This window comes from Oncorhynchus tshawytscha, linkage group LG20, assembly GCF_018296145.1.
Source record: "Oncorhynchus tshawytscha isolate Ot180627B linkage group LG20, Otsh_v2.0, whole genome shotgun sequence".
NCBI lineage: Eukaryota > Metazoa > Chordata > Actinopteri > Salmoniformes > Salmonidae > Oncorhynchus > Oncorhynchus tshawytscha.
Window position 1 is genome coordinate 17,812,341 of NC_056448.1, and position 72,089 is coordinate 17,884,429.

General features: G+C 42.3%; 1 protein-coding gene and 1 pseudogene across 5 annotated transcripts in view; both read right to left on the minus strand.

Moving 5' to 3' along the window:
• LOC112219734 (retinoic acid receptor RXR-alpha-A) overlaps positions 1-5,214 on the minus strand; it is a 157,861-nt gene extending 152,647 nt beyond the window's left edge. For 4 of the 5 annotated variants that reach the window (XM_042302299.1, XM_042302298.1, XM_042302297.1 and 1 more), the window contains exon 1: positions 4,931-5,213. In XM_042302299.1, the coding sequence (XP_042158233.1) occupies positions 4,931-4,958 (28 nt within the window). In that variant the 5' untranslated portion in view covers positions 4,959-5,213. Of the gene's footprint in view, positions 1-4,930 lie in introns of all 5 variants that reach the window. The other variant, XM_042302296.1, reaches the window with a different exon arrangement.
• Positions 5,215-39,156: 33,942 nt separating this feature from the next.
• Positions 39,157-39,952, minus strand: LOC121840228 (annotated as a pseudogene).
• Positions 39,953-72,089: the final 32,137 nt, after the last annotated feature.

Sequence of the window (72,089 nt, forward strand, 5' to 3'; positions counted from 1 at the left end):
GTCCATCTGTCAGTGTTTGAGTGTGATGAGGCACAAGTAGACTGACTAGCTAGCTAGTTTGTGTATTAAAGCCAAGTATGTGTGTGTGTATGAGTGAGTTAACGTGTGGCATGGGAGAAAGAGGGAGAGAAGAGGGGGATGTGTAGCCCATGCAACCAAGCTAGCTATGTAGCTAGTAATTTATTGTACCTGTGTATGTGTTGTGTGTGTGTGTGTGTGCGTGTGCGTGTGTGTGTGTGTGTGCGTGCGGTGGGTGCTTATATTTGTCCTATTACATAAATGCATGAAATTGCCATCAATAAAGTTATCGCATACCTTTATATCAAACATGATCCATTAACACTACTAGTAAAAGTGTGTGTGTCTTTTGCATGTGTGCACTGTTTGTGGTGTGTGTGTGTTGTATGTGTGTGTGTGGGGGGGGGGGTGGGTTCATCCATGCATTTCAATGAGTGCAGGTTATGTTTAGTTTGTCTGTGTTATTGTTGTTGATATTACTTGAAAATGTATTGGCTAGAATATATTATGAAGATGACTGAATGTTAAAGAATTATATATTGTTGTTTGTCTTGTTTTCAGATGAATAACATCTAGTGCTCACTGGCAAGTTGGCTGGTTCCATTAACCTCTGCAAGGAAACGAGCAAACAAAAAGAAACAAAACATCAGAGGACATTATTTCCTTGATAGTCAGAAAATCTACAGAGAAACATTCGAGTTTCTACACGGGGAAGTTTTCTTTAGAGTAATACAACTTGATGTTTTCTGTTGTTATTGGGGCTGCGACAGCATGAAAAAGTTCATGAGTTTTTTAAGAAAGTATGAGTAGTAGGCTGCAGCATGAATAGAAATACAAGAGCTAATTTATTTTCTGATTTGAGTATTTCTACAAAAAAAACTGACTGCAGTGAAAGTTCTACAAGGAACATAGTATGGCTCCCAGGAAGAAGAGGCGTGGCAGTCATCTTGCCAGCACATGGGTGCTGTCCTACAAGGATATTCAGAGAATCGTCCACTACGTCAACTTCGCACATGTCCAAGCGATGCCGCTCCCAGGACAGATCTTTGGATTTAAGAGGGCAGACATCCAGGTGCTACCGACATTTGAGACCAAGTCCTCTGTGTGGTATAAGTAGTAAAAGCTTTGATGCGTGATCATTTTCCTGAATCTTGATACTAATATTTGCAAAGACTCTAATGATAGTCTACACAAATCGTATCCAAAGAGACTGTAAGTCCTTCCTCTCTGCTGACGTATGGTCAGATTTTGTTTAATGTTTCTCATTTTAGTTGAGAAACATTTGACATTAACGTAATTTACCAAACGCTCCAGAACGACTTACATGAGCAATTAGGTTGAAGTGCCTTGCTCATGTGCACAGACAGATTTTTCACCTGCCGCCCCAGAGATTACTCTGACCGCTTTTAGTGCTCACCCCTCTATCCCCTTCACTGTTTCAGTTCTTTTCAGATGTTGTTTACTCTGTATGACTATCATACAGAGTATGCAGGACCTGGCTTTGTGAGAGGGTTGCTTGGGAACATCTATACTCATTATCTGTGACGTATTTATAAGATATGTTATTTAACGTGATATGTTAGAGGACTGTGTGTGTGTGTGTGTGTGTGTGTGTGTGTGTGTGTGAAGAACACAGGCACTCATGTCAATGTATTTCATGGATTGTGTGTTGTATTAAGTAAATAGCTGTTATTAATTATTTGAATAAATGTCTTAAAAGTAACTGCAAACTTTGTCAAAAACATGGTTTGGTGATGCAGCATGTAATGGCACGTAACTCGCTTGATATTTGGAGTAGAGATCATATTGGTCTCATTAGAAAGCTAGCATTCTCCTCTTTCCAGCACTGTAGACAACTGTGTGTTTTGGGGTCAATGTGACTGATTATGATAGAGCAGGTCACACATTAACACAAAAAACATCTCATGTGGTTTCTTGCAATAGCCCTCTGTGACTTTAAATAATATTTCTCTCAAAACTGTGATTCCTAAAAGATGTGTCCAGAGATTTGGTGAACCCCGATTGATCTAATATCCTAAATGAATCAGGAATGAGCATGATCAGCTTCACCATAAGGACTCTATATTCATGTCCACATTATATGTAGTGAAATAAGACCGCTCATGGTCAGTAAAGTTATGTTTTTATTGGGGATTTTCAAATGAATCATTTTCCATATTTTACAAATGTTTGTATGGAACTTTTATTTGGAAATATGTCTGTATCTGTTGTCAACTCCGTCAGTGACTAGTCTAACTCTTTCCTGCAGTCAAATAACCAAATCGTCCATGTAGTGGCCTCATGTTTGGAATGTTACTAATATTTGTCATAATTTCATAATTATAATAAACATTATTTCAAAAACCCGCCCGAAAATCGGGTGTTTCTATGTAAAACGGTTTTGTTATATTTCAGTCTTCTGTGATGTATATAAATGATGTGTAATATATGTGTAATGTTTGTAATTTGTAATATGTTTAATATGTGTAATATTTGTAATATGTAATGTGTAATATATCAAGAAAAACATGTCAAAACGCTAAATAAATTAGCCCTGGGGCATTATATAGTGCTATAACACAAAACAAAAAGAAGTTTGGAGATTTGTATGACATATTTGAATAATATAATGTTAGAATTAAACAATCAAGGCTTTTAAACACTTGTTGGACAATCATTTAAACAATTATACTGAACAAAAATATAAACACAACATTGAAATCAGTCAATTGAAATACATGAATCCCTAATCTATGGATTTCAAATGACTTGGAATAAAGATATGCATCTGTTGGTAACAGATACCCTTTAAAAAAGTAGGGGTGTGGATCAGAAAACCAGTCAGGAGCTGGTGTGACCACCACTTGCCTCATGCAGTGTGACACATCTCCTTCACATAAAGTTGATTAGGCTGTTGATTGTGGCCTGTGGAATGTTGTCCCACTCCTCTTCAAAGGCTGTGCAAAGTTGCTGGATATTGGCAGGAACTGGAACACATACACGTCCAGAGCATCCCAAACTTGCTCAATGGGTGACATTTCTGGTGAGTATGCAGGCCATGGAAGAATTGGGACATTTTCACCTTCCAGGAATTGTGTACAGATTCTTGAAAAATGGGGCCATGCATTATCATGCTTAAACATGAGGTGATGGCGGCAGATAAACGGCACGACAATGGGCCTCAGGATCTCGTCACGGTATCTCTGTGTGTTCAAATTGTATTCGTTGTCCGAAGCTTATGCCCACCGCCACCAAGCGGCACTTGGTTCACAACGTTGACATCAGCAAACCGCTCGCCCACGCGACGTCATGCACGCTGTCTGCCATCTACCCGGTACAGTTGAAACTGGGAATTATCAGTGAAGAGCACACTTCTCCAGCGTGCTATTGGCCATCGAAGATGAGCCATTGCCCACTGAAATTGGTTATGACGCCAAACTGCAGTCAGGTCAAGACCATGGTGAGGACAACAAGCAAGCAGACGAGCTTTCCTGAGATGGTTTCTGACAATTTGTACAGAAATTCTTTGATTGTGCAAACCCACAGGTTCATCAGCTGTCCGGGTGGCTAGTCTCAGACGATCCCACAGGTGAAGAAGCCAGGTGTGAAGGTCCTGGGCTGGCATGGTTACACGTGGTCTGCGGAAGTGAGGCTGGTTAGACGTACGTCCAAATTCTCTAAAACGACGTTGGAGGCGGTAGAGAAGTGAACATTACATTCTCTGGCAACAGCTCTGGTGGGCATTCCCTGCTGTCAGCATGCCAATTGCACGCTCCCTTAAAACTTAAGACATCTATGGCATTGTTTTATGTGACAAAACTGTACATTTTATTATTGTACCCAGCACAAGTTGCACCTGTGTAATGATCATGCAGTTTAATCTGCTCCTTGATATGCCACACCTGTCAGGTAGATGTATTTTCTTGGCAAAGGAGAAATGCTCAATAAAAGCGATGTAAACAAATTTGTGCACAAAATTGGAGAGAAATATGCTTTTTATGCGCATGAAAAATGTCTGGGATCTTTTATTTCAGCTCATGAAAAATGGGACCAACTCTTTTACATGTTGTGTTTATATTCTGGTTCAGTAAACATGCCTTTGATGGTGTCTGATGGAGTTGACATGAATCCAGTTAGTTGCATTGTATGAAATAGGTTGTTCTGTTACATGGTGTGATAGCTCATACTTTGGTCTATCAAAACATATATTTCAAATTTTGCCCATCTTTCAATAATTCCTGAGCTTTAAACAGCAACATTTTCTCTCAGCCACATGGCAAAATTAGTAAAATAGCACGAGATTAGCTATAAAACTGCACTTTAGGTTTTTAAGTATTTAATATACTAAGTCCCCAAGTGCATACGCAATATAGCGTAATTTAGCCAGGTTTGTCTCCCTGGGACAGTTGGCTATATGTCAAATGAATGCTCGAGTGGGTTTTGTGTAAATTCGATTTTAGATAGTAGCCTATCTCGTTAAAAAAAAATCGAATCAAATGGACAATATTTAGCAGAATATTCAGATATGAACTCTATTGAAAGAGAGTATGATTTTTCTGAATGAGATGTCACCCTAATCAGGCGGATGTCATCAGAACAGATAGCAGTGGCACACGAGAGTGAATTGTAGTATTTGACAAGCCTGACGCGACTCAAGTTTTTTGTGCAACATACCGTGAAACATTTCTTGAAAACTTCCAAAAAATAAGTCTGTCTTTCCATATATTGTGCACAACGTAGACTAAACATGACTTTTATTTTACCTGACTGTAATTACTCATTTCTGAAGCTTCAAAATACAGTGCATAAACGAGACTATCACTCGTAAACGCTGCGTGAGTCTGAACGTTGTAACTAACATTATAAACTCAAATCTTGAGATAACAAAAAATTCGAAGTAGCAAAAACTTACCCAATGACAAGAAAGGTTTGGTTTCCATGTCTGGTGGGTTAGCTCATGCCAGCTGACACGACCGTGTGAGTTTTCAGGCGGGAAACAAGGGCGTTATTCTACAAGGCTGGAAAGATGGATCCAGGGCAGTAAAAGTGACAGTCTTTCAAAAACGACGTTCGTTAGTGTCAAAATTCACCTAATGTTTCTACTTCTGTTTGCTCACTCAGCTGCGCTCACTCCTTGCGCTCCTCTCTTTTTAGTTAGAACTCCAACTACTGGATCCGCACTGCAACAGGGACCCTCGCAAGGGGGACTCCCACCAACGCAAGAAAACCGCAACGACACACGAGAAAGGGGGAGTTCATTATTAACCCTTGTAGGACTTTTACTTTCGATGCCAACGTCTGAACATTCGTCTGAACACAAGTGTCCTCATATAGTTGTCACTTTAGCGTCGGTCCATTACAAACTGAATATTGAGACGGTATGAAACCAATTTATCCAAAACTCGAATTTACACACGACTTGGCATCTCAAAATAAGGTTGAATTGAGGCAAGGGGAAGGTAATTCAAGTGCATGCTTTTCTCGTGAAGGAAGGCATTCTCACGTTTCCGTTGTTTAGCATACACCTATTGTATTTAACCCAGTCAAATCAAAGCTGTGGTATGGGCATGAAACATCCATAACAGGCCTATTGAAAATAATTACATTTCTCATGTTCAAAGTATAGGCTAATGATTATACTAATGTATCAAAGGGAGAGACAATAACTGAATATGAAGTAATAAAATAATGTCAGGGCTTGAAAAGGGGTAGGATGGGGTTACAGTAAGTCAGTGGTTCCCAACCTGGGGTACTTGGGCTATCCACATGGGGATACTTGGGAAGACTCATAAGACCATAGGCCTACTGGTAAAATGCACGAGGGATACTTTGTGGGTTCTTCAGACAGAGCAAAATGTGATTTGGGGTAAAGTAACCAAGAAAGGTTGGGAATCACTGCAGTAAGTTGTATGTTATTATCCCACAACCTATACTGTCCTCTCACATCCACTGGCATCAAAAGTATTCATGAGCCATCGGCAATGCCTAAAAAAAATCTATGTATTCATTGCAGATGCATCAAAGTTTAGCCACACTTTCACAGGCCCCGGAGCTACTGTACCTACAGTATACAGCAGCATGCGGCATTTACATAACTCCCATTGCATTAGAGCACAGCGAAGTAGGTCATTTCTCCATCATTGTTCCCCTGCTATCCTGTTCTGGGCATGACAGTTCCCGAATCCAAACTGCATCTGTGTTGCCTCAACATCCCATCCCTCACCACATATGCTGCACACGTGGAAAAGCATGTACTGTACTTGAATACATTTCACAAGAGTGAAAAATACATTTTCACTTGAGATTACATTTCACCCAGAGAGTTGTTGGAGGCAGTTTTGGCAGCAGAATACCATAGCCCCCCTTCTGGTCCCTCCTGCCCTGTTTAGGATAGGAAGTCCTGAAGCCACCCTGTAGGCCTGTGCAGAGAGTTCTCCTCATCTCATTGAGTATTGAAGGTGTTCACCATATTTGTGCTGAGGCGAGATTAATAATTAATGCAATGTATGGTGCATGAAAGATCAAAGCCAGTTGTGCAATAAACCAAAAGCAAGTGTGACACCAATTCAAGGTGTGTGTGTGTGTGTGTGTGTGTGTGTGTGTGTGTGTGTGTGTGTGTGTGTGTGTGTGTGCTCTTGAACGTGTGAGACAAGAATAATGAGAGAGTTCCCCCATGCCATGTTACACTTTGAAGTGATTTCTGTTTATTTTGAATGGACAATGTGTAATGTACATGTCCTTGTAGCTATAGCTGTGTAATTTCCTTCAGATGTAGTTCTTATTTGGACTTTTATCAGCTTCAGAGTTAAGATTGGTGAGCCACACCTATTTTAACCCACACAATGTCGTTTTGGTGTCCCCCGGCCCTAGCCTCCATTGTTTCTGAACAGGGCATTGTGGGAGGTCACATACTAGTGAACCTGTTGGGAGTAGATTCTCTCCAGGCTCCGGAAAACAACCCAGACCTCTGTTGCATTTCTGAAATCCTTCTACACTCAACGCACTTCCTGTTCAAGCCCATACGCAGCAGCTCCACCAATCAAATTGAATATGAGGGAGTCACAGGTCAACTTAACATAGGGGTAGAGAACCTGGTACAATCATCTTATGATGAGACAAATGGATTCTTGACAGTAACCCACAATGTCCACAAAAATCATAAAAATATTAAACAAATTGACTAGAGGAGAGCATAGGTTACTCCCATGGCCCAGGAAAAACATCAAGTTTTACGTAGTCTTCTCTCTTCCTTATGTGAGGAAAATGTGTATCTCTTTAGATAATAATTCCAATACAACTTATGACTGCTGGATGACATTACATTCTGTTCTGATGACCACAGGGTCCAAAGTAAAGCACAGTAATGTTCAAATCCAAGTTTATTTGTCACACACGCCGAATACAACAGGTGTACACTTTACTGTGAAATACTTACTTATGAGCCCTTTCCCAACAATGCAAAGTTCAAAAAGAAGAACATTTTTCAAAAAAGAAAAAAGGAAGGGGTACGAGATATTGGAGGTAATTGAGGTAATATGTACATGTAGATAGAGGTAAAAGTGACTAGGCAATCAGGATAGATCATAAAAAGACTAGCAGCGTATGTGAAGAGTGTGTGTGTGTGTAGCATTAATATGCATGTGTGAGTGTTAGTGTAGTATGTGTGAATGTGTTGGTAGAGTCCAGTGAGTGTGAGTGTAGTATGTGTGAATGTGTTGGTAGAGTCCAGTGTGTGTGAGTGTAGTATGTGTGAATGTGTTGGTAGAGTCCAGTGAGTGTGAGTGTAGTATGTGTGAATGTGTTGGTAGAGTCCAGTGAGTGTGAGTGTAGTATGTGTGAATGTGTTGGTAGAGTCCAGTGAGTGTAGTATGTGTGAATGTGTTGGTAGAGTCCAGTGAGTGTGAGTGTAGTATGTGTGAATGTGTTGGTAGAGTCCAGTGAGTGTGAGTGTAGTATGTGTGAATGTGTTGGTAGAGTCCAGTGAGTGTGAGTGTAGTATGTGTGAATGTGTTGGTAGAGTCCAGTGAGTGTGAGTGTAGTATGTGTAAATGTGTTGGTAGAGTCCAGTGAGTGTGAGTGTAGTATGTGTAAATGTGTTGGTAGAGTCCAGTGAGTGTGCATAGACCCCGAGCAAGAGAGTCAGAGCAATTAAAAAAGGGGGTCAATGCAAATTGTCAATTGTGCACATAGAAAGGTTAATTGTTTAACCATTGTATACAATTAATTGCCCTGTTGGTGATGACTAGAGATCAGGGAAGGAAAAATGTAAAAATGTCATATTCTATTCATCTTCAGCTCAGATGGCTGTTGAGCCTGAGGCCTGTGCTCTGTAATCGAAGACAGACACAACACACTCTTTTAAAACGCCTCAATCGCTTGTGACCCAGCCATTTAATCCTCCTCCTTGGCCGTGATTAATAGCGGTCTGACCCTTCACCTTCTTCCATACCAATTCTCAGGAGGGTGTTTTACGTGTCCCCTGTGCCTAACACTTCAGATGCCGTTTCTCTCTTCAACCTTGCTCGCCACGCCCTTGACTGTTTACGGGGACGGCTCTTCCACTGGTCTCTTTCTCTCTCTCTCCATCTCGCCACTGCAGCCCTTAACACTCGTGCCCGTATACAGGTTGATAAATGGCTAAATTGGAACATAGTGGCTGAACAGCAACATGCTATACATGACGTCAGACATCAGGCTCTGCGCTTCACAGCGCTGTATGGGTTTTGACTGACAGGAGTTCTGAACTTGAGCACCACACAAAATAAGTTGCCCCCATCCCTCCAGCTAATTGGGAAACTTTAGCAAATGTTTTGCTGACTGAGCGAGGATAATTCTTTAAATTAATTAACTCAACGTATTTTGATATGTTGAAGATTATAATAAATTCAGCTTTGATGTCATACAAGCAAGCCAAACACCTGTGAGTCCAAATGTGGTTTTCACATTTCCATATCATAAAACTCATGTCCTACAGTGAGGGGAAAAAAGTATTTGATCCCCTGCTGATTCTGTACATTTGCCCACTGACAAAGAAATGATCCATCTATAATTTTAATGGTAGGTTTATTTGAACAGTGAGAGACAGAATAACAACAAAAAAATCCAGAAAACGCATGTCAAAAATGTTAGAAATTGCATTTTAATGAGGGAAATAAGTATTTGACCCCCTCTCAATCAGAAAGATTTCTGGCTCCCAGGTGTCTTTCATACAGGTAACAAACTGAGATTAGGAGCACACTCTTAAAGGGAGTGCTCCTAATCTCAGTTTGTTACCTGTATAAAAGACACCTGTCCACAGAAGCAATCAATCAATCAGATTCCAAACTCTCCACCGTGGACAAGACCAAAGAGCTCTCCAAGGATGTCAGACAAGATTGTAGACCTAACAAGGCTGGAATGGGCTACAAGACCATCGCCAAGCAGCTAGGTGAGAAGGTGACAACAGTTGGTGCGATTATTCGCAAATGGAAGAAACACAAAAGAACTGTCAATCTCCCTCGGCCTGGGGCTCCATGCAAGATCTCACCTCGTGGAGTTGCAATGATCATGAGAATGGTGAGGAATCAGCCCAGAACTACACGGGAGGATCTTGTCAATGATCTCAAAGCAGCTGGGACCACAGTCACCAAGAAAACAATTGGTAACACACTATGCCGTGAAGGACTGAAATCCTGCAGCGCCCACAAGGTCCCCCTGCTCAAGAAAGCACATATACATGCCCGTCTGAAGTTTGCCAATGAACATCTGAATGATTCAGAGGACAGCTGGGTGAAAGTGTTGTAGTCAGATGAGACCAAAATGGAGCTCTTTGGCATCAACTCAACTCACCGTGTTTGGAGGAGGAGGAATGCTGCCTTTGACCCCAAGAACACCATCCCCACCGTCAAACATGGAGGTGGAAACATTATGCTTTGGGGGGTGTTTTTCTGCTAAGGGGACAGGACAACTTCACCACATCAAAGGGACGATGGACGGGGCCATGTACCGTCAAATCTTGGGTGAGAACCTCCTTCCCTCAGCCAGGGCATTGAAAATGGGTCGTGGATGGGTATTCCAGCATGACAATGACCCAAAACACACGGCCAAGGCAACAAAAGAGTGGCTCAAGAAGAAGCACATTAAGGTCCTGGAGTGGCCTAGCCAGTCTCCAGACCTTAATCACGTAGAGAATATGTGGAGGGACCTGAAGGTTCGTCAGCCTCAAAACCTTAATGACCTGGAGAAGATCTGCATAGAGGAGTGGGACAAAATCCCTCCTGAGGTGTGTGCAAACCTGGTGGCCAACTACAAGAAACGTCTGAGCTCTTTAATTGCCACCAAGTACTAAGTCATGTTTTGCAGGGTTCAAATGCTTATTTCCCTCATTAAAATGCAAATCAATTTATAACATTTTTGACATGCGTTTTTCTGGAGTTTTTGTTGTTATTCTGTCTCTCACTGTTCAAATAAACCTACCATTAAAATTTTAAACTGATCATTTCTTTGTCAGTGGGCAAACGTACAAAACCAGCAGGGGAACAAATACTTTTTTCCCTCACTGTATATAGTACAATGTTTATGATCAATATGTTTGATGCACAGTTACAAGATGATATGGGGTCATACCCTGGGTTATTATGAACAGAATGAGCCTATTTTTGTCTACTGTGAAGAAAACTTGCCGGGACACATTTACCTGAATTGTCTCATGACTCCTTTCTGTGCACACCAACTTAGAAAGTCATGTTGCCAATAGAACAACCTTTCGAATGATCTCCACCTTACCCAGATTGAGATTTACAATGGACCAATTTTGGATTCTGTAAACAACAACAGTGATTGTGTGATGACGTGGATGCAGGGTTGTGTTCCAAACAAAACAACTACAAGTGTGCTTGCTCTAGTTCCTCAACAGGCATAGCTAGGAAAGCTAAAGAACAACACTATTTGAGTCATTATTGAAGTGACTTAGGAACTGTACATACTTTGGAGGTGTGTGGCCACTTGTAAACACCAGTTAGTCTTCTCACTGAAACCCTTATATTTGTTTGTCTTGTTCCTACGACACATTTTCCAGGAATATTCATGTTACTGAATGTATCCAGAGTATTTTCAGATTTCGTCATCAACCAATGCGGTGAAATGTACAGTACATGTGAAATGCACATAAAATCAACAGTGTGTTGTTTGGATTCAGTCTTGTGTCGGGTCAACTGTTGTGTCCTCACCTTTGGTCTAATAATTGACCCATAATCTCCAAACTGTTCCATTTCAATTGCTACCATGGTTATGCATATGCTTTTCATATCTCCTCTGTGAGAAACATTTCAATTTAGCCCTATCTATATAGGCCAAGTCCCACGAGTTAAAGGGTTAAACCATGTGTGTGTGTGCCTTAGGGGGAGACCACCACTATAACTACACTCTCTGCTATGGTAGCGTTGACAACTCTCCCCCCTCCTCCCTGTCTTAAAGTGTGTGATAAATGGTACAAGATCCTTTTGGTCTTCTTTGTGCTTTGACCATTCAGAACAAGCTCCTTTCTGTGCCAATGGCAGTGCTGTGCTATTCAGAGGAATCTGCACAAGAGCACGTTTAAACTATAAAAGTCTACTTATATTCAAGCTTTTAGCTAAGGGCATGTTTTTGATCTAGAAAAACCTAAGAGGCAAATTATCATTAGAAACTTCAAAGGCAAATTAGTCCAGTTATTTTAATCTCCTTCGCAGATTAGAGAAGGGAGAAAAAATATTTAACAAAGGTTACAAAGATTTCTCTTTGGTAAAGGATTCTAATCCTGGAACGTTTAGTAAATGACATGCAGTAGAGAGGGATGAAGAAAGAATAGTGCTATAGAAAAGAGTGGATTGCAAAGTGTGCAGGATCACCATCAGGCTGGTTGCTGAGCTGGTGTTCTGAATTGTCTGCCCCCAGGGTGGATCTGTATGGACAGAACCTTCAAGTTCACATTCCTTAACCTCGAGTTCAGGGTTTTGTCTAGGGATGGCGTTGAGGCTACTCCTTCTGGAGGGGTCAACGTTACTAGAGCCAGAGACAGGAAGATGTACCATACACCAAGACACTGCTATACTGTCTAAAAATAGGATCCACTTCATTTAGAGCAGCTCAAACTGACAGGTGTCAGAGAAGTCTTTTTCAGATCAGGATATCATAGGCTCTTCCGCCCTGCACTATGATAGGGCTCTTTAATCCCTGAGTTTAGTTTGTGTGTCCATTGTTTTCCAATGAAAAATAAGAAAATCCACAGGTCATAAGATCCACAGATGCCATACTAGAGATTCAATTCAATGCCATCCATTTAGATTCCGTGTTGGCAACAACAATTCGTTCCAAATACTTCAGGGGATGTTACACTTTGCGCAGAGCCACTTCTCTGACAGTGTTGTGTTCATACAGCAGTTCATTTGATCGGAGGCGGGAAGGTGTTTGTTGATTTCTTCCCATCAGATAGAGCTCATGGATACAGTGACGGAGCAGCAGGGCCAGGGAACAGTAGGGAAAAAACACGCTGGCTGCACAATATTTTCATAAATGATTAGAACCCGTCTTGCTCACGGCCGTTATCAATATTGAACATTACATCACCGGCACTACACAAGGGTTTGAATCATACTCTAGGCTATATGGTTTAAATACTGCCACAGGCAGACGAGAATCCCTTCACACTGTGGGAACCTGCAAAATTGAAGCATGCATCATTCTTTAATATCGCATTTAAGTGAAATTGGCTACATTTAAACAGACACCGTGATAAATCTCCACAGCACTTGGCGCATGCTGTTTTTATCACATGGTGGAAAATGGCTGTCTCTTCCGAGCATTACTGTATCTGGAATTGAGTCCAGCATTATTGCGTGCTGATAGAGTGATGGCAGTCTTGAGAGGGACAGATTGACTCATTGAGTTATTGGCCTCTGGAAGGGTGAAGGTGTAGTCACGTGTTTATGCTATAGGCTCCAGCTGAAAGATGGCAGATACTGTCATTAAAGTATAATATCTCACCCCCTATACACTTCATCCAATTAGGTGATATAGGCTCATTTGTAACACATAAACAGTATTCACACTGAACATCAGAGATGACTAGCTATGTCCGGGTGTTTAGTCGTTGCATTTGTCCTGGGTGTGTTATTTCCCCTCAGTCCAGCTGGGAGAGAGTGTGACACTGTTGGACTTCAGCTGGATAAACAGTCCCTGTGGAGGCCAGGGCTCTTGTGTACACACTGGGAACAGCACACGTCCTACAAGGGGCCTGCCGCTAGGCTGCCGCCGCCACGATGTATGGCTTAACCAGGTCAGGAGTCCATGTGGGCACAGCAGTTTACATAAGACTGGAGACCACCCTATCCATATACACAATATGTCATGTACACACACACACTTTAAGCAGAATGACACTCAGGCCGTACGGGAAAGAAGTAGACTCAATGTGTAATGAGTGAGCTGAAAGTCGGGAAGCAAGTTCAGGGAGTGAGTGTTTCAATAAATAAAATAAGCATGAAACACAAACGCACCGACATGAAAACAGAGTCATTAACAACTGAGGAAAGAACCAAGGGGAGTGACAGATATAGGGAAGATAATCAAGGAGGGGATGGAGTCCAGGTGAGTGTCATGAGGCGCAGTTGCGCGAGACTATGGTGACAGGTGTGTGGGATAATCAGCAGCCTGATGACCTAGAGGCCGGAGAGGGAGTATACGTGACACAATGGGGCTTGAGTGAGAGTCATTTCTCTATTACACAAAGAGAGTGACACAAACACACCCAGGAATATAAATAATAAAAAATCACTGAGTTAATTACTTTAAACAGGGAATGGTCATTCTTTAAATTGGAGTCATTTTTCCAGTTCAGACGAGGGCCTAAATGATTTGTATCGAAGGGGCTGAGCCTGGTTGCCTGGGCAGCGACCAGAGGGAGTAACAGAGCATCAGAGGTGCTATCTCTCTGTGTTATCTGGCCTCCTCACAGTACAGCAGGCTCAGTATATCTCTATCTGGGCAGTGACCAGAGGGAGTAACAGAGCATCAGAGGTGCTATCTCTCTGTGTTATCTGGCCTCCTCACAGTACAGCAGGCTCAGTATATCTCTATCTGGGCAGCAGCCTGCAGAGAGCCACCCTTCCTTCACACAGCGATTATCGCCCTGTGAACTGTGAGCATGGGCCTGGCTGTGTGTGTCTGAGCCACACTCTGCCTGTGATTTACAGCACCCTCTGCATCCCTTCTCTCCCCTCTCTCTCTCTCCCTCCCTCTCAGCTTCTGTCTGCTGGTCAACTGACATGGTGAAGGCAGCGTCCACAGCCAGTCCATGCCACCATAAATCTGGACACTTCCTTTCACTGTCTCCCACTTCAAGGGGAAGCCTGTCCTGTTGCAAACACCATTAATCCACTTCCTCTCTGTCTACAGCCCCCCACCTTGCCCCAAATACAATTCCTCCCTCACATGACAAACTACAGCAGGGAAAGGTAACAGAAACACCCCTCTCTCTCTCCCTCCCTCACTCACTCTCACAACTATGTCCAACCAATTTAAGGGAAAAGTGAAAGGACTAAGCACAGTTAGATAGCAGATGGACCAGCTAGCACATTTGGTTCCTTTGAAGTTGTGGGAACGTACATTTTTGGTTTCCCATTGGTTCTGAGAACAAAGCCATATATTTGCTGACCGGTAAAACTGAACGTTTTTTAAACGTTCTGTGAAAGGAAGTGAAAATTCTGGAAATTAAAATATTTTGGTTGCAGGTAGGTTCTGAGAACGTTTTATTATGGTTCCCAAAAGGTTTTCCTGGAAGGTTTCACTAACATTTTTAGAATGGAAATTATAGGTTATTTGAAGGTAATTAAATAATATGTTTCAATCAGACTTTTAATAACACTGCTAGCTTAATTTGGTTTAACTGGTTTGAACTCCAAGTACAGATAGGACACATGGAATATACATTTGCTTCGGCATTAATCACGCAAACACAGTTTTTTTATAATTGTGGCACAGCATCAGTGAGATTCAAGCCTATCTATTCTCTATCCATGGAATTAGTCCAATGCTCAACATACTGTATGTTTTCAAATGTGTTTTTTTTATGGAAAGATTTGAGAACATTACTTTAAATAGAACCATGAGGAAATGTACTGAAAGTACTGGAATTCCCACAGAAAAACGTTCTCTGAAAGATTTGAGAACATTACTTTAAATAGAACCATGAGGAAATGTACTGAAAGTACTGGAATTCCCACAGAAAAACGTTCTCTGAAAGATTTGAGAACATTACTTTAAATAGAACCATGAGGAAACCTGTTGTAGCCTGTTTTGCAAGTAATTAACACGTGTCACATATCAGTTGAAAACAATGAGAATTAAAAATAATTGAGTTAATAAAGCCGCATACAAACACGGTCTCTCTTTTGCTTTCTTGAGTAAGGCAGCTCCAAAATGCAGGTGTTTCAGCCTAACTCAGTGCTTTCTTGAGTAAGGCAGCTCCAAAATGCAGGTGTTTCAGCCTAGCTCAGTGCTTTCTTGAGTAAGGCAGCTCCAAAATGCAGGTGTTTCAGCCCAGTGCTTTCTGTAGTTGTGGGGCAGCCAGCAGAAAATACAGAGCATAGGGGTTGGTAATGTTCTCTAGATTTATTTATTATTTTTCCACTATTTTACCAGGTAAGTTGACTGAGAACACATTCTCATTTACAGCAAAAACCTGGGGAATAGTTACAGGGGAGAGGAAGGGGTTGAATGAGCCAATCGTAAACTCAGGATAATTAGGTGACCGTGATGGTTTGATGGCCAGATTGGGAATTTAGCCAGGACACTGGGGTTAACACCCCTACTCTTACAATAAGTGCCATGGGATCTTTTATGGCCGCAGAGAGTCAGGACACCCGTTTAATGTCCCATCCGAAGGACAGCACCCTACACAGGGCAGTGTCCTCAATCACTGCCCTGGGGTATTGGGAGATATATATATTTTTTAAGACCAGAGGAAAGAGTGCCTCCCACTGGCCCTCCAACACCACTTCCAGCAGCATCTGGTCTCCCATCCAGGGACTGACCAGGGCCAACCCTGCTTAGCTTCAGAAGTAAGCCAGCAGTGGTATGCAGGGTGGTATGCTGTGCCGTGATTGGCTCAGTGTTCTGTCACTCATGGGGACACTACGTCACCACAAAATCTACGGGGAGAGCTCAAAATTCAAGCTCCTTGGGTGCTGCCATAGAGTTACATTAGAAGTGCCCATCCAAGAAGGCTCAAGGTCATTGGCCACAGATAAAATGACGGCCAATCACGTTATATATACATTATTTTTGATTGGACTGATCATGTCAACATCATAGTGCTCCTGAGTGGTGCAGCGGTCTAAGGCACTGCATATCGGTACAAGACGTGCCACTGCAGTCCCTGGTTTGAATTCAGGCTGCATCACATCTGGCTGTGATTGGGAGTCCCATATGGCGGCGCACAATTGGCCCAGTGTTGGCCGGGGTAGACCATCATTGTAAAAAATAATTTGTTCTTAGCTGACTTGCCTTGTTAAATAAAGGTTAAATAAAAAATACTTTCAAAATCTTCGCTAGCAAGCTAGCAGTTATCATCATGAATCAAGTCGACAATTTACTGTCAAATCCTTTTCAAGCCTAGTCATATGAAGAGAAATTTTAGATAAAACGTATCGGTACTCATCGGCCATTGGACGTAAACATTACACAAGTTGGAAATCGCTAATTCAACAATGAGTGGTTTGGAAGGAATCAGTGGCTAACTGCAAGCATTGCAAAGCAATCACTAGCCTGCTATGCAGTGGAGTGGATGTGTGGTCCAAGTCTGGGTTAAAGGGTCTCTTTTCCAAGCTTAAAAGGATAAACATCAATCCAGCATGACTTCTGCTGCATTCAAAAACAACTGGAAACTCGGAACTGGGAAATCTCAGACTTCAGTGAGTTCAAGACAACTGAGATCTCAGAAAAAAAACTGACTAGGAAAACACGTTTTGAACTGTCATCCAAATCGGAATTCCAAGTCGGGAACTCAGGCCTCTTTCTAGAGCTCCGACCTGAAGATCACTAACGTCATTATTCAACCTTGTTTTTTCAGATTTCCCAGTTGTCTTAAAAGCACCATAAATACAGATAATTTGATGACAAAATTTGCCCACGAAGGACCGCCGCGCCACCTTCGTATTCAAGTGAGCACAGCACAACTAGGTGAAGCAAAAATGTCTAGAATGCTGCTGCATAAAGGATGTAATATGCCAGGGAGATATGTATACTGTCGCTAAGAAAGTAATACTAAGTGTATGTTGTATAGTAAGCTGTTAGTAGTCCATGCGCCTCACCCTAATCATTTGGTCCCTTTTCCCCTCATAATTTCGCCTACTGTTCTGTCTTGGTGGTGCCCATGTAGCCTATAGCCTGTTTTAGAGAAATATCATCATCGAATATTGTAAGAGCTTTCATTGTCTGCTTACGTGCCCCCTTTATTTATTCTACGGTTCTGAGTTGGTGTAAAGGGAGAATATTGTAAGAACGATCTATGTTCTGAATTCTGTCGCTGTACATTTCAAAAGCACTGAACAAATAGTTATATTGACTATGTCCGTCCTAGCTCGCTCATGAATGTCTTAATCGAAATGACGGATTGCCTCTTATTTGCTTGTCGTCCCCTTATGCCATAGTTTGTACATCTCAATTGTCAATAGAAACCATATTTGTTTAAGCGAGTCAGCCATATAAGCTATGTTTTTTTAAAGGCAATAAATGAGGGTGAATGAACTGTTTCACTGTCATATAAGCCTTTGCTGATAGCCAGGTGTAACAGTGGTAAGGTGTTGGGACTGCTGTTAGGACTCTGCTGTTGGGATAGCTTTATGAAGGCCCTAACAGTTCGTGGGCACCGTTTGGCACCGTTATAGTCCAATTAATGTATTGTTTAGTGTCGTGTTGTGTAGTGGCTTTGCTGGCATGCATCAAAAATGTTTATATAAACTGTATAAACTAATGTATAAACTACATCAACCTAACAGCTACAAGGGCCAAATGCCCAAACTTGGCAAAAACGTCAGAAAGACTCACACAGCCGAGTGTAATACCTAATAACTAAAGCAACAGCACGAAACCTATACACGACCAGCCCTCTCTAATGTGACTGAGCAAATGGCCTGAAACAGTAAATGGTCCCATAGGTCATAGGCCTACCAGCAACAGGTGGATCCATAGGCCTACATTAGGAAACAATACATCTAAAAACAAGGCCTTCAATAAACATTTAGTTGAAATTTAATCGTAACTGAAAATAGTATAATGCCTCTCTAAAACTACTTAAGTTTGCAAGAATTCTATTCAATTTGAGCTTGAGTCTCACATATGGTGTTCTTCAGTGGAGGCTCCTCAGAGGAGGAAGGGGAGGACCATCCTCCTCAGTGAATTTCATAAATATTAAAATTGTAAAACATTTAAAAAGTTGTACGTTTTAGATAAAACTATACTAAATATAATCACATCACCAAATAACAGATTAAAGACACTTCTTTTCAATGAAAGTCTACAGTAGCCTCAACAGCACTCTGTTGGGTAGCACCATGGTATAGCCGGAAGACAGCTAGCTTCCTTCCTCCTCTGGGTACATTGACTTCAATACAAAACCTAGGTGGCTTATGGTTCTCACCCCCCATAGACTTACGCAGTAATTATGACAACTTCTGGAGGACGTCCTCCAGCCTATCAAAGCTATTGAAGCATGAACTGACAAGTTGTCCACCCAATCAAAGGATAAGATAATTAATCTAGTACTGAAAGCATAAGCTACAGCTAGCTAGCACTGCAGTGTAAAACATGTGGTGAGTAGTCGACTCAAAGAGAGAGAAAGACAAAAGTTGAACAGTTTTGAACAAAATAATTTATTCCAAAATGAAGGAGAAGCAAGAGAGAAACAGAGAGAGAGAGAGAGAGAGAGAGAGATTGTCATTTTTTTCACTTTAAAGTTTCACTTAGCTAGCAAATGCAGCTATCTAGTTTAGCCTACTGAAACAGAGGGATACTATGTTAGCTACTATAGCTGGCAATGACTTTCCAACACAACACTGGAACTCTTCCAAGTCAAGGTAAGCTTTTGGTTTTACTAATTTATTGCCACCGGTGCAATTGCTTACGGACTGTACACTAACTTTGGCTCCCGAGTGCCGCAGCGGTCTAAGGCACTGCATCTCAGTGCTAGAGGCATCACTACAGACCCTGGTTCGATTTAATGCTGTATCACAACCAGCTGTGGTTGGGAGTCCCATAGGGCAGTGTACACTTGGCCCAGTGTCATCTGGGTTAGGGTTTGGCCAGGGTAGGCTGTCATTGTAAATAAGAATTTGTTCTTAACTGACTTGCCTGGTTAAATAAAAATACAATTAAAAAACGTTACTGAATGATTGTAGCCGGTTTACTAACACATTAGTTCTATTATCTATGCTGACTATGACATTACTTTAGCTAATATGGCAACAACAATGTAGGCTGTGTGTAGCTGTTTGGCTTGGAAAGGTTTTGTCGCCTGGTCACATACAGCTGATGTGTTGTGTATGTATTGAAGTCCACAAGCGAATACAACATTGCTGTTATGAGAGTGAACTGTGTTTATGCGTAATCAGGGGTCTATTCATTCTGTTGAAAACTGTTTCTTAAACGGAACAAAACGGGTAAAAACATACCTGCTGGACTAATGATTACACCATATATCAGCTAGATGCAGGCAAGAGTGTGCAAGGCGGTATTGAATGTCACTGTCTGTCACCAAATCTGTCACTCGACCTGTGTGCCCCTACGTTGTAAACTTTCATTAATAGGCTAGGTTGTTGCAACCTCATGATGGGTATAGGGAAAATTTGAGTATCATGTAGTAGCCTAAACCTATCGCTGTTACATTGAACAGGGTGAATGGGATATGAATGAGAGTCATCCAATATGCTGTAATATAAATAAGGCCATGCTCATGAATTTGTTGTTGTTGTCCTCCCTCATCTTATTAAATGGCACTGACCACCACTGCTGTTCTTCTATCTAGAGAGCCTGCGCCGGCACTACTTTACCTGTGTACGAGCGCATCTTTTAGGAGATTCCAAATTAAAGATATCCAAACACAAATATAATGGAAATGGTAACTGGAAATAGTATGTAGATATGAATGAGAACATAACATAATATTACATCAGTCACTGATCTCAGACTGTATTACTCCAAACAATGCCTGTGTACTACACAGGTAAAGTAGTGCATGAGACCAGTACGCATTCTCTCATCTAGAACACCCAATGAGACTGGAGCTGGTGATTTGCATAGAAATGTTACAAACTACTCAGTGGTTTTTAAGAGAAATAAGTACCGTAATGACTTGATCTGAGCATGAATGTAAAGAAGAATTATTGCTAACACACAGTTGGACTACAAATGCGAGCTCTCATCTGAACAGGCAACTTTAATTAGGCTAAATGCGACGCGAGATATCAAATCATACGGTAATGTATTTGCAGTATTTCTTTCTACTCCTATTTGTGTCATTCTGGGTTTTAAGACCATTTTTTGTCATCTGCACTGTAGGCCTACCCACTTCAGAATCTATGTCGCTAAGCCTACCCGGAGAAGGTCAGGTCCAAAGGTCATTCAACTCAACATGAAGGACGGAATATTTGAAGAAAATGTTAGGTCTTCGAAGTGACGCGGAAAGGAACAACGGGTATGAACCCCGGGTAGGCCTTGCTTTGTTTCTCATCCTGTAGGGTTTTCAGCGGTTAGCTTCACCCATGGTTGGCTGCAGGTGAACTACAATTCCGACGCTGTGTTTTAACATTTAGAAATCATTGTTTGCTAAATGGTTTTCAAAACACATGCTTATATGCCCTTTCTTTCATATCAGTGAGAAATAATCTTTCAATTAAGAAAAATACACTTACTGTAGCAGTAAGGCAATGCACTGGGGCAATGCACTGGGGCAATGCACTGGGGCAATGCACTGGGGCAATGCGGCCCCTATTTCGGTGTAATTCCTGCCCTAGAACGTGAATACAGTTGAAGTTGGAAGTTTACATACAGCTTTGCAAAATACATTTAAACTCAGTTTTTCACAATTCCTGACATTTAATCCTAGCAAAAATGCCATGTCTTAAGTCAGTTAGGATTTATTTTAAGAATGTGAAATGTCAGAATAATAGTAGAGAGAATGATTTATTTCAGCTTTTCTTTCTTTCATCACATTCCCAGTTGGTCAGAAGTTTACATACACTCAATTAGTATTTGGTAGCATTGCCTTTCAATTGTTTAACTTGGATCAAATGTGTTGGGTAGCCTTCCACAAGCTTCCCACAATAAATTGGGTGAATTTTGGCCCATTCCTCCTGACAGAGCTTATGTAACTGAGTCAGGATTGTAGGCCTCCTTGCTCACATACACTTTTTCAGGTCTGCCCACACATTTTCTACAGGATTGAGGTCAGGGCTTTGTGATGACCACATTGTCTTTAAGTCATTTTGCCAAAACTTAGAAATATGCCTGTGGTCATTGTCCATTTGGAAGACTCATTTGCGACCAAGCTTTAACTTCCTGACTAATGTCTTGAGATGTTGCTTCAATATATTCACATAATTTTCCTGCCTCACGATGCCATCTATTTTGTGAAGTGCACCAGTCCCTCCTGCAGTAAAGCACCCCCACAACATGATGCTGCCACCCCCATGCTTCACGGTTGGGATGGTGTTCTTCGGCTTGCAAGCCTCCCCCTTTTTCCTCCAAACATAACGATGGTCATTGTGGCCAAACAGTTCTATTTTTGTTTCATCAGACCAGAGGACATTTCTCCAAAAAGTACGATCTTTGCCGCCATGTGCAGTTTTAAAATGTAGTCTGGCTTTTTTATGGTGGTTTTGGAGCAGTGGCTTCTTCCTTGTTGAGTGGCTTTTCAGGTTATGTCGATATAGGACTCGTTTTACTGTGAATATAGATTATTTTGTACCTGTTTCCTCCAGCATGTTCACAAGGTCCTTTGCTGTTGTTCTGGGATTGATTTGCACTTTTCGCACCAAAGTACGTTCATCTCTAGGAGACAGAACGCATCTCCTTCCTGAGCGGTATGACGGCAGCATAATCCCATGGTGTTTATACATGCGTACTATTGTTTGTACATATGAACGTGGTACCTTCAGGCGTTTGTAAATTGCTCCCAAGGATGAACCAGACTTGTGGAGGTCTACAATTATTTTTTGAGGTCTTGGCTGATTTGTTGTGATTTTCCCATGATGTCAAGCAAAGAGGCACTGAGTTTGAAGGTAGGCCTTGAAGTACATCCACAGGTGCACCTCCAATTGACTCAAATGATGTCAATTAGCCTAACAGAAGCAACTAAAGCCATGACATTTTCTGGAATTTTCCAAGCTGTTTAAAGGCACAGTCAACTTAGTGAATGTAAACTTTTGACTCACTGGAATTGTGATACAGTGAATTATAAGTGAAATAATCTGTCTGTAAACAATTGTTGGAAAAATTGCACAAAGTAGATGTTCTAACTGACTTGCCAAAACTATAGTTTGTTAACAAGAAATTTGTGGAGTGGTTGAAACACGAGTTTTAATGACTCCAACCTAAGTGTATGTAAACTTCAGACTTCAACTGCACTTGTTTAGGTTACACCTCGAAGAATGATGCAGGCTACTTATACATATTCACAAATTGGGGGTGGAAAAGAACATCTTGGTGATTTCCACATGGAGTGGAGAAATATCAAGAAATAGGGAACTGACAGCTGTCAGTGTAGCTAGCTAACATGCTAACCTTCACTAGCGAGCGAATGTTATCTGTTGTTACTGGGGGGGTTTTCTACACCATATTCAAAAGATTAGCCAGCTGGGTAGGCTAGTCTGGTTCTGCAGCTGGATTTGTCATAAGCATTTAGTGACAGATCGCAATTTACTGGGGGGTTGTCAAACTTTTCTTTTTGCTTTGGGAAGGGTTGTGTGGTTTTTAATTGGGCACAGGGGAGGGTTGTTTTTTTTTCCTGGTTTACATTTGCTCTTTTGCAGGTTTTACAATATAATTTCTTCCATCTAGGCACATTTCCTCATCTTCTTGCATGTGCCTCCCCTATATCAAGGTGATTTGGTACTTCCCTTAAGCAGTACGCTTTTCTGTGTGCTAACTTTTACTATACCACAGGTCAGCAGTCTACTAGCCTAATGGTATATCCTTCCTTCTATCCACCATTCATAGTGACAATAGTGGTAGGTGGATCGTTTGTCCAGATCTGCAATAGGCTAACTAGCAATCATACCACATATAAAGACATCAGTATGCTTAGAGTTGAAAATGTGATGTATTTACACACACTTTTATCTGCAACAAGTCAAAACACAACTCTGATGGGAAAATGTTCTAGGGTTTGCATTAGCTGGTAATTGCTAGCATTTGGCCTGTATAAAAATGAAAAGCTAATGAATAAAATTTTAGCAGGTCAAATTGTCCAGGAGAGGCTGTCTATAATAGCCTATACCCCGAATTCTCGCTTCAGCACCATTCTCTCACACCTTGCGTGCATGTGTGCCTGCTGCTGAGGAGAGAGAGAGCAACAGAGGAGCCTTGGCCTAGGCTACTGTTGATTGTGAAGATGGAGGCCTTTATCATTGAAGTAAAACAAAAGTTAGAGGTAAAAGAGTACGCCTATAATGAATGAACTAACAGGATATAGAGCAAACAAAGCAATTATCACAACACATAGGTTGTAATATAGCTATTTTTTTCTGGCTTGGCTTCCCAGTTGATTTTACCCACGCTTTGCTACTTTAAGCAGGTCTGTTGTGAAATAAATAACATTAGCCTATTTTTATGATTTGGGGAGTTGGTAATTGCTGCAATATAGCCTGTTCAAAACTTTTGTGAAGGTTTAAATCCATTTGCAAGTGTTTTGTTTAATTCTGTTGGGCCATTTTCTTTGCCCAAATTAAGTTCCAACTGTAATGCTGTGTTTTCCGTAATATAATATAGCCTGCTCCTATTTTCCCTATCAACAATGGATTCACTTACTTTTGATATTACCCCAATAAAGTTTGCTTCAGGCCTATCAGAATTACTCCTATAATCAAAAAATATAAGGCTTATCTTTATACAAAATATTCTGACAGAAAACGTACGAATTAGCCTCGTTCTCTACATCTATATATGCATAGCAGACGCTGTAGCCAACTGACGAAGAAATGCATGTCGGTGTTACAGCATCCCACTGGAATATCTCATGCTCTCTCTATCTCTATTGGGCCTAAGCTTCTCTTCCTTTTATAAAGGCTATATATATTCTTGTAATAAATATTAATATCATACATTGGACACATGAGCTTATAGACCTGTACATGCAATGCCGTAATGCATTTAGTGCTCACGTCTTTGACAGTTGAACAGTGAGTTGGACAATTATTGTTTTAGGAAGGTAGCCTAAAAAACGAAACAAACATTGTCTATAAAGTTTTGCATTTGCTGCACATTGAAACACAAAGAATAGTGTTTTTATCATTTGTTAGTGGCTGTTTTTAAGCACATGTAAATGTGGCTCTTTTGGTCAATATCCCTCATTTATTGATGGCGCTGGCTGTGCCCAGTTGGATCTGAATGCATATGGATGTCCGGTACATTTCTCAAATGTCTGGAGTCAAATTTTCCTAAAGGAAGCCCTGAAATGTGCAGATTGTTTTTGTGCAGATTTGAGAAAATTCTCATCTCATCTATGCATGGTCACCTTAATAACTCGACCTACATGTACACTACCGTTCAACATTTTGGGGTCACTTAGAAATGTCCTTGTTTTTTAAAGAAAATCACATTTTTTTGTCCATTAAAACAACACCAAATTGATCAGAAATACAGTAGACATTGTTAATGTGGTAAATAACTGTTGTAGCTGGAAATGGCCGATTTTTAAGAAATATGGCATACAGAGGCCCATTATCAGCAACCATCACTCCTGTGTTCCAATGGCACGTTGTGTTAGCTAATCCAAATTTATAATTTTAAAAAGCAAATTCATCATTAGAAAACCCTTTTGCAATTATGTTAGTACAGCTGAAAACTGTGTTCTGATTAAAGAAGCAATACAACTGGCCTTCTTTAGACTAGTTGACTATCTGGAGCATGATGGCCCTCGCTTCATACTCGTCGCCAAACCCACTAGCTACAGGTTATCTACAAGTCTCTACTAGGTAAAGCCCTGCCTTATCTCAGCTCACTGGTCACCATAGCAGCACCCACTCGTAGCACGCGCTCCAGCAGGTGTATCTCACTAGTCAACCCCAAAGCCAATTCCTCCTTTGGTCGCCTTTCCTTCCAGTTCTCTGCTGCCAATGACTGGAACAAACTGCAAAAATCACTGAAGCTGGAGACTCATATCTCCCTCACTAGCTTTAAGCACCAGCTGTCAGAGCAGCTCACAGATCACTGCACCTATACATAGCCCATCTGTAAACAGCCCATCTATCTACCTCATCTCCATACTTTATTTATCTTGCTCCTTTGCACCCCAGTATCTCTACTTGCACATTCTATCATTCCAGTGTTTAAATTGCTATATTGTAATTACTTCGCCACCATGGCCTATTTATTGCCTTAACCCCCTTTATTTTACTTCATTTGCACTCACTGGATATAGACTTTTGTTTTATTTTGTTCTGCTGTATTATTGACTCTGTTTTGTTTATTCCATGTGTAACTGTGTGTTGTTGTATGTTGAATTGCTATGCTTAATCTTGGCCAGGTCACAGTTGCAAATGAGAACTTGTTCTCAACTAGCTTACCTGGTTAAATAAAAGTGAACTAAAAAACATCTGCATTTGTGGGTTCGATTACAGGCTCAAAATGGCCTGAAACAAAGAACATCCTTCTGAAACTCGTCAGTCTATTCATGTTCTGAGAAATGAAAGCTATTCCATGCGAGAAATTGCCAAGAAACTGAAGATGTCGTACAACGCTGGGTTCTACTCCCTTCACAGAACATTGCAGAATAGAAAGAGGAGTGGGACATTAGAGTACATTAGAGTGTCTAATTTGAGAAACAGATGCCTCACTAGTCCTCAACTGGCAGCTTTATAAAATAGTACCTGCAAAACACCAGTCTCAACGTCAACAATGAAGAGGCGACTCCTGGATGCTGACCTTCTAGGCAGAGTTCCTCTGTCCAGTGTCTGTGTTTTTTTGCCCATCTTAATCTTTAATTTTTATTGGCCAGTCTGCGATATGGCTTTTTCTTTGCAACTCTGCCATGGACTGTGCCACAAAGCAAAATAGATATCCACATTTATAAACACAGGGTCGCTACACTTATTGTTATTTGTGGTAAAACTTTGCCACAGATGGATACTAGGATCTTTGACTTCACTGTCTATTGTTAATCTCAAGTTTTGGCATCTTCCATAAGTTACATTCGTTTTTCTATATTGTAATGGACACTATGCAACCTTTGGTGGGTTGGCTGCAGCCCGTGCTCATAGTTCTCACAGGGGAAGTGAAATGATAGGCTACAATGAGCGAGTTACTTTTGCATGGCCCGGTGTTCCCGGGAGGGCTGAGTTGGTATATTTGAGACCATTACATTGGTATTTTAGTGAAATCTCCACTCAACCAGGGGCACCAGGCCATGCAAAATGAATTCGCCCAATGACTTTGCTCATGATGCACGTCACAAATCACATGTAACAACACCATGAGTGCATCGGACACAAAATATCGCGGGTGTCTGTTCATTATAGGATAGACACTTGTGGTTTCTAGCTGCACCAATCAAAGCAGTGAGATGTAGTGAAGCAAGACATTAGTGGTCAAAACCACAAAAGGGGAGCGTGGTTGCAATATGCAATCATATCACGCAATTATAACATGTATAAAGTGGTCATATACAGTACCAGTCAAAAGATTGGACACATCTACTCATTCAAGGGTTTTCCTTTATTTTTTACTGTTTTCTACATGGTAGTGAAGGCATCAAAACTATGAAATAACACATATAGAATCATGTAGTAACCAAAAAAGTGTTTTAAATAAAGTGTTAAACAAATCAAAATATAAACTCAGCAACAACAAAAAGATCATTCGCAAAAATCCCAAAACTTCACAAATCTTCATTGTAAAGGGTTTAAACACGGTTTCCCATGCTTGTTCAATGAACCATAAACAATTTAATGAACATGCACCTGTGGAACGGTGGTTAAAACATCAAGAGCTTACAGACGGTAGGCAATTAAGGTCACAGTTATAGGCAAAACCAGGGCAATAAATTGCAATGTCCGAACTGTGAGACGCCTAAGACAGCGCTACAGGGAGACAGGACTGACAGCTGTTCGTCCTCGCAGTGGCAGACCACGTGTAACAACACCTGCACAGGATCGGTACATCCGAACATCACACCTGCAGGACAGGTACAGGATGGCAACAACAACTGCCCGAGTTACACCAGGAACGCACAATCCCTCCATCAGTGCTCAGACTGTCCGCAGTAGGCTGAGAGAGGCTGGACTGAGGGCTTGTAGGCCTGTTGTAAGGCAGGTCCTCACCAGACATCACCGGCAACAATGTTGCCTATGGGCACAAACCCACCGTCGCTGGACCAGACAGGACTGGCAAAAAGTGCTCTTCACTGACGAGTTGCATTTTTGTCTCACCATGGGTGATGGTCGGATTCACGGTTATCATTGAAGGAATGAGTGTTACACCGAGGCCTGTACTCTGGAGCGGGATCGATTTGGAAGTGGAGGGTCTGTCATGGTCTGGGGCGGTGTGTCACAGCATCATCGGACTGAGCTTGTTGTCATTGCAGGCAATCTCAACGCTGTGCGTTACAGGGAAGACATCCTCCTCCCTCATGTGGTACCCTTCCTGTAGGCTCATCCTGACATGACCCTCCAGCATGACAATGCCACCAGCCATACTGCTCGTTCTGTGCGTAATTTCCTGCAAGTCAGGAATGTCAGTGTTCTGCTATGGCCAGTGAAGGGCCTGGATCTCAATCCCATTGAGCACGTCTGGGACCTGTTGGATTGGAGGGTGAGGGCTAGGGCCATTCCCCCATAAATTTCCCAGAACATGCAGGTGCCTTGGTGGAAAAGTGGGGTAACATCTCACGCACTACAGTACTTAATGCAGCTGGTGGCCACACCAGATACTGACTGTTACTTTTGATTTTGACCCCCCCTTTGTTCAGGGACACATTATTCAATTTCGGTTAGTCACATGTCTGTGGAACTTGTTCAGTTTATGTCTCAGTTGTTGAATCTTATGTTCATAGAAATATTTACACATGTTAAGTTTGCTGAAAATAAAAGCAGTTGATAGTGAGAGTTAATGTTATATTTGAGATTCTTCAAAGTAGCCACCCTTTTCCTTGATGACAACTTTGCACACTCTTGGCATTCTCTCAACCAGCTTCATGAGGTAATCACCTGGAATGCCTTTCAAATAACAGGTGTGCTTTCTTAAAAGTTAATTAGTGGAATTTCTTTCCTTCTTAATGCGTTAGAGACGATCAATTGTGTTGTTACAAAGTAGGGATGGTAAACAGAAGATGGCCCTATTTGGTAAAAGACCAAGTCCATATTATGGCAAGAACAACTAAAATAAGCAAAGAGAAATGACATTCCAATACTTTAAAGAAACGAAGGTCAATCAATCCTGAAAATTTCAAGAACTTTGAAAACCAAAAACCATGAAGCGCAATGATGAAACTGGCTCTCGTGAGGACCGCCACAGGAAAGGAAGACCCAGAGGTACCTCTGCTGCAGAGAACTAGTTCATTAGAGTTCAAGTAACAGACACATCTCAACGTCAACTGTTCAGAGACTGCATGAATCAGGCCTTCATGGTTGAATTGCTGCAAAGAAACCACTCCTAAAGGACACCAATAATAAGAAGAGACTTGCTTGGGCCAAGAAACACGAGAGATGGACTGGTGGAAATCTGTCCTTGGATCTGAGTGCTCCAGAGAGCTCAGGACCTCAGACTGGGGTGAAGGTTCACCTTCCAACAGGACTACGACCCTAAGCATACAATTAAGACAATGCATAATTGGCTTCGGGACATGTCTCTGAATGTCCTTGAGTGGCCCAGCCTGAGCCCAGACTTGCAGCCGATCAAACATCTCTGGAGAGACCTGAAAATAGCTGTGCAGCGACGCTCCCCATCCAACCTGACAGAGCTTGAGAGGACCTACTGAGAATGGGAGAAACTCCCCAAATACAGGTGTGATAAGCTTGTCGTATCATACCCAAGAAGATTCGAGGCTGTACTGCCAAATGTACTTCAACAAAGTACTGAGTAAAGGGTCTGAATAGTTGTGTAAATGTGATATTTCACGTTATTTATTTTATTCCAAAAACCTGTTTTTGCTTTGTTATTATGGGGTATTGTGTGTAGATTGAGGAGGGAAAACAGTTTAATCCATTTTAGAATAAGGCTGTAACGTACCAGAATGTGGAAAAAGTGAAGGGGTCTGAATACATTCTGAATCCACTGTGTGTAACGGTTCTCTTTAGGTGAAGGAGAGGCGGACCAAAACGCAGCGTGGTTGTTATTCATGTTTTTTAATAAAGACACTAGACATGAATAAACTAACAAAAACAATAAACGTGGAAAACCAAAAACAGCCCTATCTGGTGCAAAACACAGAGACAGGAACAATCACCCACAAACACACAGTGAAACCCAGGCTACCTAAATATGGTTCCCAATCAGAGACAATGACTAACACCTGCCTCTGATTGAGAACCATATCAGGCCAGACATAGAAATAGACAAACAAGACATCCAACATAGAATTCCCACTCAGATCACACCCTGACCAACCAAAACATAGAAACATACAAAGCAAACTATGGTCAGGGTGTGACACTGTGTGTATATTAACATTAAGATGTTTTTTATACAGACAAGCTAAAAAATAAGATAAAATTGGCTAATTATCCAATGGATTATGTTAATTGTCTGGTAAGAATGTGGAGGTGCAGAAACATACATTTGCACCTCCTATTTTAATTTGCTCCATGGCTCAGGTGGCCAAGTGGATGCAAGGCTATTTGGCACAGCTCAGTCAGAGGAAGAACTTTGCAGCTGTTTCAGATGAATAAACAATGTCTTGCTGGTGGGTGATACAATTAAAATAAAACCCAGCCCTGAAAAGAAACATTGTCTGAAAAGTATTAGCATGTCATCTTATAGAGGAAACACACAGCATGGACACAGAAATAAAATCTGAAGTCCCCACTTCGGATTTCCCACCTCAAGCCCAAATATACTGTATCATACTTTGGTTAAACTATGACTTATTGCCTTCAATCATTGTGCAACATAAGCTCTGGGCATGGTCTTTCAGCTGATTATAAGTGGTACTTTAATATGTCCAAACTGAGGTAATGTAATCAATTTGAGTATATCAAAGGTTTAACTTCACAAGTACAAACACACTAAAAAAGCATGCAATGTTTCATCTAACAAGTCTGTGGTCTGAGCCTGTACCATCCAGAGACAAGCCTCTCTCTGACACAGCACACAATCCACTGTCAGAGTTGTTCATGACGAGACATTGGTCTGTGCCCAAACCAGTCGAGCTTCTACTTTTAAACATCCACCTTACCAGAAACAAGTCTCTCATCGTTGCCACTTGTTATAGACCCCCTTCAGCCCCAAGCTGTGCCCTGGACATCATATGTGAATTGATCACCCCCCATCTATCTTCAGAGTTCGTACTGTTAGGTGACCTAAACTGGGACATGCTTATTAACACCCCAGCCGTCCTACAATCTAAGCTAGATGCCCTCAATTTCACACAAATTATCAAGGAACCTACCAGGTACAACCATAAATCCGTAACCATGGGCACCCTCTTAGATATCATCCTGACTAACTTGCCCTCTAAATACACCTCTGCTGTCTTCAACCAGGATCTCAGCGATCACTACCTCATTGCCTGTGTGCGTAATGGGTCCGCGGTTAAACAAACACGCCTCAACACTGTCAAACGCTCCCTAAAACACTTCAGCGAGCAGGCCTTTCTAATCGACCTGGCCCGGGTATCCTGGAAGGATATTGACCCCATCCGGTCATTAGAGGATGTCTGGTTGCTCTTCAAAAGTGCTTTTCTCGCCATCTTAAATAAGCATGTCCCGTTCAAAAAATGTAGAACTAAGAACAGACTTGACTATCCTTGACCAGCACAATAACATCCTGTGGCGTTCTGCATTAGCATCGAATAGCCCCTGCGATATGCAACTTTTCAGCCAGGAACCAATATACTCAGTCAGTTAGGAAAGCTAAGGCTAGCTTTTCGAACGGAAATGTTCTTCCTGTAGCACTAATTCCAAAAGGTTTTGGGACACTGTAAAGTCCATGGAGAATAAGAGCACCTCCTCCCAGCTGCCCACTGCACTGAGGATAGGATACACTGTCACCACCGATAACTGTACGATAATCGCTAATTTCAATAAGCATTTTTCTATGGTGATGCTTTCCACCTGGCTTCTCCTACCCCGGCCAACATCTCAGCACCACCTGCAGCAACTTGCCCCCCCCACCCCCACTTCTCCTTCACCCAAATCCAGACAGCTCATGTTCTGAAAGAGCTGCAAAATCTGGATCCCTACAAATCAGCTGGGCTAGACAATGTGGACCCTCTCTTTCTAAAATTATCTGCCGAAACTGTTGCAACCCCTATTACTAGCCTATTCAACCCCTCTTTCATATCGTATGAGATCCCCAAAGATTGGAAGGCTGCTGCGGTCATCCCCCTCTTCAAAGGGGGAGACGGGGGAGACACAGTTGACCAAAACTATTACAAAACTAACCCTATATCCATCCTGCCCTGCTTTTCTAAAGTCTTCGAAAGCCAAGTTACAAATAGATTACTGACCATTTCGAATCCCACGGTACCTTCTCCACTATGCAATCTGGTTTCCGAGCTGGTCATGGGTGCACCTCAGCCACACTCATGGTCCTAAATTATATCATAACCTCCGTCAATAAAATACAGTACTGTGCAGCCAAGGCTTTCGACTCCGTCAATCACCGCATTCTTATCGGCAGACTTAACAGCCTTGGCTTCTCAAGTGAACAGCCTTGCCTGGTTCACCAACTACTTCTCCGATAGAGTTCAGTGTGTCAAATCGGAGGGCCTCTTGTCTGGACCTCTGGCAGTCTCCAGGGGGTGCCACAGGGTTCAATTATCGGGCCTACTCTTTTCTCTGTATATATCAATGATGTTGCTCTTGCTGCTGGTGATTCTCTGATCCACCTCTACGCAGACGACAACATTCTGTATACATCTGGCTCTTCTTTGGACACTGTGCTAACAAACCTCCAGATGAGCTTCAATGCCATACAACACTCCTTCCGTGGCCTCCAACTGCTTATAAATGCTAGTAAAACTAAGTGCATGCACTTCAACCGATTGCTGCCCGTACCCTCACGCCCGACTAGCATCACTACTCTGGACGGTTTTGACCTAGAATATGTGGACAACTACAAATACCTAGGTGCCTGGTTAGACTGTAAACTCTCCTTCCAGACTCACATTAAGCATCGCCAATCCAAAATTAAATCTAGAATCGGCTTCCTATTTCACAACAAAGCCTCCTTCACTCATGCTGCCAAACATACTTTAAAACGGACTATCCTACCGATCCTTGACTCCGGCGTTGTCATTTACAAAATAGCCCCGAACACTACTCATTAAATTGGATGCTGTATATCACAGTAACATCCGTTTTGTCACCAAAGCCCCATATACTACCCACCACTGTGACCTGTATGCTCTCGTTGGCTGGCCCTCACTACATATCTGTCGCCAAACCCACTGGCTCCAGGTCATCTATAAGTCTTTGCTAGGTAAAGCCCTGCCTTATCTCAGCTCACTGGTCACCTTAGCAACACCCACCCGTAGCACGCGATCCAGCAGGTATATTACACTGGTCATCCCCAAAGCCAACACTTCCTTTGGCTGCCTTTCCTTCCAGATCTCTGCTGCAAATGACTAACTTTAAGCTTCAGCTGTCAGAGCAGCTCACTGATCACTGTACCTTACAGTAAATAGCACACCCAAATACCTCATCCCCATATTATTACTTATCCTCTCTCTTTTGCATACCAATATCTCTATCATTCCAGTATTAATGCTAAATTGTAATTATTTCGCCTCTATGGCCTATTTATTGCCTACCTCCCTACTCTTCTACATTTGCACACACTGTACATAGATTTTTCTATTTTTATTTTCTATTGTGTTATTGACTGTACGTTTGTTTATGTGTACCTCTGTGTTGTTGTTTTTGTCGCACTGCTTTGCTTTATCTTGGCCAGGTCGCAGTTGTAAATGAGAACTTGTTCTCAGCTGGCCTACCTGGATAAATAACGGTGAAATAAAAAAAATTACAAAAAATTGGGCTGCTTGATCTCCCTGGGGTCGGTCTAGGTTTTATGCTGGGTTACAGCAGCTCAAGACACCGACATAGCTTTGCTTATGTAAAAGTTAAACTAAGGTACTGTACTTCTGATTTTGAAATAAGGACATGCTGTTGATAGTTTTCTGCCAGGAATATAATGAGAGCTTTCAAGGTACCTAACAGTGATAATTGGTGAAATGGTGGCCAGAGTAAACAGCAGTGAAAAATTATGCTTTTCTTGGCAGCTCTACTGCATGCCATGATGGGTCGTTCATGTGCACTGTTTTCTTTGTCAACAGGAAGAGGTAATGTCCTTGACAGCAGGTATACTCTCATGTCTGGACAGAATGTTTGATCATGTGATGTTTTGGAGCATTTGAGTGACTCCAAGTCGTTGCCACCTTCGCTTTGCTTGTAGAACAACACTGACATCATGAGCCCTTTTTCTCTGAAATGATTTATACTAAAAAATACCCTTAAAGGAGCTGCCGCTTCCCTGGCTTCCTGTTTCCCTCACCTGACATCGTAAGGAGCTGCCGCTTCCCTGGCCTCCTGTTTCCCTCACCTGACATCGTAAGGAGCTGCCGCTTCCCTGGCCTCCTGTTTCCCTCACCTGACATCGTAAGGAGCTGTGTGCGGCCATGATGTCATTATTACATTATTATCACAATAAAATCACCAAAACATGCCAACACCTGTATGGAACGCCCTTAGGGACTCCTTGTGCAAACAACCCGGAGACTGTTTCTTTATAAAGGGTGGAAGATAAATAAATGACAGGGTAACACCGTTTATGCAAATCTCATTTAACATGCGTCTTATGTCCTGCCCCGCTGGCTTTGCAGCACAGAGCTGAGACGATGAGGCGAGTGACAGCAAAGTGGCTTCATATGTATGATTTCCTCTGTAATGATAATGCCATTGAGCAGTGTTTGTGAGAGCACAAAGGGCCAAGGGAAGGTGACTGGGGTAGAAGTTAAACAGTAAACGATCAAGAGGCCTCGTATGGTTTATACACAGCAGACATCCCCCGGCCCTGACAAGGGCCTTACTTTACCTCATGGGGAAGGGTTGAGAGAGCTCGAGTGCATTTGTGCGAGCAGCCAGATGGTTGTAACCTCAGAGCTAGAGTCAAGTAATTTACCGTTTCGGTATGAGCTCTTGAAGGCTCAGAGTGATACACGCACCTGATCCCCCCCGCTACCCCTTCACCCTACCCTTGCCTGGGTTCCAGCCCACTCATCAACAGCCACATCTGCTCCACATTAGCATTGCCCTGGTCCCCTGCCGCTACCAGCCAACTGACTGACTGAACAAGGAACTTTCTGAAAATGTCAGATGAGGAAAACTCTTTGTGAGGCATTTGCAGATTTCCAACTGCATGGCATCTCTGAGGTCAATTGAAAAAATGTCTGATGATTTTCAACATAATAGAATCACCACATATCTGTTCACTTCAGTTTTATCTAGTATAAAAGTCCTCCAAGGCAAATTTAGGATTTATTTCCCTGGTGGAAATGAAGTCCTTTAAGCAAAAATGTACATAAGATTCCCAAATAATTTAGCTTTTCAGAAAAGATAAATAATCACATCATGCATAAATGTTTTGTGTTAATTAGCCAAACATTTATGCATGTAATTGAATCCATGGACAAACAACCTTCATAAACGCACCGTTCTCCCTTTCTAGGTGAAGTTGATTTGTTATCATGAAAACCGGATATTATGCAATGTCAATGCATATCTTTCTAAATAAAGAGGCGCATTAACTGGAAATCAACCATGAGCCTGAAACATCAAAGGCTGTTCATCCATCACACCTCCAACTATCGGACAGATAGATACCTCCTCTCGGTTCTGAGAGCTACGCTGCCTGTCGTTTATATTACATAGCGGAGAGAGAGAGAGAGAGAGAGATGCAATCAAACGGCAGAAACTTCAAAAAGCTGCCTAGGATTTTGTTTCATCCTTTCTCCTCTGCCTTTCCTTCTTCCCTCCCCGCACCCCTCAACTCCTTCTCACCATGCCCGGGGATTAGCGTCGCTGTTGGGTATCCCATCCTCCTGCAGAGGGGCCCCACTTTTTTTACGGGGAGAACCTTCCATTTTTGTCAAAGTGTACGGGAGTTATCAGCGGGCTAACTTCATTGTACAGCCGGGGTCGGGGGCAGGTCAACTCCCAGGATCCCAATGAGGAGAAGCCCTCCCTGGACTACCCAGGGAACCCCCCTTCTCCCCCTGACCTGGTACTGTGGGATTCTCTGGGGGTCATCCATCCATTTGGGAAGATACTTGGCTCCCTATGGGGGATCAGCTATCCTTTACAAGAGGTCTCGTCATCTGCCTGCTGACTAATGGGCCAGGCCCAGTGACAAGTATTGATGAGCAGCCCTGAGACAGGGTGTCCACTCCACTGCGTGGCACACCTCAAATAATAAGACTCAGACTCCCTCTCCAATCCCTGCCTGGTAAGCCAGTCTGGTGGGGAAAGGGAGTGTACCGTGAACACTCAATGATCTTTATTTGAATGATATGATACATGCTGATCAAGGCAGTAGCAGTGTGGTGGAGCAGGTAACTGGCTCTTTAGAAACACCAGGTTCCCACAGCCTGATGCTTCAGTGGTAGCAACACAAAGGAGCCTGTTCAATGAGCTCAGATCTCCTGATAAAACATTAACGTTGACAGTGGTCCAAAGTGAGAGGTCAAAGGTCAAGTCGCTATGCTTCTGGGGATTTCTGAAAAATAGGTTAATCGCGACCAAAACACCTAATTCCATGGAAAAACAGTCCATCCTGATTTGAATAGGGGGAAAAGCATGAATATGAAATCACAAGTTGACGTGTTGACGTCTGTTTATGCAGTGATTTTGTAAAGTATAATCACAGCATTAAGATGTTGAACAGAGAGAGAACCTGTGGCTGTAACTTTAACACCTGTATCAGTATGCTGGGCCTATATGCCTTCATAGAGGTGTCTGCACTGTTCTTTCATAATGTGATTTATCTGGGGCGGGTTTTGGCGGTTTAGGGATTTTTCTTTGTGCCTTTATCCATCTGGGCTTTTATGCTTAAATGTCCTTGGCATATTTTCTAAATATATCCAAAGTTTCCTAAAGAGGGGAAAAATTCACGGCTCTCTCCTTCTCAACCTACCTCCCTTTCCCACCCTGAAGCGTTTATAGTTCCATGCCAAGGATGAGAGAGAATATTCAATTTCACGAGATGAAACACAAAAATGTGTCATCCCCTCCATTGCGAGTGCAACCAGGGAGGCCGAGGCTACGCGATGCTGTTCGCCTGTGCCACTTCATTCGCTGGGTGCACTTCTTTTGAAGACAATGCGATTAGAGAGAAAATGAACATAAATATTCTGCAGGGCTGGAGCACTTGTTAGTCTTTTTGTTATGCCAACAATGTTGTTGGCTCATGTGATTTACCTCTTTTTGGTTTTCCTCATTGGAGCCTATAGTGTCATAGTAGCCCAAAGGCCTGCAGTTTGCAGGTGTTGAATGATACTGTAATATGTACTGCATGTAGTATGTATATGGCTTATGGATGTGTTACAAAGCCGTTATGTAGGTTCCTTTCAAGTTTATTTTGTATACTTTTGAGCATTATGTTTTATACATTTCTGTTTTGTGTACTCATACTAGACTCACATACCTGCCCTGCATACAGCAGGTAGCCTAGTGGTTAGCGTGTTGGACTTGTAATCGAAAGGTTGCAAGATTGAATCCCTGAGCTGACAAGGTAAAAAAAAAATCTGCCGTTCTGCCCTTGAACAAGGCAGTTAACCCACTGTTCCTAGGCCGTCATTGAAAATAAGGATAAAATACATTTTAAAAATACAACATGTCAAACATGATATGACTGTGCTTTAGATTCATGATGCCACAACATGTAAATCATTACACAGAATAAATAATTATGATGTAGTTGGAGGTTCCTTTCAAAGGTGGATGGATGACTCTCTATGTGAACATAAACTGGATGGAGACTGATTTAATCAACTGCATACAGATACGAGTAGCTGCATCCCAATATGACAACTGGAGTATGGGCGAGTGGGTGTGTCAAAAGAAGTGTCGCTGGTGAGAGCTAACGTGGCAATTTTTTAAAACTTCCCATTAATAATTTCAAGTAGGATAGCAGCCTACAGAAGAAATAGCAAAAATGGTTGACAATCATCTAGTCACCTTGATAAATACATACAATCTACTACTCAATGGAGAGGGCATGAATGGCAATCGGCAACGGCTTCGGAAGTAGCTACCTAGTAGCCAATATCAGGGGGACAGTACAACGCATATTAAGCAACAGTACACCCATCATCAATACTTTTTTTTAAATTGTCCGTTTTATAACTGAAAATGTACAATTATCTGCGTAAAACTAACAATGAAATATGAATTAGACTCATCCTCTGACTTCAAAACTGAAGTCCAAACTTTCGCAGTACTTTCCCTTCGACGCGCCCATACTCTGGTCGCCATATTGGGCTGCAGTTACACCCTTCTCCACAGATACAGCCATGCATGAATTGACCTACTTTACTGTTCTCTCTTTTTCAATGAACTCACATTCCACCAATCACAAAACAGCAAGGTGGTGGCTAGGTAAATACTCAATAACTATTACCATTCCAAACAACTGATTCCACGCTCTTTTTAACTAACCAACAGTGAAACAGAAAATAACAACCCCTACAATATATAATCATAATACTGCATTCAAATAGCTGAAATAGTCTCTGAAACAGTCTCTATTTTCCTTAACCGTTTTCCACCACAGCGTGAATGTCCCCTCTCTCTCACCTACACTTTCTCTTCTCGGTTTCAGAATGCCTCTTTATTCTCATTTGAAAAAGATCCTCCACCCCACTGGTTAAAATGTAATGTGTTGAAATAAATAGATCCAGTTCTTACATTGCTCGCTTTTTTGTTCTTATATCTTGAAAAAAAGAAAAGAATGGTGGCCAATGGAAAGAGAGGCTTAGCTATAATGCTTGGGAACAATAATGTGTACACAAGGATTTTAGGACAAAAACAAATCACATTTTACGCAGTGCAATGGAGAGCATAACTGAGGAATTTTAACCCATCCCCCTTCTCTTAGATCTAGACTCAATGTGGGGCTTTGCAGAGGACAGACCCTATAGGATTGTCCTATTTAGATTCCCATACAGTTTGACTTGAGCTTTTTCCATCCATTGTTTATGAGTGAGAGGTCCGTCACAGCACAGAGTCTGCTCATTGTGCAGAACTCAGAATTAAAAAGGGACTTGATGTGAAAGAGAACAGCCACAGGAGAAAATGTTCTGTTCATTTTTCGGCATTCACACTGGCCGTCTGCACCCAAATCACACATCAAACATATGGATAATTCCTCCTTAGTGTGACAGAAGCCATATAAATTGCCATTAGCACTGCACCTATGAATGGGCCTCAGACTGGTCTGTCTGTGTCTGTGGAGAGAGAGCCAGAGGTAACCAGCTTAGCATGTCTCAGTCTGGAAGAACAGACTGACTGGCCTGTGATAGCTCAGGACACATTTACATTTTAGTTGTTTAGCAGACGCTCTCATCCAGAGCAACTTACAGTTTGTGCATTCATCTTTAGATAGCTAGGTGAGACAACCACATATCACAGTCGAAGTGAATATGTTTCTCCTCAATAAAGAGGTTATCAGCAAAGCCAGTGCTAGTAGGAATAGACAAGATCAACTTTTTTTATGGAGAGGAGGACTGAGATCTCTTATTTCAGATACTCTTTGTAGAAGTATACGTTTTCGGAAGATGGGCAGGGACTTACTTTCAATCCTAGCGTCAGGGGGAAGCTGGTTCCACCATTGGGATGTCAAGACAGAGAAGAGCTTTGACTGCGATGAGCTGGAGCTGACCCCGTTTGGATAGGACAGCCAAGAGACCAGAGGTGGCAGAACGGAGTGCTTGGGTTTAGGTGTAGGGTTTAAGCATAGCCTAAAGTTAGGGTGAGGCATTTCTCCTTGCTGTTCCCTAGACAAGCACCATGGTCTTGTAGTGGATGCGAGCTTCGAGTGGAAGGCAGTGGAGGTTGCAGAGGAGTGGGGTGAAATGGGAGAACTTGGGAAGGCTGAACACCAGGTGGGCTGCAGCGTTATGGATAAATTACAGGGGTTTGATGGCGGAGAGCCCAGACAACAGAGAGTAGTCCAGACGGGAGATGACAAGTACCTGGATTAGGACCTGCGCCGCTTCCTGAGTGAGGAAAGGTCGTACTCTGCGGATGTTGTAGAACATGAAGCTTCAGCAGCGAGTCACTGCTTTGATGTTTGCAGAGAACGACAGGGTGTTGTCCAAGGTCACACCAAGGTTCTTTGCACTCTGGGAGGGGGACACCGTGGAATTATCAACCGCGACGGAGAGGTCTTGGAACGGGTAGGACTGCCCTGGGAGGAAGAGCAGCTCTGTTAGTTTGAGGTTGAGTTTGAGGCGGTTTACCGACATCCAAGCTGAGATGTCTGCCAGGCATGCAGAGATGCGTGTCGCCACCTGGGTGTCAGCAGGGGGGAAGGAGAAAAGTAGTTGAGTGTCATCTGCATAGCAATGATCGAGAGACCATGTCAGAGCTGAGTGACTTGGTGTGTAGAGAGAAGAGGAGAGGGCCTAGAACCGAGCCCTGGGGGACACCTGTAGTAAGTGCATGTGGTGCAGAGTATGCAGAGCCCTGAGAGGGTGGAGAGAAGTGTTCACTGTGTCGAAGGCAGCTTATAGGTATAGGATGATAAGAACAGAGGAAAGTCCGCTTTGGCAGAGCCTCTGTGATACAGAGTAGAGCGGTCTCAGTTGAGTAAGTCGTCTTGACACTAAAGTTTACCCCTCAAGGTGATGGGGGCCAGCGGAGGGTTTCAACACCCAACAGATATCTTCATATTGGGGATAGTGAGGAGTCATGTTAGGAAGGAGCATGTTCTCTTTCTTACCCATTGAAGGAACACCAATAGACAGTATTGTATTCTTAGATTCCATAGAATTACTACATTGTGAAATCTTTGATGGGATCCAAATGAGATGCAAAACAGCAACAAGAAATATTATGGCGAACGGCCTCATGGAATCTTTAGGGACAATATATTACGAGACGGTGTAGGCTACACAATAATTAGATCAGAATCCATTTCCCCATGTGACCAACAACTCCACACAACAGCATCCATTATGTGGAGAGAGGATGTTGGTGGGTAGGGGTTTGTGGATGACCATAATTCATCCTGCCTAGTCCTTCACAGCAGGGAGAGCAGAGAGCGAGACATACAGCTACAAGGCTTGTCAGTGACGGTGTGCTTAATTACTGGTGAGATGGATGGTTTACTTCTGTCCAATCGCTTCAGTCCATTTTTTTCTTTAACGAACGAGGTGAGAGATGACACCCTGACATCGACATCGTCGTCCCCCTGCAGAGGGCTGTAAATCTTCCACTCAGTCATTCAAAAAACAAATGATTTTTTTTTGAGTGGCATGGGGCTGGGAGGGGTTAGGGGGGCAGAAACAACCTTGGGATAGGTTGTCTCAGCTAAGCTGGGACCAATGGCAGTCCACACTTTCTTCAAGATGATTAAAGCCATGACTAAAGTGAGATGAGTGAGATCTACTGTAGGATAATTTCAAGAACATGTCTTAAACGTCTCTTTCTGGAAGTCATGCATCCTCTATGAGAGGAAAAAGATCAGGCAGGAAGAGAACACTGCTCTGACCCACATACTACAGTGCAGTGGAGGCTGCTGAGGGGAGGACGGCTCATAATATTGTCTGGAATGGATTCAATGGAATGGTATAAACACGTGGTTTTCATGTGGTTGATACCATTCCATTGACTCCATTCCAGCCATTATTATGAGCCGTCCTCCCCTTAGCTGCCTCCGCTGCTACAGTGAGCCAGGGCCTCTCACCTCAAAGTCTTAGATTTTTTTCTCTGCTCGCCATTCAACCTCCAAGAAAAGCCTTTGCCTCCCACCTTCCCTTTGATTTTTGTTTGTTTTGCTGGGCTAAGGCTGACTCTGAGAGGCTTGTGAGTGTGGTGGCCCAGAGGGAGTATTTGAAAGCCTTTAAAAGCCTCTGTGTGCTGGGTGTGCTCCTCTCTCTCTCGGTGTTGTCTCTGTGACCCAACAGAACTTCTGATGTTGACTGCGTGTTTTTGTTGTGGAAATAGAGCGTGGTGAGGTGGGACCGAGGGTTGCTGGTTGTGCTGGTGGGTGGGTGTGTTTGTCTGTGTTGTTGTTATTGCTTTGGGTTGTTTCCTTTTTAGTAGCTCCATCTCCGCCTTGGATCTCAAAGACTTAGAGAGACCAGGGTAGGGTAGGGGGTTCTATCAACATTTTCCTCTCTCTCACAACCTACTCTCTCTTTTCTCTGCTTCACTTTTAGAGAAATACCCTTCCATTGCCTTATTCAGTCCCAGAGGATTGAGAGATAAAATCCTTCCCTGGTCTTGGGGCTCTGTGAAGAGAGTGTAACACTCCTATTTTCTCAGAGCTCAAGGCTCTGAAGCCTTCCCCCTCCCTCCCTTCCTCCTGCCCTCCCTCCCTATGATGGGAGATGTGTGAGGCTGGCGTGCGGAGGCGTGGAGGTACCAGAGGGTGGGGAAACAGAGCACCCCCCTTCTCTCTCCTCCTCCTCTCTCTCCCAACTCCACCCAGCTCCTGCATGTGCATTGTGGTAACAGGAAAGTAGGGTTGTGGCGGAGATCAGTAGCTGAACGGTGTCTGTTTGTTTAATTATGTAATATATAAATCACCTGCGGATATTATTTGAGAGCTGCTGTAAAAATTATGACTATCAGAGCTCAAGTGGTTTATTGAGGAGACGCAGCAGCAGCTGTGGGGGCAGGGCTCAGTGCTGCTCAGTGCACGGCTGAACTGGGAGGCTCGGCAGCCCACACTACACCACACCGCGCCTGGCCTGTAGCAGATGGGCTCCACTGTTGGTTTAACCTTATCTGGGGTTGTAATATTAGCTGTCCGTGCTGAGTGGATTTAAAGAAGGAAACCACTTTTATTACCTTTCAGGGTTCAGTAACTTCCTCTGGAGTTGATGCTATGCTAACAACCTTTTCATCAACACTTATTTAACTAAGCAAGTCATTTAAGAACAAATTCTTATTTTCAATGACGGCCTAAGAACAGTGGGTTAACTACCTGTTCAGGGGCAGAACAACAGATTTGTACCTTGTCAGCTCGGGATTTGAACTTGCAACCTTTCAGTTATTAGTCCAATGCTCTAACCACTAGGATACTTCAGTACTTCACATTTTAAACAGGGTGGTAGAACTGTCTGAAAAACCTGTCAACAGCTCTGTAATTTATGGCTTACAGTATATCAAACTCAGCTCTAATTTTAGTAGTGTTTCATTTTAATTCAAATTAAGTTAGAATCAACATAACTAAACCATTACTAGGTGTCTATGAGGATCAGAACATTAAAAAAATAGTTAATTAGGTACACCACCCTGTTCACGAAAATGGTTCGCTCCTACAGACCGTGAGTCACGTGGCCCGGGGCTTGCTATATAAAGCAGGCAGACAGGCATCGAGTTACTGTTTGATTGAATGTTGCAATGGGCAAAACTCTGAGTGGGATATGATAGTCGGTGCCAGGAACGCAGGTTCCAGTATCTCAGAAACGGCTGGCCTCCTGGATTTTTCACCACTGTCAGTGTTTAGGGTTTACAGAGAATGGTGCGACAAACAAAAAACATCCAGTCTGCGTCAGTCCTGTGGGCGAAAAACACTTGTTGATGAGAGGTCGAAGGAGAATGGCAAGAATTTTGCAAGCTAACAGGAGGGGGCACACACAAGCAAAAAACAGCGCAGTACAAGAGTAGTGTGCAGAATGGCATCTCGGGAACACACAACTAGTCTGTTCTTGTCACGGATGGACTATTGCAGCAGACGACCCTCCGGGTTCCATTCCTACCAGTTAAAAACAAGAAGAAGCAGCTCCAGTGATCACCAACACTAGAAAAATGAGGAGTGGAAAAACATAGCTTGGTCTGATGAATCCCAGTTCCTGATTCGTCATGCTGATGGCAGTCAGGATTTAACGTAAGAAGCATGAGTCCATGGACCCATCCTGCCTGGTGTCGACGGTACACGCTGGTGGCGGTGGTATAATGGTGTGGGGAATGTTTTCCTGGCACACGTTAGTTCCCTTGACACCAATTGAGCAATGTTTCAATGCCCCAAAGAATTCAGACTGTTCTGTAGGCACAGGGGGGTTCGACCGGCTATTAGATGGGTGCACCTAATAAACTGTCCACTGAGTGTATATGTTAGTATTTGCAGCCGTCTGCTGACCTCCAGTAGTGTATTAGTCCGTGTGCAGCTAGACCGGCCAGATCTGCTGCTCTTACACACTTAAACACACTGTCCTCACACATCACATCACTGGGCTGCCCGGCCTGCCTACCCCATGGTGCAGCAATGCCACTGCTTCAAAGTGTCCAAGTATCATCTAACCAACAGAGAAAGGCACAAGACACTGTTTATACTTCTTTCCAGCATTTTGTCATTCCTTCTCCCCTGGCACAATTACATCAACACCAGGGACCTCCCACTGATCACAAATGACAGTCATGGGCGTCGGGCCAAGATCGTCCTGGAATATTGCTGATAGAAATTATTCTGCCACCACAAAAACATGGTAATTATATTTTCATTGTTTTGACTCTAACTTGGGTCCTTTTAAGGGGGAGGTGAACTTTTTTTGTTTATGTTTTGAATATTGTATGATATTCCAAAAGGGAAAAAACACAGGCTTGAATCTAACATAAAAGTCAAACAAATGTAAATGTATGATATGTAAGATAATTGAGGTTCTGAAAAATACATGTTCCTGAAGTTAAAAATAACTTATTTTGTTTGGTAGGAATTGTTGTCCATTGTGTTTAAAGTTTTTGTGGCGCTAAAGAAACTAATTTGGAGAATAAAATGTTTTATTTCCCCCCTGATATGTCCTTAAACCCAAAGTCCCTGGCACACATGTCAGCTGTACCAGTATGGGAGACATGTCAGCTGTACCAGTATGGGAGACATGTCAGCTGTACCAGTATGGGAGACATGTCAGCTGTACCAGTATGGGAGACATGTCAGCTGTACCAGTATGGGAGACATGGAAGATACTGTACCAGTATGGGAGACATGGAAGATACTGTACCAGATGCACCACCTCAGGTCAACCTAAATCAATTCAATGTGTCAACCAAGTGTACCTAACCACCACTGGCTGGACTAACTCTGTATAGGATTACATTAACAAAGGGTAACATTGAGCTACACAGTCTCTTAGTCCAAGAAAATGTTGTATTTCCAGATGAGAACTCGTGGATATACTGAGAGAGGCATGCTGCTAAAGGTTGACTCAGCGATATGACGTACAAAGTAAACAGTATAGCAGGTCAATTTCCACAACAACTAAGAGCGCTGGAGCACGAGTGTAGACTTTTCCGCTGTTTTGGTCCTGTACCTACCACACTGTAACAGTGTGAAGCAAACCTGTGGTCCTGTACCTACCACACTGTAACAGCGTGAAGCAAACCTGTGGTCCTGAACCTACCACACTGTAACAGTGTGAAGCAAACCTGTGGTCCTGTACCTACCACACTGTAACAGTGTGAAGCAAACCTGTGGTCCTGTACCTACCACACTGTAACAGCGTGAAGCAAACCTGTGGTCCTGAACCTACCACACTGTAACAGTGTGAAGCAAACCTGTGGTCCTGTACCTACCACACTGTAACAGCGTGAAGCAAACCTGTGGTCCTGTACCTACCACACTGTAACAGTGTGAAGCAAACCTGTGGTCCTGTACCTACCACACTGTAACAGCATGAAGCAAACCTGTGGTCCTGTACCTACCACCTGTGGTCCTGTACCTACCACACTGTAACAGCGTGAAGCAAACCTGTGGTCCTGTACCTACCACACTGTAACAGCGTGAAGCAAACCTGTGGTCCTGTACCTAACACACTGTAACAGTGTGAAGCAAACCTGTGGTCCTGTACCTACCACACTGTAACAGCGTGAAGCAAACCTATGGTCCTGTACCTACCACACTGTTACAGCGTGAAGCAGACCTGTGGTCCTGTACCTACCACACTGTAACAGCGTGAAGCAAAACTGTGGTCCTGTACCTACCACACTGTAACAGCGTGAAGCAAACCTGTGGTCCTGTACCTACCACACTGTAACAGCGTGAAGCAAACCTGTGGTCCTGTACCTACCACACTGTAACAGCGTGAAGCAAACCTGTGGTCCTGTACCTACCACACTGTAACAGCATGAAGCAAACCTGTGGTCCTGTACCTACCACACTGTAACAGCGTGAAGCAGACCTGTGGTCCTGTACCTACCACACTGTAACAGCGTGAAGCAAACCTGTGGTCCTGTACCTACCACACTGTAACAGCGTGAAGCAAACCTGTGCACTTGCATAGATACAGTGTGTGACTATGCGAGAGCAAAGTCTTGCCTCTCGCTCATCACAATATCTGCAGTGCTGCATCTGAGACAGGGTTCTCATGGAGACAGCAGTCAGTTCAGGGTGGGAGTTGTGGACACAGTCAGACTTAGCCAGGGCCTGAGAAATTAAAAGGGGGTATGCTTGGAGAGTGTCACCACATAGTAAGCAGACAATTGATATTGAGTACTATAACAATATATATTCACTATCCCTGTTTATACACAGTTAATTCAAAATAATGTGTGTGCATTTCGAAGTATGTTTGAGGAATTTCCTCAGTACCCAAAAACATTTCAAATCAAATCAAATCAAATTTTATTTGTCACATACACATGGTTAGCAGATGTTAATGCGAGTGTAGCGAAATGCTTGTGCTTCTAGTTCCGACAATGCAGTAATAACCAACAAGTAATCTAACTAACAATTCCAAAACTACTGTCTTATACACAGTGTAAGGGGATAAAGAATATGTACATAAGGATATATGAATGAGTGATGGTACAGAGCAGCATAGGCAAGATACAGTAGCTGATATCGAGTACAGTATATACATATGAGATGAGTATGTAAACAAAGTGGTTAGTGATACATGTATTACATAAGGATGCAGTCGATGATATATAGTACAGTATATACGTATGCATATGAGATGAATAATGTAGGGTATGTAAACATTATATAAGGTAGCATTGTTTAAAGTGGCTAGTGATATATTTACATCATTTCCCATCAATTCCCATTATTAAAGTGGCTGGAGTTGAGTCAGTGTCAGTTTCAGTGTGTTGGCAGCAGCCACTCAATGTTAGTGGTGGCTGTTTAACAGTCTGATGGCCTTGAGATAGAAGCTGTTTTTCAGTCTCTCGGTCCCAGCTTTGATGCACCTGTACTGACCTCGCCTTCTGGATGATAGCGGGGTGAACAGGCAGTGGCTCGGGTGGTTGATGTCCTTGATGATCTTTATGGCCTTCCTGTAACATCGGGTGGTGTAGGTGTCCTGGAGGGCAGGTAGTTTGCCCCCGGTGATGCGTTGTGCAGACCTCACTACCCTCTGGAGAGCCTTACGGTTGAGGGCGGAGCAGTTGCCGTACCAGGCGGTGATACAGCCCGCCAGGATGCTCTCGATTGTGCATCTGTAGAAGTTTGTGAGTGCTTTTGGTGACAAGCCGAATTTCTTCAGCCTCCTGAGGTTGAAGAGGCGCTGCTGCGCCTTCTTCACGATGCTGTCTGTGTGAGTGGACCAATTCAGTTTGTCTGTGATGTGTATGCCGAGGAACTTAAAACTTGCTACCCTCTCCACTACTGTTCCATCGATGTGGATAGGGGGGTGTTCCTTCTGCTGTTTCCTGAAGTCCACAATCATCTCCTTAGTTTTGTTGACGTTGAGTGTGAGGTTATTTTGTGAGGTTATACACCACACTCCGAGGGCCCTCACCTCCTCCCTGTAGGCCGTCTCGTCGTTGTTGGTAATCAAGCCTACCACTGTTGTGTCGTCCGCAAACTTGATGATTGAGTTGGAGGCGTGCGTGGCCACGCAGTCGTGGGTGAACAGGGAGTACAGGAGAGGGCTCAGAACGCACCCTTGTGGGGCCCCAGTGTTGAGGATCAGCGGGGAGGAGATGTTGTTGCCTACCCTCACCACCTGGGGGCGGCCCGTCAGGAAGTCCAGTACCCAGTTGCACAGGGCGGGGTCGAGACTCAGGGTCTCGAGCTTGATGACGAGCTTGGAGGGTACTATGGTGTTGAATGCCGAGCTGTAGTCGATGAACAGCATTCTCACATAGGTATTCCTCTTGTCCAGATGGGTTAGGGCAGTGTGCAGTGTGGTTGAGATTGCATCGTCTTGTGGACCTATTTGGGCGGTAAGCAAATTGGAGTGGGTCTAGGGTGTCAGGTAGGGTGGAGGTGATATGGTCCTTGACTAGTCTCTCAAAGCACTTCATGATGACGGATGTGAGTGCTACGGGGCGGTAGTCGTTTAGCTCAGTTACCTTAGCTTTCTTGGGAACAGGAACAATGGTGGCCCTCTTGAAGCATGTCATTTGAATAAAAGGGAAAAGGAATGTAATTCAGCTACAGCTACTAATATTGCAATGTTGTTGTTTTTACTGTAAGGTGACAGTAGGGGATGTGTGTTAGAGACCACATTGGCTCCTGGTTCAACCTCCCAACCCCAAATCCTGCTCTCCGGCCAAACTTGGTAGTCCAAGTGAACCAGAAAAAAATAAACAACAAGCAGACTGCCTCAGCAATGCTTAGAGAGGTAGTCTTTCACTATCTCATTCATAAAACATGTAGAGTTGTCCCACCCATCTGGGATACCTACTTCACCCTGCGCACACGCACACACACACCCTGGGACTGAACACCCTGGGACGCTCCTGTACTTCCTGTTCACCCACGACTCCAACACCATCATCGATTTTGCTGACGACGCGAATGTGGTAGGCCTGATTACCAGCGATGATGAAATAGCCTACAGGGAGGAGGTCAGTGGCCTGGCAGTGTGATGCAAGGACAACAACCTCAACCCTCAATGTCAGTAAGACCAAGGAGCTGATCTTCAACGACAGGAAATGGAGGGCCAAGCATGCCACCATCCACATCGATGGAGCAGATCGAGAGCTTCAAGTTCCTCTGTGTCCAAATCACTAAGGAGTTAAAATGGTCCACGCAATAGCGCCTCTTCCCCCCCTCATGAGGTTGAAAAAATTTGGCATGGGCCCTCAAATCCTTACAAAGAGGTTCTTGGACACTTGTGGACTGGCTGCATCACCGCTTGCTATGGCAACTGTACTGCCCTCGATCGCATGGCTCTTCAGAGGGTGGTGCGGACAGCCCATTATATCACTTGGGGCCAAGCTCCTTGCCATCCAGGACCTCTATATCAGGCGGTGTGAAAGGAAGGCCTGAAATTATTAAAGACTCATGCCACCCAAGCCATAGACCGTTCTCTCTGCTTCTGCATGGTAAGCGGTACCGAAGCAACAAGTCTGACACCAGCAGACTCCTGAAAAGCTTCTCCAAGCCATAAGACTGCTAAATAGCTAACAAAATGGCTACACTGACTGTCTGTCACAACCTGATCTGTTTCACCTGTCTTGTGCTTGTCTCCACCCCCTACCAGGTGTCTCCCATTTTCCCTATTATCCCCCGTGTATTAATACCTGGGTTTTCTGTCTGTTGCTAGTTCGTCTTGTCTCGTCAAGTCGCCACAGCGTGTTTTCCGTGTGTTACCAGTGCTCAAGTTTTTGTTTTCTAATCTTCCCGGTTCCGATCTTTCTGCCTGACCTGAGCCTGCCTGCCGTTCTGTCCCTGTTTGACTCTTCCTTGAACTATGAACCTATGCCTGCCCTTTTTCCTGCCCCTTTGTTAGAATAAATGTTCTGAGAAGCGAACTATCCGCCTCCTGTGTCTGCATCTGGGTCATATCCTAAGTCGTGATACTATCTGCATTCTGCACCTATCTGCACATTTTTTTATTGTATTTAAACATGTTGCCCTGACTCAATGCCCACTCACAGGACTCACACTCCAACACACACACATAACATGCACAGATGTTCATACTGACTCTACACACACGCACATACAATCATCATATACACTGATGCTACTCTGTTCATCATATATCAGAATGCCTAGTGACCTTACCCCTGCCAGGGGTTCTAAAACTTGTTTGACCCACGACCCCATTTTGATATCTGAAAATTCTCGCGATCCCAACCATGTGAAAATAATGATGTAATTAACAGCCAATGTTTACTTTTATATTTGGGGCTGGGGCAGTCAATTCAAAAACATTCTAACAGTATTTCTGATTGTCTTCTCAACTCACCATAACATACTTTTAATGTGGGGATGTGACAGTCAATTACAAATCAGTCTGACAAAAGACAAATGATCTCACCACCACTAATGAGATGGGTGTGCTTGTTGCATGTCGCGTCAGAGCTTCTCAAAGTCATGGGTGTGGTCAACAGTGCGCACCTCATCTATGCTGTCACATCCAAACTGGATCGTTAGTTGGACGAGAGCACTAATGGTGCTTTCAAGACAAATGGGAACTCCAAAAAATACGAGGTCAATTCATGACGTCAGTGATCTTCAGGTTGGGAAGTCAGAGCTCTAGAAAGAGGCCTGAGTTACGAGTTGGAAGACCGTTCAAAAATATTTTTCCCCAGTCGGAGCTCGTTCCCAGTTGTCTTGAACGAACTGAAGTCAGAAGTTGGAGATTTCCAAGTTCCCAGTTGTTTAAAATGCAAAACTCCTCCGTAGTGACCCATGAACCCATTCGGTCACATGACAGCTCGATCAGGTATTCAAACTCTCATACCTGCCTGTCAACTTAGCCAGGATCACAGTCAAACAGATTGGGAAGTAGGTCCCAAAGTGCTCTTCCAAGCATTGGAGGTGAGCAGTCATCACTCGTGTGGGATGATTACCGATGCCGTTTTTATCTTTAAAAAAACATGCACAGCTGGGCGAAGGGGCATGGTCGGCTTTTGAAAGACTCTCTCCAATAAGAATTCTTTCTTCTGTTTTTGTATTTCCTCTGTATGCTTGCGTTCAGTTTGTTCAGTTTTCCAAATATGTCTGTTACATACAGTAGGCAAGGAGACACATGTTATTTTCATTACAAAGAAAGTCAACCGAGTCATTTTTTCCCACGTCCATTGTGAATGACAACAGTTCGTCTCTCAATGTGAAAAATCTTCCCAACATTCCGCCTTGATAACAACCAAACCTGAAATAGTCATGCTCTGATCCCATATCTCCACATAGCTTTGCAAACAGGCGTGTGTGCTGTGGATGTGGTTTGATGTAGTTTACAATTGAAGTTACCTGCTGCAGTATGTCTCCGAGTCCTATGCTCAGCCCTTTTGCCGACGGTTGCTCTCGGTGTATCTACAATGCGTCCATATGGCAGAGGGAGACACATTCATAACTAAAGTGCAGAGAATTGCCCGCCGTACCTGCCATAGATGGAGCCCCAGTCAATATATCCACGAAGCACACTGAACATCCCCTGTGCCGTTTCATGCTCAGGAATCGTGAGACAGAACATGTCCCCGTGAATAGCATCCCCCGACATGTAGCGAACGTAAGTTAATTAATGCATGGGCATCTCGGCCCTCACAGCTAATGTCTATCTGGGGAGTTTTTGAGTTCAGTCAGTTTCCTCTTGATTGCTAGCAATAGCATACATTCTTTGTTAACTTCTTGGATATAGGGGGCGCTCTTTTAATTTATGGATAAAAAAACGTGCCCGTTTTAAGCGCAATATTTTGTCACGAAAAGATGCTCGACTATGCATATAATTGGCAGCTTTGGAAAGAAAACACTCTAAGGTTTCCAAAACTGCAAAGATATTATCTGTGAGTGCCACAGAACTCATGCTACAGGCGAAAACAAGATGAAACTTCAACCAGGAAATGGGCAGAATTTTTGAAGCTCTGTTTCCCATTGTCTCCTTATATGGCTGTGAATGCGCCGGGAATGAGCCTGCCCTTTCTATCGTTTCTCCAAGGTGTCTGCAGCATTGTGACGTATTTGTAGGCATATCATTGGAAGATTGGCCATAAGAGACTACATTTACCAGGGGTCCGCCCGGTGTCCTTTGTCTAAATTGGTGCGTAATCTACAAGCTGCACGCAGTCATCCAGTGATTGAGAGGAGAGAGGAGGCTTTCAACGAACGATATATCATGAAGAGATATGTGAAAAACACCTTGAGGATTGATTCTAAACAACGTTTACCATGTTTCAGTCTATATTATGGAGTTAATTTGGAAAAAAGTTTGGCGTTTTGAAGACTGAATTTTCGTTTTTTTTTGGTAGCCAAACGTGACGCACCAAACGGAGCAATTTTTCCTAAACAAATAATCTTTCAGGAAAAACTGAGCATTTGCTATCTAACTGAGAGTCTCCTCATTGAAAACATCTGAAGTTCTTCAAAGGTAATGATTTTATTTGAATGATTCTGGTTTTTGTGAAAATGTTGCCTGCTGATGCTAACGCTAAATGCTACGCTAAATGCTACGCTAGCTGTGCTAGCTGTTACACAAATGCTTGTTTTGCTATGGTTGAGAAGCATATTTTGAAAATCTGAGATGACAGTGTTGTTAACAAAAGGCTAAGCTTGAGAGCTAGCATATTAATTTCATTTCATTTGCGATTTTCATGAATAGTTAACGTTGCGTTATGGTAATGAGCTTGAGGCTGTATTCACGATCCCGGATCCGGGATGGCTCGACGCAAGAAGTTAAACAGTGTTATCTGACAAAGGTATTATTGATGTGAGTTTTTGTGCCCACACATTTTCACATATCAATTGCGGCTGGTGATATCAAAGTCTCTGCAATAGTGTGTGGTTTCATAGCGTAGAGGGCAAAGCCATTCACCGTGGGAATGACTCAAGTACAATGGTCAAGTGCGGCCTTTTCCCATGATTTAAGGGCGCTCTCTGGATGAATTTTATATTTTATATTTGAATAATTTTCATTTCAATTTTTTAAGTTAACCACAATACAATGATTTTGAGATACAAAGACGATATTATAATATATATATTTTTTTTGGAGGGGGGATTTTGGAAATTCTCCCATGACCACATTTTCATATCAGGCAACTACACATGGAGGTCGCGACCCCTAATTTGGGAACCGCTGCCCTACAGTGGTTCTTCCTTTAAAAGTTTTGAGCTTGTTTGTGGTAGATGGTGGCAGATTGTGGTAAATTGCGTCATTCTGGCAACAATAGCTGACACTTAAATAATGTGCCATAGAATTCTGCGGCATTCGGTTCAATTACCTGAATCCATTTCGTTTTTTTTTTTTTTTTGTGAGCTCAATGCGCACATTGCACAGTTCTGTGGAGATAAATCAGATCAAGCCCAAACTGTGCAATGTAGTAGGGAGTTTCCAACAGGTCAATATTTTACATAATTTAGCACAGAAAACATGGTAATTAACTACAAAGATAATAATTAATTGCCTGCCTACTTGTCCAGTCTGTGTTTCTTTTATGCCTGATATGTAAAAGAGACAGATGCACAATTGAGAGGTATTTCTACCTGAAAATACATTATCTAAGTGATTGATAGTTGGTAATCAGCAGTCATAAAAGCATGCCTTATTTACTTTGAAGAACTACTAAAATAGTGATTTTGTCACAACACAGACAGCTGCTCTATAGAGATGAGATGATGACTTCGAATGAACTAATAAAGTAATGAAGTAGTGCATTTAATTAAACAAATAATAATAATATATATTTTTTATAATCAAATCGAAACCGAACCGACCTCAAAAAGTAATAAAATATGGTGTTGGCATTGACCCTGGAACTGACTGTATTTAGCTAACTTTCTCGTGTTCTTGTTTCTATTTCTCGTGTGTTTTTGTTCTACTCTATTTTGATATAACGATATTGATTACTGCATCTTTGGGAAAGAGCTGGCGAGAAAGGCATTTCACTATACGTAACAATAAAACTTGAAACACCCATCCACCCATCCACCCATCCTTCCATCCACCCATGCACCCTTCCACCCATCCACCCATCCACCCATCCACTCATCCACCCATCCACCCATCCACCCATCCTCCCATCCACCCATCCTCTGTCTGCTGATGACAATAGCATCCATTGAGGAACCTGATGGTTCCACACCATGAAAAAAAGCCTCCAAAGAGCATGAAAGTCATGTGGAACCGTGACTCTAGTCCATAAACGTTGAAAAACCTGCTAGCAGTAGACATTATGACCATAGTTTTCCCCCTTAGAGGGCATGAAACTGTACTGTTGCATGTGATGTGAAGCGGAAGCAGATTTATGGAGTTGGCTTGTCCTTTGGAGTTCAGCCCAGGGAATAGAGGGATGGATAGACTTGAAAGAAAGTTGAGGTTATCTGATCACAGTTTCTGCCAACCCTTTTCATGGAGATAATAGCTGGGGAGCAATGCACTATAAGGCTCTAAATCTGACATCCTTGATCATCCCAAAAATTTACTATTATACTAGAATCTGAAAACTATTCCCAAAACACAAAAACTATCCAGTCATGCTGATAATTATAGAATATTTGTACAAAACATTTGCCTTATGTTGCAAGAATGTTCCTAGAACACATATAATCTGTTCTTTAAAGGTTCCCAGAATGTTTCCTTAGGTAGTGTGAACAGTCTGGTAGGAACAGTGTGGGGACTCCACATAAGATATGTTCCCAAAACACGAATAAAATGCCGCCCAGTTGTGCGGATGATTCTAGAATGTTTATTTTAGGTTGAAAAAAAAACATCCACCTGATGTTACAAGAACGTTTCCCAGAGGTAGGATTCCAAAACACAAAAATTGTCCAGTTGTGCTGACATTCAGATAATATTTGTATCACTGTGCACAAAACATTCAGTTGATGCTGCAAGAATGTTGACAGAACAGCATTTCTGCGTTCTTTAAACGCTCACAGAACATTGTGGGTACATTACAAGAGATAGGTTCTGTAAACACAAAATGTGCTCAGTTGGGATGAAATTCATACAATGTTTAAGTTGCACAGGACATTCTCTTAATGTTGTAAGAATGTTGACAGAGCACCTGGTCAAAGTTATTTAAAGGTTCCCAGAACATTTAATTAAGTAATGGGAGTTGTCTGAGATGTTTCAAGAATATTCTTGTGAAATTCACATGCAGTAGGTTGCACAGAACATTCCAACAATTTTCCACAATTTCCAAATGTCAATTTTCATGACGTTCATAGCATATTTGTTTTAAGTTGAAAATAATACTAAATTTATATATATATATATATATATATATATATATATATAAAATACACACACACAGTGCCTTCGGAAAGTATTCAGGCGCCTTGACTTTTTCCACATTTTGTTAAGTTAAAGCCTTAATCCTAAAATAGATTTTTTTTGAATCCTCAGCAATCTACAGACAATACCCCATAATGATAAAGCGAAAACAGGTTTTTAGAAATGTTTGCAACTGTATTAAAAATAAAAAACAGAGATACCTTATTTACATAAGTATTCAGACCCTTTGCTATGAGACTCGAAATTGAGCTCAGGTGCATCCTGTTTACATGGATCATCCTTGAGATATTTCTACAACTTGATTGGAGTCCACCTGTGGTAAATTCAATTGATTGGACATGACTTCAAAAGGCACACACCTGTCTATATAAGGTCCCACAGTTGACAGTGCATGTCAGAGCAAAAACCAAGCCATGAGGTGTGTCGAAACAGGATTAGTGGGGCTAACATTTGTTTTTCAACAGGACAATGACCCACCACACCTCCAGCCTGTGTAAGGGCTATTTAACAAAGAAGGAGAGTGATGGAGTGCTGCATCAGATGACCTGGTCTCCACAATCCCCCGACCTCAACCTAATTGAGATGGTTGGGGATGAGTTGGACCACAGAGGGAAGGCAAAGCAGCCAACAAGTGCTCAGCATATGTGGGAACTCCTTCAAGACTGTTAAAGCATTCCAGGTGAAGGTGGTTGAGAGAATGCCAAGAGTGTGCAAAGGATGGCTACTTTGAAGAATCTCAAATATAACATATATTTAGATTTGTTTTTTTGCTTACTACATGATTCCATATGTGTTAGCAAAGGATAGCACCTTTCCAACAAGTTAGTTCTTTAAATGTATGCCCTGCTAGAGCTGCCCCGCTCAACTGTAAGTGCTGTTATGGGGAAGTGGAAATGTCTAGGAGCAATAATGGCTATGCTGAGAAGTGGTAGGCCACAAAATCTCACAGCACTGTTCATCGGGAGCTTCATGAAATGGGTTTCCATTGCTCAGCAGCCACACACAAGCCTAAGATCACCATGCGCAATGCCAAATGTCGGCTGTAGTGGTATAAAGCTCGCAGCTATAGGGACTGGAGCAATGGATACGCGTTCTCTGGAGTGATAAATCACTATTCACCATCTGGCAGTCTGACGGGCTAATCTAGTTTTGGCGGATGCCAGGAGAATGCTGCCTGCCCCAATGCATAGTGCCAACTGTAAAGTTTGGTGGAGAAGGATGGTAATGGTTTGGGGCTGTTTTTCATGGTTTGGGCTAGGCCCCTTAGTTCCAGTGAAGGGAAATCTTAACACTACAGTATACAATGACATTCTAGACGATTCTTTGCTGCCAACTTTGTGGCAACAGTTTGAGGAAGGCCCTTTCCTGTTTCAGCATGACAATGCCCCCGTGCACAAAGCGAGGTCCATACAAAAATGGTTTGTCAAGATCAGTGTGAAAGAACTTGACTGGCCTGCACAGAGCCCTGCCCTCAACCCCATCGAACACAGTTGGGATGAATTGGAAAGCCGACTGCGAGCCAGGCCTAGTCTGTGCCCGATATCACTAATGCTCTTATGGCTGACTGGAAGCATGGCCCTGCAGCAATGTTCCAACATCTAGTGGAAAGCCTTCCCAGAAGAGTGGAGGCTGTTATAGCAGCAAATCGGGGACCAACTCCATATTCATGCCCATGATTCGACGAGCAGGTGTCTTGGAGGTCCTCAGAACATTTAGAAAATGTTCTATTTAAGTTTGACCTAATATTACCACAACATTCTCAGCATGCAAATTGGTTGCTTCTTAAAGGAGGACTGTATTGTAGGTGATATAGAGACACAGCATTTTGTATTAATTACTTCGAATAGCATTTAATCATACAAACACAACATATTTTGTACATATGTTGACACATCATTTCATTCATAGGACATTAGAACAACATTTAGTCCCATATGTAGAAGGTATCCAAGGTATCCAAGATTTAAAATAAGACGGGGGACCATTTCAGGCATCTCAATATAGGAATTATATTATGTGCATTGTTTAAAGTTGTACAGTACATTTTTACACAATTATATACTGTATATTGTTTAACAGTTCATCTAAATCCTGCATTTCTGACTAGATTTATAAATCTGGACGAAATGAAGATGTCCTCTCTTTTAGTAGATTATATCTGAACCTCGATTAAAAACATATTTTTTTTCAAAAGATGCGTAGTTAAAGAATATGTGGGATTGAACCAACTCTGCACCAACAAGCGATAGCTGTGGTCTTTTGTGTTTTTTTTTTTGTCTAATATGGTCAAACAGGAAACAGCTCACAATTTCGGAGTTCTGAAAATATTCCCATCCTCTTCATATGCCGTCTACTTCTAACACTGTATTTTTTGTTTTCCTTCATCACGTTTTGAAAGATTTATGAAATGAGACTTGGAACGTTTTTGTAACAAACATTGTATAATCATCAGCATGACTGGAAAGTTTTTGTCTTCATGAGAAAATGTGCAGCAACCTAACGAATGTTCTGGGAACTGATCAATAATTGAAGTGGGACTAAAACCAGAAAGGACAACGTCAACCTCTAATACAATGGTTATTATCCAATGGCTATTATGAAACTTTCTTAGTAATGGTTCACTCGCAGTCTTTCTTGGAAGCGATTCACTCGCAGTTTCGCATGGCAATTTCAGTTGCAGTGGGTTACAAAGGTCGTAATAGTACCCACTTATAATTTGTACACAGTCTTTTCCCTTCAAAAGCAACATTTAACGGGTAAGCTTTTCATACCTCTATTTCTGTCTATGGGGTAAATAACAGCACAGACTAAAGACAAACCACTCACATGGCTCCAGGTACTTCCTGTTCTCAGAGATGAGGCTGCCTACCTCAGATGAGAAGTACAGAGGAGATATGGTGGCAGGATACGAGGGTTTTTGTAATTCAATAAGAGCTCTAAAAGCATGCATGTGTGGAGCTTTGAGTGGGGTATTAAAGATAGAAAAAAACAACTGAAGGGTTTGAAAGCATTGGTGTAGAAACAGCCTTCCCCTTCCGATGGGGATTTCAAGTTGGGGTAGTAAATATCTGATTAATGCTTTCTTATCTTTCACACCAGTTCTCCCTCTCACACACAAACACACTCTCTTTATGAAGCAGACTTATTTCCTAAACATTTCCCCCACTCCTACTCTCAGACGGTAAGTAAATCATAAAGGAGATGTGAAGGTTTGTGGCTTTAGCGTAGGCCTACTCTGTAAAGTGCATAAAGGAAAGTATTCAGACCCTTTCACATTTTCCACATTTTGTAACGTTACAGACTTATTTTAAAAATGTATTAAATCTTTTTTCCCCCTCATCAATTTACATACAATACCCCATAATGACAAAGCAAAAACCGGTTATTAGAAATGTTCGCAAATGTGTTTAAAAAAACGATGTAAATATTACATTTACATAAGCATTCAAACTTTACTCAGTACTTTGTTGAAGGGCCTTTTCTACTGATAATGTTTGTGTATGGAGATTGCATGGCTGTGTGCGTGATTTTATACACCTGTCAGCAACAGGTGTGGCTGAAATAGCCGAATCCACTAATTTGAAGGGGTGTTGACATACTTTTGTATACAGTACCAGTCAAAAATTTGGACACACCTACTCAAGGTTTTTCTTTATTTGTACTATTTTCGACATTATAAAATAATAGTGAAGATATCAAAACTATGAAATAATAAATATGGAATCATGTATTGATGTTCAATCGGTTCAAAATGTGGAAAAAGTCAAGGGGTCTGAGTACTTTCTGAATGCACCGTTAGAGGAGGCTGGTGGAAGGAGCTATAGGAGGACGGGCTCATTGCAATGGCTGGAATCAATTGAATAGAGTCAAATGTGTTGTTTCCATGTGTTTGATGTTTTGGTACCTTTCAACTGATTCCATTCCAGCCATTATTTGTTTGTTTGTTTGTTTTACTCCATGTGTAACTCTGTGTCGTTGTATGTGTCGAACTGCTTTATCTTGGCCAGGTCGCAATTGTAAATGAGAACTTGTTCTCAACTTGCCTACCTGGTTAAATAAAGGTGAAATAAATAAAACATTTTCTTTTACAATGAGCCCATCCTCCCACCAGACTCCTCTGCTGTATATGACAGGAAGAAGTCAACTCTCTGTCCTACAGTCATAGTCACACTTTCTTTCTGACCTATACCCATACTTTCTATCTTTCATCCTTTATCTTTTTAATCTGTCTCTGAGCCTCCATTCTCTGTCTCTGCAGATCCCCTTCTCCAACTCTCTCTTCTATCGATTTGTTGGTTTTTCCTTGAGGTCTATCTTTGCTTGTCTCTGTTTTTCTTTGAACTTTCTACCTTGATACTTGTGACCAATAATATTGTGGATTCTATCCCCATAGACAATGATGTGGAGGTACAGTATGAGCACAGCACATTTCAATCATTTATTTTTGCACATAAGTAAAACATAGCTTTAGTTGGAATCCAGAGAAACCACGAATCCATAGGAACACAATACGTTTTATGCCTGGGAAGACATAGCTTTGATTGACAGTGTGATTGACACGTCCTATGAAGTTAAAGTGGAACCCATGCTGTATGTGCATATACATTGCACACTGTTAATCACTGCGTTTATTTTCCTTAGCGTGTTCCATCCAGTCACTTTTTTTCTCAGTGTCTCCTCTGCCTTCACACAGTGGTGGTGATATACAGTATTTAGGTGGTGACTGGAAACGGTGATGAACATCACACTCATTTTATCTGCAGGTATCACATTCTGGTGATAGAGGCCTGTGTTTCTGTCTCTCTCTGCTCACACTGAAAGTACCTAATGCACAGCAAGACATCATACTATACAACACACACGCAAACACAGTTTCATGCTTAGAAAGCCATAATAAAGCTACACACACACACCATACAAAAGGATTACAGTACAAGCCATCAGGTACAGTAACTCCAGTAAACTGTCCAGTGCACTCTCCATAGCAAGCTCTCCAAATGAAACCACATACAGTATCAGCAATTAGATAGGCTACAGGCAACCAGCAAAAAGCTCCCTGACATTTTCTATATGGAAATATAGGTGCCTTGTCTGTCACTCTGAGGCCTGTCAGTAGGGAGGTCAAATGTTCAGCCTGATGCACAGACCCTACGGACACTCTAGTCTAAAGCGACTGGTTAAATTGTGCTTAGGAGCATTGTTAAACTCTCTCTATGGTTAAAGTAGGAAGAAATAGATGTCATTGTTGTTCAAATGTACGCTAACTTCCCTATTGTGGACAGAACTTGTTACTACATTTCTCAGATGAACTTGTTTCACCACGCAAGATTTACAAGAAGTACACATCCTTTTTATCTCCGATTTATGATATTAAGTATTAAAGTTTATAGTCATCACAATCTCACAAAATTGCTTAAAACAGATCAATATCTTTGGTTTAGTACCAATGTTTTTGTCATACGCGCCAGTCCATAGTGGGACTTAGAACGCAGCTTTAATTTTCAGACCTAGCTGGCTAGGAAAAAAACCTGGCGCTCCTCCCATAAACGTCTCTGGCCTCACATGAGTTACTGGATTTAAGGGTTTAGCTATCTTGAAATGAAAGCCAACCCCTGTCGCTGTTTAGAAGCCGATGTGAGGTGGGGATTCGTTGACATTTTCCAATATAGAGATATAGAGATATAAGATGATAAATGTCTACGACAGATATATGTATTATACCCAAGTTCATTGAGGTTTGTCTGTTAGAAGAGTGCAAACGGTACATCAGCACGGTTATTGTCCTAGTTCCATTGATTTCAATACAATATCGACATGACTGATTAATTTGTGCGCGCTATTGATTACTGTAGAACAGTAATCAATTCCTGTCTTGAGTGAACGCTTGGTAAATATTGGTCCGTGTGCAGTTTACAAGGTAACACCTGTGTGTTGTGAGTAAGTTATATGTATTGGCCTTCAAAATATCTCACATTTTTTTCAGCATATTGATATAAATTTGGACATCTAAAACCTGTGTTATGACAATTGGCCATAAATCAAAAACATGAAGCAGCAACAGCATAATTTTCAATGTATGTTTTAGGAATTTAAATTGCGCTTTTAACATTATTTTTCAACAGGCTTCTACTTTATCAGGTAAAAACTACTAAATGAGCCCAAAAATGTGCTGATTTATTGATTTTGATGATATTAGTGAAATTGTGAAAATATGATAGTCCTGGCTACCTGCTTCAAGATGACCACTATCATCCCTGTGCCCAAGAAAGGGAAAGTAACTGAACTGAATGACTACCGACCCGTAGGACTCACTTCCTACATCATGAAGTGCTTTGAGAGTGTAGTCAAAGACCACATCACCTCCTCCCTCCCCGACAATCGACCCTGTCCAATTTGCCCATCACTCTGACAGATCCACAGATGACTTAATCACCATTGCACCGCACATTGCCCTCACCCACCTGGACAAAAGGAATGCATATGTGAGAATGCTGTTCATCAACTACAGCTCTGCTTTAAATACCAAAGTGCCCTCTAAGCTCATCACAAAGCTCACAGCCCTGGATTTGAACTCCTCCCTATGCAACTGGGTCCTGGACTTCCTAATGAGCCTCCCCCAGGTGGTGAAGGTAGGCAACATTACCTCCTCGAAACTGATCCTCAACACGGCGGCCCCACAAGAGTGCGTCCTCAGTCCCTCCGGTATTCTCTGTATACCCACAACTGCGTGGCCTCACACAGTTCCAACTCCATCATCAAGTTTGCTGACGACACAACAGTAGTAGGCCTGATCAACAACATCGATGAGACGGCCTACAGGGAGGAGCTAGGCACTCTGACGGCATTGTACCAGGTAAACAACCTCTCCCTCAACATCAGCAAAACAAAGTTGCTGATTGTGGACTTCAGGGGGAACCAGGTTGGGCATCTCCGAAGAGCTGAAATGGTCAAACCTCAAGGACATCATGGTGAAGAAGGCACGGCAGTGACTCTTGAACCTCAGGAGACTCTACAGAGGGTGGTGAGCTTGGCTAAATCCTCACAGTAGAAATGAGCACCTTCCAATGGGAGAAATAGTGTGACAATATCAATATAAAGGACGAGAGTCAGCTAGTTTTACCAGTTCTCTTACTCTTCCAGATAGTTGTTTCACTGCAGATACAGAGCTGATAGTGCTTTCAAGAACATTTCATACACAGAAACTATCAATTGAAAAAGAGAGTAGAGCTTCAGACTAATCTAGAAGGGACTATGGACTGCATTGAAGGTGTGAGGGGTAAAGTAAGCGAGCCCAGGGCTGAGTTCCTGGGTATCACTGTCAATACTGTACTGTCTGCCGGACTGTTACAGCCCAATGGACACGTGGAAACCAGCTCCCTAAAGACCTTCATAAGAGAGGTGATCATGTACATCCGCTGAACATGATCTTCATGTGAAGCTTTCTGATAGAAGTAGGACTGCATTTTCACCAACCCTTTTTTACCCAGTGATGAATTATTAGTATTTTGTCTGTGTCATCGTTCCCATCTTGTGGTTATTGAAATCTATTAAATGTGAGACTTTTCATTCCCTAATACCTGACTCCTGTTTCCATGGTACCTCTACAAGCTCATTAATGAAGTCATCACATGACCTTGGAAATAACCATGGCAAACAATAACAGACGCTGAACACTATCACCGCTTGCGTCACTGTAGCAGCTTGATACCGACCACTCAGTTGATCACTTAGAATGTTTCTATTCATTCATGTGTTTCTAAGGGTAAGAGCTGGGTTCTATTGATTTAATCCTTCTTCAATCTGGTTCCATCTCCTAACTCCATCTAGACCACACATCAGACAGATGTCTCTCAGAACCTGTTCCACTATTAATTCTGTCTTTCCATCAGTTCAGGTTTTGGATTTCAGGACATGAATAAAAAAAAGATAGTCATTAATCTTCTAATGGCTATGCAACTGAAGTTTACAATGGTCTTTGCCGCCCACCATCAACCGCAAACGTTGAATGTCTGTGTGACATGGCCACGGATTCTAAAGACAGGAACATGCAGAAGATGCAGGATATTGGAGGTAGAAACAGGTGGGTGAAGCATACAGTCAGTCAGGTGACTACATATTAAATTAGTTTAAATAACTGGGTTTGCATAGCATCTCTCCCAACTCTTAACAACTGTCTTGGTTTCCTGTGCCTGTGTCTTTAGATGTTGTCATCATCTCTTACTACAGTGGATGAGGTCAGAGGCCCTTTCGTGTAGAGTCCTGAGTAGAGTCCTCATCCCTCAGAGTAGAGTCCTCGTCCTCTCACATCATCTGTTGGAGTGTGACACTAAAGAGCAAAGGAACAGGCGTCTCCTTCTCTGTCTCTCTATATCACACCTCACACCTTCCATGACATCCATCACTTCTACCTCCCTTGGTCCTCCCTGACACCCTCTTCATAAGGAACACATGTCCCTCTCCACTCCATGGGCCGGCTCAGTTCAAGGAGCGCCTGCCCTAGTTCTGCAGGGAGGGGAGAATGGAGGATGGCACAGACGGAAATGCACTCCTATACAGTACATATCCAATATTCATGCCTTAAGTGGCTGTTCCAAGTCATTAGTGCACTTACTGGTCTCTGACAGCCTTGTCTGAGGCTCATCACTGGCGCTCACTAAAGGCATGTTCCCCTGCAATAAACATGAGCCTGTCAGATCAACTGTCCCTCCCCCAACTTTTTTTTTCTTAAGAAAACACATTATCTGCCTTATAAATGTAACAAAACCCATGTTGAGTGAAGGGCGACCAAGTATAAATTGGAACAAGATGGAATCCATGTGATTCAGTCATATAGCAGACAACTGTTCCATATTACTTGGTTAAGTGGCAAGTAACTCTTTATCAGGTACAAAGCTCATTCAGTTTTAGTTTTTTACCTCACAAACTTTCCCTGCCTTAGGCTCTCCTCCTCTTCCTTCTCACCACTCAGTCATCGCAGAGGAACAACGGATTATAATATAAAAATACCACATTTTCATGTCATTCACTGGATGACTTATGAATCATTTTTACTCCCACAAGAAAAAGAAAATAGAAACAAGTTTGAATTGGTATATTAAGAATGAAGTACAGTGCCTTCAGAAAGTATTCACACCCCTTGACTTTTTCCAAATTTGTGTTACAGCCTGAATATAAAATTGAATAAATTTAGATTTTTTTTTTTATCACTGGCATAAAAATAATACGCCATTATGTCAAAATGGAATTATGTTTCTATTTTTTTAAACCAATTAATAAAAAATGAAAAGCTAAAAGTTCTTGAGTCAATAAGTATTCAACCCCTTTGTAATGGCAAGCCTAAATAAGTTCAGGAGTTACAATTAGCTTAACAATAAATGCAATTACTTGCATGGACTCAGTCTGCGGCAAAGAAATGAACTTAATGTCCTGAATACAAAGTGTTATGTTAGTGGCAAATCCAATACAACACATCACTGAGTACCACTCTAGATATTTTCAAGCATAGTGGTGGCTGCATCACGTTATGGGTATGCTTGTCCTCATTAAGGACTGGGGAGTTTATCAGGAAACGGAATGGAGCTAAGCACAGGAATCCTAGAGGAAAAACCTGGTTCAGTCTGCATTTTCAGCAGGACAATAACCTAAAACACAAGGCCAAATCTACACTGGAGTTATTTATCAAGAAGACAGTGAATGTTCCTAAAGTGGCCAAGTTACAGTTTTGACTTAAATGTATCTTAAAACAGTTTGACAGAGCTTGAAAGACTCACAGTTGAAAGACACACTGTCTCACTATGTGTTTACTTTCTGAAGGCAGTATAAGTTTTTAGAGCATATATTTTTACACATTCACGTCAGACCATCTCAACATATTTTCAACTCACAACTGAAACACAAGGCCTACCATTATTCCAGTGATCATCAGTGCCATTTAAGATGAGGGAGGATTATGTTTTTGTGAGCATGAGAATTTTTTGTAATCAAGGTGACAAACAGTGACACATTCACAACTGTCTTGCACACTCTTGCCAGTTGAAGTCCGAGGTTTACATACACTAAGGTTGGAGTCATTAAAACTCATTTTTCAACCACTCCACAAATTTCTTGTTAACAAACTCTTGTTTTGGCAAGTCGGTTAGGACATCTGCTTTGTGCATGACACAAGTAATTTTTCCAACAATTGTTTACAGACAGATTATTTCACTGATAATTCACTGTATCACAATTCCAGTGGGTCAGAAGTTTGCATACACTATGTTGACTGTGCCTTTAAACTTGCTTGGAATCATGAGGCAGGAAAATTATGTGGATATATTGAAGCAAATGGGACTTCCAAATGGACAATGACCTGTTTTCAACAGAATTGACGGAATGAATACACCAATGATTACAAACAAACAGTTCACTTTCATAGCAGCCACATAAAAACAGCATGATCACTTTGCTTGTTGTATATAGAATTCCTTCTCGCAACTATCTACTCGCTTTCCTCTCACCTTTTCCCCTCGCTTGTGGACTTCAATGCATAACACATCAGCTGTCTGTTACCAGACAACAACAAAAAATTCCAAGCCAAACCTTCATATCATGACTGCTAACTGCTACAAACAGCTTACATCGTTGTCACGTCAACTAGAAATACTAGAACTAACACATTAGTAAACCTGCTACAATCATAAAGTACAGTGTACAGTCAGAAAGCAGTTTAGCAATTACACCGGCAATTCATTTAATCAATTATCTGGTGATGTGAATATATTTACTAAATCCCTTTTTAAAAATGTTTTATTTACCGAGGAGGATGGTCCCCCACCTTCCTCCGCTGAGTAGCCTCCACTGCAAGGTTCTTTCTTTAAGGTCAAAGCTCGGTATTAATGGGATCATATCTGACAACAAAGACACAGAGACTCCTCTAACTCTGCGTTTTGTCTAAAGGCCAAATTGATGTACTATCCATCTCTGTGGCCAGCACAGAAGCTCCTGCCTGGTCACTCAGCCGGTCGGTCGGTCACTGACACCATTTATCTCCATAACAAGCATTGGTAAACAATGAGCCAGGCAGGCAGCCCACCTGCTGGAGCCATTATGAGGCCTGGTGCGGGCTAGCCACACTGCAGAGGAGGCAATTAGGGCTTAAGGGAGAACTATAAATCTCCATAAAGCTCTTCCAGCCCTTCTCCCCCCACTGTCCCTGACCACGGAGATAATGCATCTCATTCTCTGGAGCCCCCAGAGGACTAGGCAGACTGCGAGACGAGAGCTCCCGCTTTGTCATCAAGCTTAGCAGTTGTACTCCATATTGGAGGAGTCAATCACACGAGCCAGAAAGCGACTAAGAGGGCAGTAGAGTGTGAGGAAAGGTGGTGGAATATAGACAAATTGGAATAGCTGCTTTAAGCGTTTGGTTAAGTGAAGGCTAGGCAGCAGTAAGCAGACAGTCTGGCGGAGGGACTTTAAAATCCTTAAGTTTCACTCTGGTCCTTGTTGGAATTCAGTTTCTCTGTACTAGTAAACAATGAAAGTTGAGGTCTAGTCTTTGTTCTCTCCTCCTTTTCTCTGACCTGACAGTGTCTGTCCCCCGCAACTGCTAGAGTCTAAGATATCATATACTGTATGTTATGCTCAACCCACTCAATGACCTACATACATTTCAGTAAAGAAACAACAGATGATTCTAGCTACTGTCATTGTTTACATTTCTACAGTACTGTATACTGTAGAATTGACTACATGCTTTCTAGCACAGTTTTAGAAAAAAGTCACCCTTATACACTACCGGTCAAAAGTTTTAGAACACCTACTCATTCAAGGGTTTTTCTTTATTTTAACTATTTTCTACATTGTAGAATAATAGTGAAGACATCACAACTTTTATATTTGAGATTCTTCAAATAGCCACCCTTTGCTTTGATGACAGCTTTGCACACTCTTGACATTATCTCAACCAGCTTCACCTGGAATGCTTTTCCAACCATCTTGAAGGAGTTCCCACATATGCTGAGGACACATATGCTGAGGCTTTTCCTTCACTCTGCGGTCTGACTCATCCCAAACCATCTCAATTTGGATGAGGTCGGGGGATTATGGAGGCCAGGTCATCTGATGCAGCACTCCATTACACTCCTTATTGGTCAAATAGCACTTACACAGCCTGGAGGTGTGTTGGGTCATTGTCCTGTTGAAAAACAAAATATAGTCCCACTAAGCGTAAACTAGATGGGATGGCATATTGCTGCAGAATGCTGTCGTAGCCATGCTGGTTAAGTGTGCCTTGATTTCGAAATAAATAAGACAAAGCACCCCCACACCATAACACCTCCTCCTCCATGCTTTACGGTGGGAAATACACATGCGGAGATCATCCGTTCACCCAAACTGCGTCTCACAAAGACACGGTTGGAACCAAAAATCTCAAATTTGGACTCCAGACCAAAGGAAACATTTCCACCGGTCTAATGTCCAATGCTCGTGTTTCTTGGCCCAAGAAAGTCTTCTTCTTCTTCTTATTGGTGTCATTTAATGGTGGTTTCTTTGCAGCAATTTGACCATGAAGGCCTGATTCATGCAGTCTCCTCTGAATAGTTGATGTTGAGATGTTTATGTTACTTGAACTCTGTGAAGCATTTATTTGGGCTGCATTTTCTGAGGCTGGTAACTCTAATGAACTTATACTCTGCAGCATAGGTAACTCTAGGTCTTCCATTCCTGTGGTGGTCCTCATATGAGAGCTAGTTTTATCATTGCGCTTCATGGTTTTTGCGACTGCACTTGAAGAAATGTTCAATGTTCTTGACGTGTTCTATATTGACCAACCTTCATGTCTTAATATAACAACGTTTCTCTTTGCTTATTTGAGCTGTTCTTGCCATAATATGGACTTGGTCTTTTACAAAATAGGGCTAACTTCTGTATTGGCCCCCTACCTTGTCACATACAACTGATTGGCTCAAACGCAAGAAAGAAAGAAATTCCACAAAATAACTTTTAAGAAGGCACACCTGTTAATTGAAATGCATTCCAGGTGTCTACCTCATAAAGCTGGTTGCAAAGAGAATGCAAAGTGTGTGCAAAGCTGTCATCAAGGCAAAGGGTGGCTATTTGAAGAATCTCAAATCTCAAATATATTTTGATTTGTAGAAACACTTTTCTGGTTAAAACATGATTCCATTTGTGTTATTACATAGTTTTGATGTCGTCACTATTATTCTACAATGTAGAAAATAGTAAGATTTAAAAAAGATGGCAGTGTAGCTATAGTATGTATTGCATAGGCCAGTTTGCCAATGCATCTCAGTTCATGGGAAGCGATGCTGCTCTCTTCTCACTAATCAGAAAGGACATACAGCGGAAACATCCTTCCTGAGAAGGAAATGCCTGCTTCCTCTTTATCATATGCTAGGATGTGCACCAAACTACAATATTGCTGATGTATTCCCTCAACACAACAACCCCATAGAGATAAGGCATTGCGTGTGTGTGTGGTTGTGTGTTGGGTTTGTGTGTTGGGTTTGAGGGACAGTTGAGCTGTAACGGAAAGTCAATCTGCTTCCGTCAACACCCTGATTCTACTAAATATTTGGGTCCTACAGAAGTTCCTGTACACTTTAACATACAGTACCAGTCAAAAGTTTGGACACCTACTCATCCAAGGGTTTTTCTTTATTATGGAGACATAATTTATAGATCAGCAGGTATAAGGTGCTCTCGAGCGGCTAGATGTTCATTACCATTCGGCCATCAGACTTTCCTCCAATGCTCCTTATAGGACACATCACTGTCCTCTATACTCTTCATCTCTGTATACCCGTCCCAAGACCCACTGGTTCATGCTTATTTAAAAAACCCTCTTAGGCCTCACTCCCCCCTATCTGAGATACCTACTGCAGCCCTCATCCTCCACATACAACACCCGTTCTACCAGTCACATTCTGTTAAAGGTCCACAAAGCATACACATGGGTTGCTCGTCTTTTCATTTCACTGCAGCTAGCGACTGGAACGAGCTGCAACAAACACTCAAACTGGACAGTTTTATCTTAATCTCTTTGTGTGATGTTCTGTGTGATGTATTGTTGTCTCTACCTTCATGCCCTTTGTGGTGTTTTCTGTGCCCAATAATGTTTGTACCATGTGTTGTATTGCTACTATGTTGCGCTGCTGTCATGTTGTGTTGCTACCATTTTGTCATGTTGTGTTGCTACCATGCTGTGATGTCATGTGTTGCTGCAATGCTATGTTGTTATCTTAGGTCTCTCTTTATGTAGTGTTGTGTTCTCTCTTGTCATGATGTGTGTTTTTGTCCTATATTTTTATTTTTGTATTTTTAATCCCAGCCCTGTCCCTGCAGGAGGCCTTTTGGTAGGCCGTCATTGTCAATAAGCATTTGTTCTTAACTGACTTACCTAGCTAAATGGTGTTTTTTTCGTCCCACTGGCCTTAAAACCTGTTGGTGCTAAGGGGCAGTATTTTCAACAAAAAAAAAAAAGTGATATTTTGTCAGGAAAAGATGCTAGAATATGCATATAATTGACAGCTTTCGATAGAAAACACTCTAACGTTTCCAAAACTGTAAAGATATTGTCTGTGAGTATAACAGAACTGATGTCCAAAAATCCAATCCGGAAGTGCCCCAGGTTTTGAAAGCGCTGCGTTCCAATGACTCCCTATTTGGCTGTGAATGTACCATCAACGAGCTTACGCTTTCTACGTATTCCCCAAGGTGTCTACAGCATTGTGACGTCGTTTTATGCATTTCTGTTGAAGAATAGCCGTTGGCGGGCACATTGCGTAAGTGGTCACATGGTGGCTCCGAGAGAGATTCTCGCGTAAAGTAGCCATTACTCCAATCGGTCCTAGAGAAAAACGAATTGTCCCGACGGATATATTATCGAATAGATATTAGAAAAACACATTGAGGATGGATTCTAAACAACGTTTGCCATGTTTCTGTTGATATTATGGAGCTAATTTGGAATATTTTTCGGCGTTGTGGTGACCGCAATTTCCGGGCGATTTCTCAGCCAAACGTGAAGAACAAACGGAGCTGTTTCTCCTACAAAAATAATATTTTGGGAAAAAATTAACTTTGGCTATCTACCTGGTAGTCTCCTGAGTGAAAACATCCGAAGTTCATCAAAGGTAAACAATTTAATTTGATTGCTTTTCTGATTTCCGAGACAAGGTTGCCTGCTGCTAGCAAGGCATAATGCTATGCTAGGCTATGATAAACTTACACAAATGCTTGTCTAGCATTGGCTGTAAAGCATATTTTGAAAATCTGAGATGACAGGGTGATTAACAAAAGGCTAAGCTGTGTCTCAATATATTTCATTTGTGATTTTCATGAATAGGAATATTTTCTAGGGATATTTATGTCCGCTGCGTTATGCTAATTAGTTTCAGGCGATGATTACGCTCCCGCATGCGGGTTTGGGAGTCACTAGAGGTTTTAACACAATAACCCATAATGTCAAAGTGGAATAATGTTTTTCCATTTTTTACTAATGAATTAAAAATGAAAAGCTGAAATGTCTTGAGTCAATAAGTATTCTAAAGTAAGTAAAGTAAAACTAAATGCATGCTCTTCAACCGATCTCTGCCCGCATCTGCCTGCCTCTCCAGCATCACTACTCTGGACGGTTCTAACTTAGAATATGTGGACAACTACAAATACATAGGTGTCTGGTTAGACTGTAAACTCTCCTTCCAGACTCACATTAAACATCTCCAATCCTATTTTGCAACAAAGCCTCCTTCACTCATGCTGCCAAAAATACCCTCGTAAAACTGACCATCCTACCTATCCTTGACTTCAGCGATGTCATTTACAAAATAGCCTCCAACACTACTCAACAAATTGAATGCAGTCTATCACAGTGCCATCCATTTTGTCACCAAAGCCCCATATACTACCCACCACTGCGACCTGTACGCTCTCGTTGGCTGGCCCTCGCTTCATACTCGTCGCCAAACCCACTGGCTCCAGGTCATCTACAAGTCTCTGCTAGGTAAAGACCCACCTTACCCAGCTCACTGGTCACCATAGCAGCACCCACCCATAGCACGCCCTCCAGCAGGTATATCTCACTGGTCACCCCCAAAGCCAATTCCTCCTTTGGCCGCCTCTACCTTCCAGTTCTCTGCTGCCAATGACTGGAGCGAACTGCAAAAATCTCTGAAGCTGGAGACTCTTACCTCCCTCACTAGCTTTAAACACTAGCTGTCAGAGCAGCTCACAGATCTCTACATAGCTCATCTGTAAATAGCCCATCCAATCTACCTCATCCCCATACTGTATTTATTTATTTATCTTGCTCCTTTGCACGCCAGTATCTGTACTTGCACATTCATCTTCTGCACATTCTACCATTCCAGTGTTCAATTGCTATATTGTAATTACTTCGCCACCATGTCCTATTTGCTTTCATCGTTAAGGACTGGGGAGGTAAGCACAGAGGAAAACCTTGTCCAGACACTGGGAGATGAGTTCACCTTTCAGCAGGACAATAACGTAAAACACAAGGCCAAATCTACACTGGATTATTTACCAAGACAATGAATATTCCTGAGTGGCCGAGTTACAGTTTTGACTTAAATTTGCTTGAAAGTCTATGGCAAGACCTGAAAATGGTTGTGTAGCAATGATCAACAACCAATTTGACAGACCTTGAAGAATTTTGAAAATAATAATGTGCAAAGGTTATACAATCCAGGTGAAGAAAGCTCTTAGAGAATTACCCAGAAAGACTCATACGTGGTTGAATACTTATCTAATCAAGTGTTTTATTTATCATATTTATTTTTACAAATGTTAGAATGTTTAATCCACTTTGACATTACAGAGTATTTTGTGTAGATCGTTCACAAAAAAAATGTTGACAAAAAAAATGACTCAATCCAATGATTCCCAAAGTTGTGTCAAATTGGCTGGATGTCCTTTGGATGGTAGACCATTCTTGATAAACTGTTGAGTGTGAAAAACCCAGCCATGTTGCAGTTCTTGACACACACACACACACACACACACACACACACACACACACACACACACACACACACACACACACACACACACACACACACACACACACACACACACACACACACACACACACACACACACACACACACACACAATCTTGCTGGCACGTCTTACAGGCTTCTCTGTGGAAACGATGTGTTTGTGGGAAACACAAGGGGCGTTATTAACATCTTCGATTGACCTACAGAAGCAACATTTCTGGTAAAACCACATGTGGAGGTGGCAACTCCACTCATCCCTCCCCCTCTTTCCCTCATGTTTTTTCTCTTTCTCCACTTTAGTGGTGCGATATCAC